This window comes from Haemaphysalis longicornis, unplaced genomic scaffold (genome assembly GCF_048455015.1).
Source record: "Haemaphysalis longicornis isolate Haplotype H1 unplaced genomic scaffold, Haemaphysalis longicornis Haplotype H1 scaffold_2, whole genome shotgun sequence".
Taxonomy (NCBI): domain Eukaryota; kingdom Metazoa; phylum Arthropoda; class Arachnida; order Ixodida; family Ixodidae; genus Haemaphysalis; species Haemaphysalis longicornis.
The window spans coordinates 39,820,713-39,892,801 of NW_027526295.1; the positions used below are offsets into that span (position 1 = coordinate 39,820,713).

The 72,089-nt window shown below is 45.9% G+C and overlaps 1 protein-coding gene across 1 annotated transcript; it reads left to right on the forward strand.

Annotated features, from left to right (window-relative positions):
* The first annotated feature begins 9,826 nt into the window (after positions 1-9,826).
* Positions 9,827-39,143, forward strand: LOC144167068 (uncharacterized). Its single transcript, XM_077696460.1, has 5 exons — positions 9,827-9,951; positions 11,375-11,506; positions 18,774-18,884; positions 22,163-22,297; positions 38,698-39,143. Exons 1-5 carry the CDS (start codon positions 9,861-9,863, stop codon positions 38,847-38,849), a joined length of 621 nt encoding a protein of 206 aa, XP_077552586.1. The 5' UTR covers positions 9,827-9,860; the 3' UTR covers positions 38,850-39,143.
* Positions 39,144-72,089: the final 32,946 nt, after the last annotated feature.

The following is a 72,089-nucleotide window of genomic DNA, read 5'->3' on the forward strand; positions in this document are numbered from 1 at the left end:
AAGCACGGCTAGGTCAGCTGTTATACCCCCCAGGTAACCGTGAAGTGCGGCACTAGCGCCAGTTTCTCCTCTGGTGCTTGGTAGGCTAAAGTTTCAAAACAAAAAAGAACAAAAAAAAATCACTGATGCTGCTATGGAAACGCTTTCCTTAATACGTGAGGAAGAAACACGGTGCCGCTTATCGTCTGCTATGGGCTGAGCGGGCGCGACTGTCTGTGTGCCGCAAGCGTGAACAAACAATGCTTGCATTTTTCCTTTCAGATTGTGTTGATGCTGCACGTCTTGTTTTAGATGCAAAACATCTTTTGCCCGGGGCTATATCGGTTGACCGTTGGCGTCCGCACCTCTCCTGCTCATCCCCCTCTCCACGCCAGCTGTGTGATAATGCGCTTCTTACTCCGTCCTCCTTTCCACGCCAGCTGTGCGATAGCGCGCTGCTCCCTCCGTCCTCCGCTCCACGCCAGCGCTATATATAACCGCGTGCACGCGCCGCTGCCTGAGTTGCTTCGTCGGATGAGTCTCGCTCCGGTGTGATGAGTACCGACAGTCCTGCTAGCGGATTGGCTGACACAAGTTCAGCCAGCTTCAGCCAATCAGTTAACAGAGCGGTTTGTCAGACGGGAACCCTGAGGTGATGAGAAGCATCGCGGAGTTGCCAACATCGTTCACGCGATGTGGGTAACCAACGCAAGTGAAAATAAAGAGAACTCTGCGATGCTTTGCATCACCTCAGGGTTCCCCTCGGGAAGATGGTGTAATTTTTTATAGCTTTCAGATTCCAATATTCTTGGACTCTCAGCACGTGCACAAAACATTTCGCTGGAAATCGTTCTAGTTCAGGGCGAGCAAGCACGCCCTGAAGCCTGACTGTATTGTTTGGGAAAGAAGAAGGAGTGGGCGGAAAATGTGGTTTATTCACTGATTTTATTAGAAACATTTCTCAAGCGAAGCTCAAAACATGCCACAATAGCACAGGGCTCTGTATCTGCTATAGTAAGTACAAATGTCCGCATTCTCTGTCGGTTAAACAAACATAAGTGATTCGTAAAATTCATCCTATAGAGGAAATTGCTGCAGAGGTCAATAAGTTCATTTGCTGTACACGATACAATTCTACAGAAACAATGTTTCATTAAAACACGCCTTTGGTAATAATCGAATGATTATAAAGTAAGATGACCAGTATATTTGACCCCCATTAACAAATGCTGAATATTCTTATTCTTGTAAACGTGATAGCCCAAAAAGCATTTCAGTGCTAGCGAATTTCCTGCGCAATTCAGCCATACGTCACGCCTAAAAAATGCAACAAGTACCACCCTGGATATCAATGAACAACACGTAAAAGCGAAAGAAATAATGAGAGTGCAAGCGAGGTACAAAAAATGTGCCCTTGCACAGGTTGAAAAGCGAAGCGCAGCTCGACCTTCGCGCAGGTAACTCGAACTTCTCGTAACACGGAATGCAAGCGGTCAGATGCCACGTAAATAATTTTTGGCGCCTCTTTCATGTTACAAAACATTTAAAGTTTAAAGGTGGTAATGTCACTTTAAGAAAGTGATCGTCGGAACGCTCTAAAGCCGATCCAGCTCGTTAAAGATGCATTTAGGCACTTTCGGTGAACATAATTTCCAAGAAAATGAACAGCAATCGCTCACCAAACCGATGCCGAAGCGAACTTTTCGTCTGCGTGTCCGGTGGATTCAGTCGGCGCATGAGAAACTTTTGGCAAGTAGCCTGACGGGCTTACAACCTTACTGACAAACACGTCATACCAAACAAAAAGAAATTCACTGTAGAGCAACAGCAGAAGATTTTTCGGTTCGACCTGCAGCTTTTTTGAAAAGGATAGCGCTTGCTTCTTCCTGACTTTGAATCAGTAAAAAGCGCGCTAACCTTCCGTCTGGCGGGAAGCGGAAAAATTTCGCCGTGCTATTCCTTTCCGAGTTGTCACACTAGACAGCAGCGAAGCACGCTATGTGTCCTTTTCTCCGTTTCTCTGACATTTTTATTCCGCTCGCACTCACAGACACCAAACGTTTCCCCTTCAAGGCATACTAAAAACACGCGCACATACTAAAAATGGGAGCACCAAACGGACAGGATGGCAGCAGAAGAGATCACAGCGAAAGCGCCGCCCGTCGGCGCAATGAGTGAAGGGACTAAACAAATAAATGGGGTGTGAGAAAAAGGAAACAGCTAAGAACACGTTTTATTTCCGCACATAATAGCATCACCTCACTTTATGGCTGCTTATGTTGAAAAGATAAAGCCGCGTATGCAAACGTTGCTGAATTTTCGCTTGGCTACCAGCGTCATGGCAGTACTTTATTTCCAGATACCGAAACTAGCCGAAGTGTCCGGCCCCTGGTAAAAGTTGCCGAAAGCAGCCGTCACCGCAACCGCCGAGAACGTAGCAGCGGCCGTTGCCCCCTGAAATTCAACGTCGCCAACTATCTGCGATTACTTGCCGGTTGAAAGCAAATAGCCCCGTTGGAACGCCGCCGTGAGCACAGAATTCGTGTTTAGGTTGAAAGCCATTCCGAGCGACATTTTGGCGTCGGCCGCCCTCGTTCACTAGCTGGTCATAGTTCTTATGGCGAACGAATAATAGATCTTATTCCGGCTGCATTTGAGGGCTTTCTCTCTCTGTTCGCCGATGTATTTCACGCGTAATTGCGGCCGTATCAACGTTTGCTCGTTCGATGTTTTAGGGTTCTCGGGGGAGATAGGGTCACGCACGCACAGCAGGGCTTAATGCCGATACTGATGACGTACCTGTTGCAGTGGTGGAATATTTAAACATGGGAGCGTTATACTTCAATGTGGCCTGTCAGCATTTCTGCGAAATTTAGTGGTTCGGGTCTGGGTTGGTAGTTGCAGAGACAATAAGATGCCTACGACTGGCAGCGACAGGGACACCCACATGTGCGTGAGCTAGAATGAATGTCGAGGCCTTCAACGCGTTAACTCGCTATGGGACCGACGCCTGTCCTTCGTTTGGAGAAGAAGAGCAGAAACTGAAGGAGTGCCAGCCCGAACAGGAGCGTGAATGGGTGGAAAACAACGGAAAGCCACAGCCGTCACCGTTGCCGCCTCAAGTTTCAGCTGAGTGAGTAGCTCCGAATCCCTCCCGGATCAAGAGCAACGGGCCTGCTTGGACTGCCACCGTGGACCATTATCACTTGTTCATCTTAAAGGGCTGTCATAGAGACAAGGTCGACATTTTCTTTCACTTATAAGCACCTGCGGACGACCAGTTGTCTATTCATGCGTGCCCGGGTTTGTGGGGGAGGAAGGGGGTTAGGGGAACGCGCAGTTAGGTTTCATGCCCTTACTGATGGAATGTTCGTTGTTTTGGAATGAGGTTCCAACATGGCCATCGAACAGGCAATGGGATAGGTCCGATGTCCTCAGTGATGGAGTAGAAGGGTTTGGCGTGTTGCACAAACAGGAAGATGCGTACGACGCGAGTGGGCAGGAGACGGCTATAACCTTGTCCGCTAGAATAAAGCTTGTGTGTTTCCAAATTTCATTCAGGTAATTGGCTAGGGAGTATGCTCAATCGTAAATTACAAACAAACATGTTTTGTTCCGTGCACTCCGTGGATGGCAAGAAGCTTCGCAGGTCCTCCGTTTTGACAGAGTGGAACGGCACTACTATTTTAAAAATGTTTACGCCTCCAGCGGAAGGCCTATGCCACTATTAAAATTAGTCTAATTCCACCACCATGGTAGGTCAGTGGCGAAGGTGTTGCGCTGCTGAGCTGAAAGGCGTGGTTTGTGGTTCTTTCGCGGCGGCCGTTTTTTCGATAGAGACGCAACGCGCAACCTTGCGTGTTATGACATTTCAATGCATGTTAGAGATCCTCACGTAGAGAAAATTAACACGGAGTCTTCATAGTAGATGTAGCTTTGGCGCAGATATATCTTCGGCTCCATTAACACCCAAAATATCCCGATAGAGGGGCTTGTTTGCAAGCTATCGTGGTAAAAAAGTAATGAATGTTGCATTGAAGGATGGGCGTCAAAGCAGCTATTCTATAATTACAGTAACGCTTAGTACGACGCCCAAAGTTTCAAGAGATGGTCTTGCGAGAAGCCACTTAACAGATCCGGTCGGATACACCATGGAACCAAAAATGCTTATTTACGCATCGGTAAAAGTAAATAACTGAAGGATCGCCCATGTAGTGAGCCTAATTTGGTAGACGTCTCCATGGGCAATCTTCCGCATGGGCGTGTGCCTTGCCTCAGAGACAGCCAATAAAGTACCACTTTTTTCCGACAGATGGTATGAAGTGGCGCGTCCCTTTTCTAGTTCGCCACATCCTGCTATTTTTCCCGAACGCCACACTAGGCATGTGAAGGTTTGCAACTACTGAAAACGGCTACGGCAAACAAATTTAGTAGCGGTACGTTTCCAAGGAGGAGCGAAGCTATGCAACGAAAAAGCAGCCGTAGTGTGCAGTAACTCACTAAATGCAAAAATAGAATAGGCGACAGAAATCACTTTAATGATTGCGGCACCATCGCTTCATTTTCACATAGAAGTGTAAACATAACTGAAAGGGGAGTTTTGAAAGCAGAAATAAAACCACCGCAAGCAAAGCTGAAATAACGCGATTCTCGGGATGAACACAATGGTTAAAATTGAAACTCTGTCAAATTCGAACAAATTCTCGCAAAAATTTCTACCATGGCGTTTGTTAGAAGGGTACCTTAGATGTACAATAATGAGACTTCATTTACGTCATGTTGCAATGGTGCGCTAGAGCTAGGGGACAAGATAGAGCCTTCTTTGAGTTTGGAGTCAGGTAACCATAGTTGAAAATGAACCGTACAGAACAATTTAGAAGAGAACTCATATAACAGCTTTCCCTCGCTGTAAATGCAGTAACGGCAGGCAACAGAAGCAGTAGGGAAAATAAAACATAAAATGTGGTGTTTTGGGAAGCAGTAATCGACAAAAAAAATTTAGTAATAGAACACCAAGCGTGGTCCGACATTTTTAATTGCTGGTTTTAATCAGCACATATACCACTTTCCATTTAATGAATATGACCGCTATTTAAACAGGTGGTGTGCTTAAACTGAAGTCAATGGCACTAGATTCGGCCCGTTCTGCAAGTTATGGTAATTCTGAACAGTTTTCCTCTACGGTGCCACAAATTTTAAACAGCAACGCAATCTTCAGCCTTTTGTAATTGACGTGAAACAAAGAATTCGAGTAAATTTGTGGCACTTTGTACTATTTTTTTATGCAGCTGGTGAAGCCGAAATCAAGGTTCCCCCCTCGAATACATCTAGCCACGCTGCAGTGCATCCGCCTCCCAGGAACGCGGTCGGGCACAGCGACACTACTGCTGCCCCATTCAACCGTAAAGGTGCACATTGCGGTGTTTTTGTGTATCTGGAACAATCTGTCTTGAGGCGGAAGCGCCGCGCTCTCTTGTGCAACAGCCGCAAGCTGGATAGATCAGTGACTTTTGTCTTATTGTTAGAACTTTACGCACTGACGTCACCAATACATAAAAAAGTGTCTTCGAGTGATTCCAGAAACGCTCAAATGATTCTTAATGTCTTCTTAGGTCGAACCAAGCAATTTAGAATTGTTTGCAATATTTTGGGTTACGTTTAACGCTAAAATCGCAGTCATCGCTAGTCGATTTATGTCGGGATTTCTGGAGCTCGTATGGACGCGATACATGCATGTGTGTGCAAGTTAGCGCTTCGATGCCTCCACGCTTGAATCCGGTATATGACTATGTTCGTGTCTACGGTCTTCTTGTGTATGCATTCGTTCATTTTTGTGTTCGTTTCTTTATTTATTTGTGTGTTAGTATTTACCTCTGACATATTCGCCAGCCATTTGAAGTACCAAGCCGAGTATTCGGAATGGCTGACCTCCTCCCTCTTAATATTTTATAAATACTTTGTTGTCCTGTTTAATACGAGATATTCAAGAAATGCAATACACTTGTCCCTGCCGGGAATCACACTTCATGTCTCCGGCTTCTGATGCCTGAATCAATCAAGCTCGCCTACAATGCCTGGGCGCGAAAAGTACGCCGGTTCGTGGTTTGTGTGGAACTTCTATATAACATTAAAAAGACTACAAGGCGGCAGAATATCTGACCTGGTTTCTAATTATTTTCCCCGACTAAACAAAACAAAACACATAGAGCAAGTTTACCATAAAAACATTAATGTTTATCTGGTGTAGAATAGCACCACGGGTGCCGTTAGAGGTTTGCAAAGAGGAGATTCAGATGGTAATCTGGCATTAAAAATTCTCACTGGTTCCGATGTAAAAAGGAAAAACAAATTCCCGCATAAATCCAATACATACATACTCAAAGTGAATGATTGTCCCAAATAATACACACAGGGCTACGCCAGGTTGCCACTTTTCAGTCTCCCGGAAGTTGATAAACCAACCAATCTACGCATGTCACGTAGATCTATGATGCGTGAGTGAGATACTTTTAAGGTGGTGGCGACTACCTTGAAGAATTCATGCTGTCCACCATGTCATTAGAGAACAACAACGGGGTGTGCCACTGAAATGAGCTATCAAATTTCGGCATGCCAGCAGTGGAAGGCTGCGGAAGCAGCCGGTATACTGATGACTAGGTAAATACAAAGTCACGTCTGACATCATTTTATCGTCAACCTCTGGGTTTTATGCTGAAAGGAGCCATGCCGGGATTACGGCGTTTGATTGCTTGAACCCGAAATACAGGCATTTCTTGGCAATGGAAGAGTCAAAGGCCAACGCATTTCCTCACCTCCCTTTCGAGCATGCGGATGGTGAGCTAGGGATGGTGGTCCTTTTCTGCCTTGCTTTGTCTACAATACAATGACAATTCGACTTATTTCTCAGTGTGAGTTGAGTGCGTCATGGTCATTTCTATACAAGGACATTGGTGGTTTTTAATCCACAAATGCATAATCTATTTCGAATCTTTCATGTTAAATTTGGTTTACCCGTAAAATTTGTTGTCAATATATCTGAAAATGAAACCATTTTGCAGAGATTGCTTCTCTGCAAGTTCTTATCTACCATAACTCAATATTTTTCTTCGTAGCAAGTATAGAGGTGTCACGCGATGAACTATGTGTTTGTTACTTGCAGTGCATGTGCTCTTGAAGCAGGGAAACCTCGTTTCGATCTCACACAAAGCTCACGTCTTTACTATTGCGTATGGCACTTTCCGATTTCATTGCAGATTACTTGCTTTTTAGCCTGGTATGCTCGTCCTCTGCTTCATACGCCCAAGCTAACGTTCCCAGTTTGACGCTTTAAAGCTACGCCTTATCTCTGAAAATTGTCCTGCTAGAGGATTCCGTAATATTTGTGACCACCAGGGTGCCATTTGTGTGTGCCAAAATGTCTACTATTCATTACGAATTTCTACATCACTGAACAACGACGAAAAAAATGGACGAAGAAGTGAATACGCGCGCTGCTCGTCGTCCAATCGCCAATTTCGCCTTGTGCGGCTACTAAGTATCCAGCTGTCCATTTTGTCCCCGTTTTTCGGCGCAGAAACATTTGGCATGCATTATCAACAAGGCCGACTTGTTGCAAGTATCTGTTGTTTAACAGCCGTTGCTAGGTGCTTCTATCATACACTTTTGAACAAATGGCAACTCTGTCTCTATTACACGGTTCAAATGTTCTCAATGGCCATGAATTGCGAGTGTTGGGAAGACAAGGCTTGCAGTAAAAAGAACCGCATGCTAATTTCTAAGCGCTAACACGAGCGTAGACAGATGTAATTGAGCGTGAGCTGCTTACACAGTGATTAGTAGATAGAATTGATTAGCACACGCGCTTTTTTATTACTGCGCCGCATCTGCATTTCCTGTGCACTCATTTTCTGATTGCGAGCCAACTAGCAACCAAGCTTCACCAGAGTTCTATCACAAACTCGGAAGGAGAAGAATTGTTTCTCAAATTTGTAATGACACCGGATTCGATGTTTTAAATGCGAGTCATGAAAACGGAAACGGCAGCCATTAACAAAGTCTCTGTTGCTAAGTAAAGCGGTAACCGAGAAATAATACTTGCCGCCGTATTTCCTCTGCAAACCCTAGTATAAAGGGAACAAATTTTTTTCCTTCAACTAACTAAGCCTTATTGGAACGACCTCGAGGCCAACCTTGTTATTGAAAAAGTATAATACCAACAAGGGACTTGGGATTTGCCCTCTCTAAGTGTAGATTTTTTCGGTGGTTGATTTGCATTTCAGTGTTTAGCTTTGAGTGAAACACAGATATTCAGGTAATGCACGCAATCCCGCACAAAATCTTTCTTGAAGAAGAAAGCAACCCTTGACTCGTTGGTTGTTCAGGATTAGGCGAAAATAACAGCCCCAAAATACCAGGGATAGAGGCTGAGAAACATGAAGAATGGAGCTTCGTAGGACTATATTTCAGTTTCAGATATGGAGCTAGTGTTTGCAGTACCACGTTTTGGCCCTCTCGAACGCAAGCTACAGTGAACAGCTTACTTTGTGACCGCCCTTCACCACACACAAACCCGCACGTCAAAACAGGTTCAGATGGCTTGGCAGAACAAGTTACAACTCAATTTTTAAATCAATAAATAAATTTAAAAAATAAATGACGCTGCTAATCAGGAGTTAAAAAAATTGACACTTCGGCATTTTAGGCTTAAGTAGACTGACAGAGAACGTACGTACACTGTACCGTGAATTTTACTTAAACAGCCGTAAACGTATGACCCAGACTTTCTATTACGTTGGTTGTAGTTGGCGCGCAATATTGTCAGGCCTATATTGTAAACAGATCGCGAAATCATCCTCCATGGTGCGCCTCATTCCTTCTGTCGCCAGGTATATATGGTGCAGGTTGAAGTTTTTGTAAACCGAATATTCAGGTATTGCCAAGCTCTAGCAGTGGACGTAAGGGAGTCCATATGGCTTTATAACTGCTGCTTTCAAGCATTTATTTCTATTTCAGGTTATCGAAGTTCCAGTTTTGTCATTGTTCAATGACTAGACTGATTGATTCTCTGGTTTAACGCACCGAAGCTACGCCTAGGCTATGCGGTACACCGTAGTGAAGGGCTACAAACTATTTTCACTACTGGTGTATCTTTAACGTGCGCCTAAATCCAAACACACAGAAGCTTTTTCTTTTCACCTTATCAGAAGAGGAGCCACCGGGGGCCGGACAGAACCCGCGTCCTTGCGCTCAGCAACACAACGCCTTACCCTCATTGCCACCGGGGCCGTCCGAGCAATCTACTGAGGCAACCGACTCGTGATTCCTCCCCAGGACAATTTCTCGGTTTACTAAAAAGGCTGTCCCACATAGAAGAGAAGGTTAACTATTATGCACGGGCCAGTAGCTGCTACAGGGCGCCCGGCTGTCTCGTCCCCAGTGTAAGCAGAAAGGGGAACAACTACAGTAGTGTTTCAAACAACGTTCTTCTTGTTACACGCTTTCTCTCTCTTTCTCTCTCTCTCTTTCTCTCTCTCTCTCTCTCTATCCCTATTGTGCTTTGACGTAGTGTGAGATGAAATGTAGCGTTATGAATTAGGTATCGGTTTCATAGATACAGCAGATGCTACAAATGATTACTTGAATTCCAGAGTTCCCACCGATAAAATGTAATAGAACCTCTCTACAAGGCATTGAGGCTGTTATCGTGAATCCTGTAGCTCTGCGAGTGAACGTGTAGTGCCACCGGACATATTCTCAATATTACTGTGCTGCTGAAGCTGACAGTTTTTCATAAGGCTTTTTCGGAGCACGTTCTCAGTACACTGGAATTTCGGCACTCAATAGGTTCGTCGCATGGGGCCTTCACGTTTAGCCTACCGCAAATGGTGACTGCTTCCAGAGCGCAGCCGCGTGTTGGTCGAGATGACGACGAAGGGAGACATCGATTCCGTGTGCCACCCAGCGACAACCGGCGTAAGTCCAACCGTTCTGAATAATTTAAATTATTAAGCAGATTGCACGGGTACCATAAACTTACCAACATACTGGCCGCAACAAATCCTTCCGATTAACGTTGTTCTCGTGCTGTAGGGGACAAAAAGTGAGACCAACTGGGAGAGCCTGCGACCTTCAACGCTTTGTCTCAAAAGTGCTAACGCTACGCAAACTGCCTAATGATATTGTCCTAGTGGTCATGCCCTCAGACATTTCCGCATTATTATCAGCGCTTCCCGGCCTAAACGGTTAGACTGGACCCAGTGAATTTCCCGAAATAAGTTTGCCTTCGGTATCACATCCCTCATGTTATCTTCTTGGTTTCTTTCAACGAACTGTCAATGCTTTTTTCCGGATGGGTATTTTGTGGAAACTCTTTCAATAAAGCTATGTCGTTGCGTTGCCTAAAGGAACTTCTCATCGATTTTATCGCTTTGCACATTTCGCATTTATATTTTGGGGAGATTTATGCTTTAAAAGACTGAATATATTACCGGGGGCGTTAAATAATTATATACTACGCGAGCCTTGCTCTTTTGCTTCCCGTATCAGTACCGTGGTTCGGACCCGCCAGAGTGGCTGCCAGGTTTCTTTTTACAACAAGGCTTCTATAGGCTACTGCCGCTGTTTATTTTGTTGGATCAGTTACTTTGTGGGTGACCTTTGCCGTGGAGGCTAGAAAGTTGGGGTTGGGAATGGAAAACGGCGGCAAGGACAAGTGGTATGGCATGACAATTCTTCATACAACACAAATACCTTGGAGGCCTTGATTATTATTCTCAGCTTGTATGACGGCCAAAAATTCGTGTTCGCCTACCTAGGTAGAGTCGCTAGTTTAATGTGATTCCCAGTTGCTTGCTTCCAGCGATAACGCAGGCGTGTTTATGGATATCAAGCGATAATACGGGAATGTCTTTTTTTGTTCAACGTTTTTCTTCAATTTAGTTTTGTTTTCTATTCAATACTATATTGCAAGTGATTCCTGTGTATCTCTCCTTCTACAGGGCAAAACATTCGAGCATATTTTGGTCAGCGGTGTCTGTGACGAAGCCCCAGCGTGATTTAAGGATGCGCCATTGTGATTTGGTGGCGCAAGTGCAGCCTAATATTTCTGTGATACAGAATTCATACGCCGTGCACATGTCTGCGGGAAGAAAGCTTCCTGCAACAAATTACTTCATTCCTTTGCTGTGCATTGAAGCCAATAACGGATCTTCTCATCAAACAGGGGAAGTTGCAAGGAATACGTGATCATTCGCTATACGAAAACATTGGCGTTCGTACAAACCGCCTCCCCAATGTGAACGTATTGTGTCACTTTTGGCTGCGCAGTTTTCTTTTTTTATTGCAATGTAACCATTGCTTTGAAATTTTGTTGCATGGCACCTTGGGCGCCTTTTAGGCCACGGGCAAGCCGTCGCCGACGTTGCCTCGTACGCTAACGCTACCGAGGCCCAGGTTGCTTCAACCCAGAAGCCAAGCATTTTCACGAACGTGACCGCGACAGCCACGCCACTGCACGTTGCTCGAGAAAGTGAGTTTGTGATGCACTACAAATAATGTGCGAATGTGGTCGATAGCTTGCCCCGGTAAGTCAGTGACTAGGGCGACTTCATGCCTAGAACAAGTTTTAGGGCTCTTATGTGGAGGATGATCTTCACAATATCCCAAAAAGGCTCTGCACATTGATGTGTGAACAAGCTACGCTCAGTGAATCAGCGAATGCCTAAATAAATAATGGCAGCAAGTCGTTTGGAAAACGGTAAAAGGGACTGACGGTTATCCGCTTCTCACTAACGTCGGTACTCGTCATTGTTTGGAATAAAAATTGCGATTCCTGTCGAAAGGAGGTGGAGTGAAATGACGGTTTCTTCTCAGGCGGGGTTAGGGAAGTCCGCGAAACCTTACGTTATTGTCTACGCAGTCTACAACCAAAAAGCATTGAAAAACATGAAAAGAGAACTGACGAAAGTATCACTAACTGCTCTGCTGCAAAACAAAACATTACATACATCAGTCCTACCCGCTAACCATCAATAACTAGTCAAATTCGTGGCTGACCGAAACAGTTGTCTTCATACCTCACGTCTATATCGGGCCACTGAGATGTTGGTATCAATTAAAATGGCAGGGCAAAGACGGGAAACGATTTAACTTCCTCCTTACCACTGCGTCATAGTAGCGCCAAGCTGCGGGAAGGGTTCCTTGGGAAGCAAGCTGCGGCTTTTCTGCACTGTTGTTATTACAATGATACCATATAAAACATAAAATACTGCCCACCTATACAAGCATTAAAGAAACCGGCAACCTGATTTCATAACACGCACACAAACTGGTGCCAGTTATTATTGAACAACGTTGTCCTCAACACCCCATCAACGAACTCGCTTACGGAATACGACGGTTCAAATACTATATCACCTAAATTGTTTGTTCACAAGGTTCCAACAGCTGAAGTCTATCAATGCTGCCAATGTGTATCTGACAGGCTACTTAATCCAAATTCTGAAGGCTCACATTTTCTTAAATCTTACTAGATCTAAAAAAGAAACTTCATCGAAAGCGCAGCTGCGTTCCGATACCATTTGTAAGTCACAACACACGGTATTACTCAAAAATCCTTGTCTGTATTCACCTATAAAAAAGAAATTATTCACCAACAAAACATTTCGTTTTGAAGTTGATTGACACCCTGCATAATCCTATGTTAATTAGTGACACATTAGTGTTCCCAACTTGTGGGAACGCCAAAATGAATGCTATGCCAATTCTGTTCTCTTGTCATTCTGCTGTTCAAAATACGAATCTGGCAGTGCACACATGTTGCCATTAGGTCATCCTGCGGAATCCCAGAAAAAAAAATCCCGGGACATTTCTACTAACGTGAAACCTGAGGAGTGGTGAAGCATAAGTGTGTATTGTAAGTCTGTAAGTCTCTAAGATTGTAGGTCTGTCACTCGCCACACGGACCGCGCTAATCTCGCTCTTGCCACGCGACAGCAAATGGTGATGCCGAGGGTGAATGGCGATGCTTTACGTGGTCCTTGAAGACGAAATACAAGTTTGGTTCATTGGAAAGACTGCTGCGTCCCGATAACGACAGCGAAAAACCAGTGAAGCAAAAGTAATTCTCTAGCCACATTCGGACAACTTTTGTATGACGTCACAGATTCTTATTTGTGCTATTGGCCGCCGCCTAATTTACCCAGACCTAACACACATGACTGGACGATTGGGGGGTGGCGGAGGGGGGGCCTCCAGTTTTCTCTGATTGCACCACTTCAATGGTAACATGCAGTTCAAAACCAGAACAATTATGTTTGAAATTGTGGGTCATATGACGTCATTTCCTCACAAAACACGTCACCGTAACGCGAAATTTGAAACTTCATAAATTTGTCCCGTTGTTTTCAATTGAAAGCGTCTTTCGTGGCTGAAATGGAGGCTAATGAGGCGTGCAAACCTAGTTCTTGAAATTCAACAATGTTTTATTGTGTTTTCTTCACTCCTCTAAGTAATAAATGCGATATAAGTCGTAATGGCCGCACAAAACCAGTATTTGGACTCTTGTTGTATGTATACAGTGTGTTGCTACGAAAACTGGGACACTTTAAAAAAATGTTCCTTAGCGAACCCCCGCTCTGTTCTCGCAAAAACTTCACACGAAGGTCGCATTTTGTGGTCTATTTTGTTTGGCACAGGGAACAACGACGGTACTTACCTGTTTATCCTGAAAATTAATAAAAACGGTTTTCGCTTTTGAGAAAATGGCGGCTTATTTGGACGTGCGAGCTCGAAAACCGGTTTTCTGATCGTCTGCTAGCTCATTCCTACCTGCATTTTCTGATCGTTCGCTGCACCAATTATCACCTTCCTACCGTGAATCCCAAGCGTGCGTTTTGCTCTGCATACCCAAGTTGGTTCCGTCGTTCCAACATCAACTTGCGCTGGCTCGCACGTCCAAATTAGCCGCCATTTTCCAATTGGCGAAAATTGTTTTTATATTTTTTCAGAATACACAGGTAAGTACCATCGTTACTCCCGATATCAAACAAAATAGACCACAAAATGCGACCTTCGCGGCAAGTTTGAGCGCGAACAGAGCTGCGGTTCGCTCAGGAAATTTTTTAAAGTGTTTCAATTACCGTCGCAACACCCTATTATTGTTTTGTGAATTGTAGTTTGTTTTATGAGCGATCAAATGAACCAAACTTTTTTGCAATCATTACTTTTAGAGCTCACTTGCCCAAGGTAAATCATTTGCTAAGCAGTCTCTTTTAGTAGCGACATCTGCATTGTCAGCCACTACAGTGCACACCGTTATCCTCACCCAGAAAACAAAATTATGTTCATCACACGTGCTAAGCTCAACATGTGCAAACTTGTTCACCCTACTGGCTAATTACTGGCTGAGTACGAACATTTTATACTTAAAAAGGGCTTTTTGCGCGCGCGAGTATATTCTGCGTTTTTTCTTGAGCTCTTTCCGTTGTGCATCCTCAAGACTACAGGAACTGATTGGCGCGCTTCGTCACCGCATATTTGGCTATCTTTGGTTGTCCTCTAGTTAACCTACTAGCCTGTTCATGTTGCAATGATTGCGTGAAGATTACGTGTGTGCGATATGCGATTGACTTTTCTTTTTCTTGCTATTGTTTTCGAACTTACACGTGTATTCCGAACCTTGTCGTCATTGGTTCTTCAGTTGTGTTTTTTAACTCGCGATTCTGTGATGATTGATCTGTAACTGTTAGCACCCTTACTAAATGCCCTGAACAAGGGCCTGTAAGGTATTTTAAATAGATAAATTACTTCAGCATCTGCGTGTTGTTAGTCTGGTTAGCACCATTAGGAGGTGCACTTGCAAATGTTATAGCTGAATCGCCAATGAGCACTCAGATTTTATGAACTGTTTTTTATCCTTCAAGAAGAAATCGTATAGAAGTTTTCAGAACCCAGATTGTTTAGTGTTTTCTTTGCAGTATCCTTTGTGTAATTGTTTGTATTGTTTGATGTTTTTCGTATTTGATGCGACCACGCCAGGTTTCCCATGGATAGTTCGTTCTATTTTTTTAAAAAAGCAAGACCCGTTTTCTAAAGTAGTATCGTAATACATCAAAATACAACCAACGGAGCGCGCAGCTTGCAGTGCATGTCGCGCATCCTGGCGACGGTCAGCGCATGCGCAGTAGGAACAAATTACGAGAGTTCGTTTCCAACCGTGGTATGGAAAATAGACTTCATTACAAATATACGCGTGAGGAAACACTGAAGCGAGTGTCTGTGGTGGCGGCTAACGCCGCCTTCATCCCCCACTGAGGCGGCCAAGCCTGGAGGATACGGGATTTTCAAATTTGGCTCGACCCAGCTTTCATCTATACTTCACCTAAAGCACTTTTTTGTGAGACACCATAGCTGCAAGTAATACTGATGAGTTTATAAATTATTAGTCGTGTAAACAACTTGCACTTTCTGTTAACTGTAATTGGGGTTTAGAAGAATGGTTCCACTAGACGGGAAGGGATTCGCAAAGCAAATACACGGCGGAGTTTAGCACAGCCGGTGGCTCGGCGGCGACGCGTTTGTTGTTTTGCGAGCATCTCGGCCATGGCGTGCGCCTGATGCAGTGTGAAACTCTTTGCCTGAAGCAGGGTGGCTGTACTGTATTCCACAACTATGCATGGTCACGGGCGCTGACAGCGATATTGCGGGCGCCTTGTTCGCGGCAGTGATTGCTGGTAGCTCATTACCACTGAAAAGGGCTGTGATGTGCTTGCACGAAAAGCGTAACAGACTGTGGTTGCATTGTGGGCATGGTTCTGTGCACGGTTCTGTGCATGCGACCTAGTTTCGCTTGTTCAGCCGTTTTTACCGTGCTAAGGTGCTGACCACAACCAACCTGGTGCTGAATCATCCGCCGGTCGACGCTAACGCGAGATTAGAGAGCTTTAGCTGACCGTTCTTGACGGTTCGCTATACTCATGACGGCACGCTCAGCAAAACCGGAGCGTCAGCAGCAGAAAGGCTTTCAGCTAAGCGCTAACCGTATATCCTTCGACTGTGAATCACTCGCCTCACTGCTCAGGTTCTGTGCATCTGTAAACCAGAATTTAATCCATGCATAAGGAAATATAAGAATTGGTATTTTGGTCACCGAATAAAGTAAAATACCATGTTGATTCCTTATTTACGCTTTGTTATAAAATTTAGTCACTAACACGATATAATAGTCCCAAACAATTCAAAAGAAATTGTTCACTTTTTGAATAGCCAAGACAAAGCTGCCGTTGTGGCAGCTGCATAGAATTAGGCGTGCGCTTCGGTCGACTATTTTCGCTTTTGTCATGGGGTTTGCGACATATTTTCCTATTTGGACGTGCTTTCGCGGTTTCGTAGCTCACGTTTCAGCTGAAGAAACAGAGTGCGCGGTAGCGTGCTCGCCTCACCGGGGGCAGCCATCTGAGAATTCCGCGCGGTAGCGTGAGCTGCCGCGACGGTCCGCTGGGCGTTCCCGGCGAGCAAATCGGGGCGCTACCGCCGGAACTAGCCACGCATGCGCAGTGCTATGTGAGCGGAGAGAACCGTTAAAAACTGTCAGCTAAAACTTTCTGTTAGAGGGATTTCAGTTTTCTACGGCCTGCTTCGGTACCCGGCGGCCCTGTCAGTGCCACCAGAGCCACGTGAGGAAAACGTCGACGGCTGCGCACTTATACTTACGGATGGTACATGACTTTTATTCGGCTTGACCGCTCACGCGGTTGTTTTGTTATCGCAAGCGTCATCATGGGCGGGTTTCTCGTACAGTATATCATGTGCGGAACCTTGAGGTCGCGTCGGTTTTGAGAAATACTGTAGAACATGCCTGCAGAGGCCGTACGCCTAGGTTACTGCTTTCCGCATCCATGTTATTCCAGCCGGGCAGTGTTTGCTCATTGCCGCCAATGGCATCGGGCGCCAACAGCAATGCTGACTCGGAACGAGCCGTCGACGCTTTCGGCGCCGACACCGAAACTGACGGCGCAGAAAAATACGAAGCCGCGTTCACATAACAACCGCCACGTCTCAAGTTAAGCCCAGATCTAAAATGACAGGTGTACGTCATAAATTCAGTTCCGGGTGATTGAACGATTGCAGCGCCAGTGTCCCCTTAGTTTATAGTGTGAAACTCTATCGTAGGGAAATACCATCGTTCGACGTGTCAGAATTTTGCTTTGTCTTCCCGCCGCATTCGGCGCCCGCTCGCGCAAGCGTTATCTAACTTTGTCAATGACACGCCGAGTGAAAAGGGCGCACGCGGCTATATTCGCTTATTTTTTATTTCGTGCTAAGCGCCGAACAGGCGATGGAAAAAAAAGGTGGTTCACGAACTATCGCAACTTGCTCGTACTGCGCATACGGGGCCCACCATCATGATGCGCGGCATGTACTGGAAGACAAGCGCTCCGTTCGTATTTTAATGTATCATGATATTAAATACTAATTTCTAGCATTACGTTGTGGTTCTATTGTTTTTTTTTCCTACTGAACCTCCTGAGGACAACGCCCGCCATGAGGACGACGTTGAACATTTAGTCCCTTCAAAGTCACGTGCCTCGGTGCAACATGACTGAGAAAGAGCCGTGACGGCCCTTTTTAATAGTCATTATTTGGCATCTGGTTTGTTTACCAAATATTAATGACCACCTGAACTTAATCTAGATTCATTAGACCTTGGCACCCAGCTAAGTCACTTGAAAAGTGAAGCACGCGCATGTACGTTGGGCAATAGGAATGCTTGCATGGAGCGATGTGCACAGTTTTCCTGCATGTAGCCCATAAAACATTTTAATATTCCGACGCCTCTGCCTATGGAGCGGGATCGCCAGAAACTTATCGGGTAGGGTAGAGCAGAAGGGATAATAATAAAAACTTTCTACTTTGCCCCTAGTACAACTGGCTTTCTTCGTGTTTTTAAAGTTACCATATTTGTTATCTAGGCTCCCAAGAAACATAGAGGTCATAGCACAATGTACTGCATATTTAGCAACTAAGCTGACATGAAGCGCGAAAACACGTGACTGCTCCTTAACAAAATGTAATTGTGTTCCCTAGTGCACGTTAGCGGGGTTCAGAGGTTCGAGGTCGTCGTAGAATTTCCTGCCCTACACAGAAAAAGTAATTTACAACTAATAAGCGGAATGAGCAATAAACCAACAAAGTCCGGACGTAACTACCTGTAATTGGCAAACCAAGTGAAACAACAGAATATTATTTATTTCAGTAAATGCGAACGTCGATTAAACCCAAATATATGAATGGTTGGCTCTTCAGGTGCTCTTGTGAACGGGAGAAACTGGCCAGCTTGAGCTTTTTCATGCTGTCTTGTTGGTTTTTTTGTTGGTTTTTATTCTTTCGTCCTTCCCTATTTTTGCTCAGGCGTTCCTTGCAGAAGCACTGATAAACTGCTCGCACCACGATGCTACTCGCTATTTCCACAGATTTACCCATACAAAACCAGCTAGCTGCCTTCAAGGTATTTGAAAGGAAAGACTTTAAAATTCTTTCTTTAAACAGAATAGCACACGTATGGTCACAAACGAAATCTTTCTGCTTTCTTCTCCAAAAGTAGACTACATGAAACAATCAATTTCTTGGTAAAGACAGGTGACGTACTAGCGCATCGGAAAACCTAGCTAACCAGAATCTGTATATTAATGAGGGCGCATTCATAAGGAAACAATCAGGTTCATAGAGAAATAGCAACAAAATGGCACGTTTGAAGCATAAGGAAATCAATTTTCCCCGCGCTCTTTCCCTGACAGGAACAAGCTTTACAGCCCCAACAACTGGACTCGAAGGTTTGACGCGACGTGGTACTGGTTCCTCTCCTTTAAAGCGCAACATGGACGCGGATATCTGGGCTTCCTTCAGAAGTAAGTGATAGCTTCCGTTCTACTGATAACGAAAAGAACAATGATTGCCCGTTTTTTCCAAAACGTGCGTGACACGCAGACTAACTCAATGGTATGTGTATCGCAGAGGAGCCGTGAACTGGAATATTTTACTCATTGTGAATCGTGAGTGCAAACATTTCTTCGCACAATTAGATATGGCCACAGGACTTGTAAAACATCCCTAACAAAAAGGAGCCTGTAGTGCAAGTGAACAGGTGCACACAGCTTTTGCTGCGTGCATTCAGGCAGTGACAAATAATCACTTGCAGCGTTGCAACCCGCGTAAGCTAAGCGATCGGAGATTCGTGTCACTTAGACGGTAGTAGTAATAGTAAAGAAACCAGGATGTCGAATTGGAACCGAACCGAACCGAAAACTCGAACCAAACCGGTATTTTTGCCGTAACTGACCAAAACACGAACCATTATTTTTTGAGCCCGCTGAACCAACCCGAACTGAAACCCAACCACAAAAGAACGCAAAGCCAGCATGGAACAAGATTGGTTGACTGCGCCGACCGTGTCATATATTCAATTCCTTTGTCCTGCAAAGAGATATACATAGGCCAAACGGGCCGATGTAGTAAAGAACGAATTCGCGAACACCGCATGTCCCGCAACAATAGAAGGGGCAGCAACTTGGCGGTACACATGCGCCAATGCCGTTGTAGCCGGGATCTGAAAAGCGTGTCGATAGTGGGGCGTGGTGCGACGAAGGAGAATGGCAGTTTTTAGTAGGTTGTCTTGGTATAGGGATGCAGGCAGCCTTCCTCCTGGTTGACGTGGTGTAGCATGCCCGATTGCAAAGGTGCCTCATCCTGTGGTCGGCGACATTTTTCGGCCAAATCTCTTTACACCCTTGGATTGGTAGGATATACAGACCATGAAGATAAATCCCGCAGTGCCTTATTGAAAGAATTAGCCTTTAATAACTCGCGCAACTAAATTACGGTCTCAAACGTGGTTTTCTCCAGAAAAGATAAATATCGAAAAACGGCCGAAGTTTTCGCTACACTACGTCATCAGAGACGCACTAAGGAAGTATTCGAAACAAAGTTAGCACCTGTGCTCGTTGCTAAGTTCCAAACGGTACAGCAAATTGGAACTGAGACATCAAAAAATTCTCCAGTCACGCCACTGGGTGGTGGCTTGATGTGGATGGCACAATGGCTAGGCGAAAAATGGGCTGGTACGTTTTTCTTTATATCTGGCGGAACTGATGAAACTTCATAGCAAATTAACACACTTTTATAGAAAGAAAGTCGTATTTTGAGCGAAGAAAAATTGCGTTTTCTCTTTATCGGGACTGAAAGTAACGAACTTTTTTCGGCACTTAGCTAATATTTGTTCTCTCTGAACCAGTTCGCGAACCTGATCAAGCTTCGGAACCGGTTCGCGGACAGGTTCGGTGCGTGATTTAGCTGAACCGGAGCTGAACAGGAACAGAATCAATTTACGTGAACCCGAGCCGTGAACGAACTGGTATTTTTTTCGGTTCGGCGCACTGAACAAAATACAAGTACAGGCGAGCAATAGAGTACAGTCCAGCACCACAACGATTGTAGTATATGCTTCCGACTCCCATTTCTTGCTATCTTTTAATTGACGGCGTTTGATAAAAGGCATAGCGAAAGGTTTATTGGTCGAGAGACATATTTATCGAGCATACTTTTTCTACCATTCTTCAATCCCTTTTTCCTCTCACCGTCTGCTCTTACATATACTACCTTTGACTCACGCCTCAGATCTTCTACCATCTCAAAATCCTTCCAACAGTCCTAGTTTCTTTCCTAACTCTATTTCATATACACTAAATCTAGCACTGTACTTTTCTTGCTCCCTCGCGCGTCGAAATTCTGTCCCTTCAGACCCCTCGACCTTTCATGAATAATCTTTAACCACAATGTTTTCCGTTCCCCCAATGTCCAACTCCATTGTTGTCCCCCATCTGTTTCATATTGTTTCCCACTGATATCTTCTCTCACCTTCGCCTCATACTCATGCTCGCCCGTCCCCCATTTTCCTCTTAGTTTCTGCCATTCTATGTCATACCCTTTTCCTTTCTCTACCTCCGTCTTGACTCTCTCACTCAAATATTTTTTTTACAATCGGTCCACTCTCATTGTAACTGAGCCTTCTTTTACATTTTCTTCACTTCTTGCTGTGTTTGGTCATACTTTCATTTCATTCTTCTTCCTCACAAGCATCCATTACAGTTTCCCTTATATACTCGGTTTAAACAGTATACAACGCCTTCGCCTCCAACTTACCACTCCTTTCTCTCCTCTCGTGAACCCCACGCTCGTCTGCTACATGATTTGTCACCCTCCCATCCTGTCTTTCTCCTCATCTCCTTCTGTACTGTTTATTCCACTACACCACTGTTTTTCACCCTTTTCCCCCTCCTAACATCATCATCAGTATCAAGAGTTGATTTCTGATTGCTGAAAAACAAACAAGTCGATTGCATGCTCGGTCAGTTCTTGGGTCGATCACGGTCTACCTCGACACTGGCAGAAAAGTGTGCGAGCGATTATGATGCACCAGCACTACAGCCGTTCTCGGTCATCTGGTCCACGTTTCAGAGCTCGATATTAAACGGCCTGCTTAGCGGACGGCCAGATAAAGTTTTTAATAAGTTTTTGTTGTTCCATGAGCGTACAAATACGGTTTGTGGGCTGTTACATAAAATTGACAGCCTTGTATGCAACCTTGTGCGCATGTAGTGATACCTGCCTGGTTTGCGTTCGCAAAATCTTGCGTGAAAAAATAAAAAATACATTCGCTAGCTCTCGCGCTCTGCCGAGGCCGCCTGTTTTCACTTGAGTGTTTCGAGGGCCTTACTTAGTTGGAGACGCGTGAATTGAGCTAGTCGTGTTTGGAACAATAAATGCTAGCGTTAAACATTTAGGCAAAGGTGTAAATTGCACCATCAATAGTGGTTCTGTAAGCACATATTGAACGTATAATACGTAAAGGGTTTTACTCTGCGTTGCACTCAAACATTGTGGGTAACACGCTTTGCAATACTGGCAGCGTGCAAAAAATACTTTTACTTTCATTGAGGTATGATGCAACTTAGGTTATTGCGGCATGACACTTGAAAGGAAAACCTGTTCATCTGTGCATTTGGGAACAAAATATTTTGACTACAAAGAATCATCTCTAGAATAGTAAGTTGTTTTAAATATAAATATTTTAAAACATCTATAAAATAACATTTTTACTACGTTCTATCTCACATTTTCCATTTCACAGGCCTTGTTGAGGCAATGCGAACTGCCCACAGTCGACCTAATGGCCCCGGAGGGAGGCCAATTTCTGCAGCTACTCAAGCCCGAAAGACCCATACCACATTTCATGAAGACATCCCCAACGGGGTTATGGACATTGGTAAGATTTATTCACGTGTACCTCCGGAACCGCCCATTTTATGATGCCTCAATTTATTGCTGAAAGTTTATGAATTTTTGTTGCTTGATTATTGTATTGAAAACAAAGAAGTGTCGCCGGTAATTTCAAGTTGTTGTGGTGAACAATGACGCTCGACCAAGTTCTGGATATGGGCTGGTTTGGGGTAGTAGTGACCGAACCACAACCACGGGTTGTTTTTTAAAAACGATGGTCTTCCTTGGCCTACTTAAACGCAGAAATTTTGGTCTGTTTCTCTGTATGTCTGCCTGTGACTCGATTCAGCCAGCCGGCCAAAGTTTATTTATTTATTTATTTATTTATTTTAGTACCTCAAAGGCCTGGACGACACGCATTACATGAGGGGTGAGCTCAAAAGAAAAATCACTGGCAAAAAAAAACCACGCGAGATATTAACAAAGCATTTGAAAAACAATTGATTTGAAAAACCGCAGGGGAGGACGGGTCACAAGTGGAGAAAAAAAAATAAAAAGGCGGAAGGAGTGGTAAAAAATTTATGGCATACACATACAATGAAAAATTCACAGGTGAAAAATTGCTCGAGACTTAAACGAACTTGACAAGCAATTGATTTAAAAAGTGGGGAGGCGGGTTACAAGGGGAAAAATAAAGATCAAAAGCAATTAAGAAGTTTAAGATGCCATAAGAAGGATCAAAGCAATTTTTAAGGACATGCAGTTAATCGAAAACGTGCTATCGGGGCGAAAGAAATGCACGCCAACTAAGCGAAGTCAATCGGCTGGCATTTTTAACAGCGACCGCCTGAACAGTACTGTATCTCTAATCTGCGCCAGTTCCTGCGGGAGATAGTTCCAGTCTTTGGCTGTGCGAATGAAAACAGAGTGTGCAAATGTAACGGTTTTTGGCCGCGTATACGATACTTCGAAAGTGTTTTTGCTTTGGCTAGAAAAACTTGCGCGACGTATGACGTATTCGTTAGGTGACAGTGCGTAATAATATTTATGAAAGAGTGCTAGTCGGGCATGCTTTCGGTGGTGACTTAGAAGTGGAAGAGAAGCACGCTGTTTTAGTTCGGTTACGCTCGTAAAAGATGAATAATCTGAAAATGCAAACCTGACTGCACGATTTTGCACTGCTTCCGATGCCTGAACAAGGTACTTTTGGTGGGGATCCCAGATAGCGGCTGCATATTCTAATTTTGGGCGTACTAGGGTTCTGTAGGCTAGTTCTGGAGGGGCCAGTTTTAAATTGCGTTGGAGAATACCGAGAGTTTTGGATGCTGCAGAAACGACAAATTTAGCATGAACGAACCAGGTCAGATCATTTGTTAGATGTACACCTACGTATTTGTACGAGTTAGTAGGTTGGACTACCGAACCGTGGAGAGAGTAATTGTAATTAAGTGGGTTTGCGCGTCTATGAAAAGAAATGGTTTTGCATTTCGGAACATTTAGCGAAATTTGCCACTCGCTACACCAATGTTCAATAGTTAAAAGGTCTCCTTGTAAGGTTAATTGATCGTCGCGGCTATTTATTCTGGTATATATCACACAGTCGTCCGCAAAAAGCCGAATTGTATTAGTTACTCGGGAAGGAAGGTCATTGATATATATTAGGAACAGAAGTGGTCCGAGTACAGTGCCTTGTGGCACTCCAGAGTGCACTTTGGTAGTATTGGAAGCAGTGTTCTTTACGACTACATATTGTTTTCTATTAGTAAGAAAGTTACATATCCAGGCTAATACAAATGAATCAAGGTTCAGCTGTTTTAATTTATGCATCAAACGACGGTGAGGAACTTTATCAAATGCCTTTTAAATCCAGAAATATTGCGTCGGTTTGAATGTTATTATCAAGGTTTGTATGCAAACCATGAATGAATGTAGCGAGCTGTGTTTCACACGACAATCCTTTCCGGAAGCCGTGCTGTGACTGATGTATGAAATTGTTGTTTTCCAGGTGATTTATCACATTTGTAAAAATGATATGTTCAATAACCTCTGAGGGAATGCTGGTTAGCAATATTGAACGATAGTTACGTGTTGATGATTTGTTACCACTTTTAAAGATTGGGACAATTTTTCTGAGTTTCTATTCTCAAGGTATATGGCCAGATGATAGTGATTGGGAGAACATCATTGTCAATAATGCGCTTGGCACATCCATTGAGTTTTGAAGTATTTTTGATACGATGTATTTTTGAACAGAAGCTGCGTATTAGTCCTATATACCCAGAGCCAAACCTAAACGCCTAAGTCCGGTGTGAATGTTCATACTTGTCAACATCATTGATCAAGCAAGAACAAGGCGTTACGCAAATATAAGGCCGAAAAATCAATACCTAAGTGATACCTGGAGTGTTCTTTTATTACCAAATTCATGGATGCCTCGTTTTTTGCGATAGCAAATGAAATACTACATCAACTGCTAAAAAGCATCGCCTGATTTTGCCCCCGCTACTTTCTGCTCCCGTGGCGTTTTATAAATCGAACGGAAACAGCAATGAAAGGTTCAACTAGATAGGTTGTTGTAGTAGGGTACCTCGATTCACGCGCGTCTCCGCCGTATAGTAGCGCTGGCATCCAGGCAGCCGACTTGGAGCAGTTGAACGCGGTAAATTTAAATTGACTTGAGAAACCTACACCGTGTTATCTTAGGAGAAACGAGACAGGAGAAGAACAGAATGAGAGGTCAGCACGAAAGAGAAGGGAGGCATACACATGCCAGGGGCGCAAGTCGATATCGTCTTTCGTAGCCATTTGCAACAATAGGAGCAGATACGCGGCCATTTTTTCAGGGGATATCTACACTGCACTGTGGTTATAATAAATGTCTGGGAGTTTGCAAAACGAGCTGTTGGTTTAATTTCACTCGGTCGTTCAAAACCAGTAAACATACGCGTGCTGGAAAAAACGGCACTAAACTAAAATGGCTCGAGTAGAGTTCCATGCCTGTTGGCCTAGCAGCACCAGATCTAAGAAATAAAAAAATTCTTAATAACGTTTCGATCGCCAGTCACAAGGGGAACGTGAAAAGGAAACTGCATCTATCATATATATCAATAGGCTGAGAGCAGGTCTACGAAGACAAAAAGCGCAGGAATTCCTTGCACTATCTTGTGACCGACGCATGACGCGGAGAGGTTCATAAATTTCACACCATCACGCAACGTTGTGAAATGATCAGGTCAAAATATCCCAATAATATCTGTTACTGAGATGTGATCAGGGAACTGTGGCGAGAGAAACAACCACGAAGCTCTAGAATATTTATAAACTTTGCAGTTTTTCTTTAGTGGCAAGCCCTCAAAACGAACCCGTCCCGTTCCTGACGGTTTCTAGCTTTGGTGCTAAACAGCATTCAAGTGCAGACGATGACAGGCGGGCGGGGCGTATTCATTAGGACAAGTGACCGATTTGAATGGGCCAAAAGCGGGGGAACTTGGATGGAAGCTATGAACAATGGCTAATAAGTACAATCAATTGAGCGCTGGGTTGCCAGTATCTAGCCTTCGTTTCCGAGCCATGGGGACCACACCATACAAGGCACGCACCTTAAAATGGTGATTGCATAAGATTGCCGATATTCCTACATGTGTTACAATATTAAAAATGAATTTTTGAGGCGAATATGTGTATGGTCCCCTTGCGTCATCCCCAATTAAAGGGAAACGCCAATGTGGGAACAGATGTGGCGAAAAAAAAGAATGATAGAGTTTGCGGTAAAATCGAAAAGGAGTTTTGGCAATTTGAAAACGCCTGAAGTAGTGTTGCGTGCGTAGTACAAGAACAACGCCAATAATACTGAGCCCACATGATAGATAGGCAATGTCACCGGCCACAACCACATCGTAAGGTGGTGCAACTCTCTGTGGATTTAAATAGCGCTGAAAACGTTTAGGTGACTCTCTTAGGTGAGATATCAGTTCTCACCGAATTTTCATATTTACACTCCGCATGCCTGTGACGTAGGTTCTAGGGGCTTGTGCCAGAGCGGTACTTGAAACTGGTTTGCGTGCAAGCACACAAGTTGCCCATTTAGTTTTTTTTCCTTAATCACTTCCACCGGCAAGTCGGTCGTAGCTTTCAGGAGATGTACATCATGGTTACAAGTAGGCAGCAAAGAACAACAAAGATGTTCCTGGATCTAGTTATACGCCAAATGTACATTAGCAGCGTACTGTTCATATCTTCGTCCCGCTTACGACGTATACATGTTTAGCACGCGTGACTTTGTCTTGTTCAATGATCATTTCTCCTATATCGCCTTTGATTGATTACCAGACCATCCCCAACAGGAGGTACCGGTTAGTTGCGAAACTGCGCGTTTACAGAACCAATGGTTAATGATTTTCCGCTGTGGGAAATAATGATGACTGAGGCATCCCGATAACGGCCGCATTTGTAATAAGAAACGGACACACCAAGACAGCTATTCCCTAGTAAAAATATCTTCATTCCTCATTCCAAGCGACGGAGACACTGGCGGTAATATTGCTCCTGTTTGAAGCGAATGATGGTTGTAAATATATCAGAGTATCCATTCCGCCGTGCTCAGACGGTTTCTTAGAGCCTTAAACAATGTTTCAGAAGTCCGCCTTTCCATGTGGTGCAATTTTGAGCCATTCGTACAGTTGGCATAGCCATACGTAATGCCTTATGGCCACCGAAAGCGTGCAGTGATAGCAGGTATCACAAATTAGAGCAGAAAACGAGTGCAGCTGAGGTAGCCCGCAGTCGCCTCATGGTAGCCAGGACGAAAAAATGTTTTTCAATGTGACCCGTGGCAAACAATTGAATTGCTTGTAGGAGGTGGGGCCACATTTGTTTCACACAAGGCCCGAAGACACAGAGATGCCCATCGTCATGAAAACAGCGTCAACAAACTGTACATGCATGACTTCATTAAATAAAAGTTTCGCAGTATTTGCGAACCGACCGGCTGCTTCATACGTCTAGAAAAGCGTCGTAGTCGTCGAAACCTTTCGATTTGATTGATTGATGGTGGGCTTGAACGCGCCGACGCTACGCAGGTGATGAGGCGCGCCGTAGTGGAGGGCTCAGGATTAATTTTGACCACCTGGGGATCTTTAACGTGCGCCGAAATCTCGTACACACAGGCGTTTTTGCTTTTCGCCTCTATCAAAAAAGCGGCCGCCGCGGCCGGGAATCGAACCCGCGACCTTGTGCTCAGCAGCGCAACTCCTTAGCCTTGAAACCTTTCGACAATGGTCGGGCAGCTGGCTGCAGCGAAGTGGCCGCGGCGACAAGTGGAACATTTTGCGGTATAACTGCAGGCGACCGCTGTATAAATGAACCGGCGTTGCAGAAGTAACCCCTTCTCTTATCCCGAGAAGATAGTTTCATGCGTAGTACTATATTTATTTATAACCGAAGTTTTGAAATTTCAAAGTTACGTACTTGAGGGAATAAGTAATGTAGGCGTGTCATCGACTGTCAGGTAATTGGTTACACACCACTCTATTCTTTCTAGCTGCCTCTGTTGAATACCGAAAATTTCCTGCTGCCACTAGAATATTCTATTTTTAACACGTTCTCGTCCAGTGAGGCTGTTTCATGCGTAGTACTATATTTATTTATAACCGAAGTTTTGAAATTTCAAAGTTACGTACTTGAGGGAATAACTAATGTAGGCGTGTCATCGACTGTCAGGTAATTGGTTACACACCACTCTATTCTTTCTAGCTGCCTCTGTTGAATACCGAAAATTTCCTGCTGCCACTAGAATATTCTATTTTTAACACGTTCTCGTCCAGTGAGGCTCTTTCCTCGAAGTGGTAAAATAATGCACACTCCCTGTAGTCATTTAGCTGGCCACTTCGAGTCGATACTGAGTAGGACGCACGAAGGCTTTAAAGCTGGTATTGTTCAATGACAACACTGATAACTTGCTGATAGCGTATGTTGGCCTGAGCAGCCTTTTATTATGAACAAGAGGCACAATACCGTTAAGGTTCTATATTGATCAGCGCGATACCCGATAGGTTTCGTGGAACACACATTGGCTGTTGCCGGCATGTTTAACAATCGATACTGTGTTGTCTAATTAGCTCACATTTGTTTCAACATCTTTAAAATTTGTGCTGGGAAACTGCACAACTTATACGCTCGCGTGCATTTCCGTCCCCCACAGTGAACAGGTCGCAAGAAGAATGAGCCAGTAAAATATAACGCCCTTGTAAGCACCCTGGGCACATGTCGGCACTGCAACTAGGTATTCTTTTGAGATGGGCCACATTTTTGGTGACTTGACGACAGCGAGCTAATAGTTCAGAAGCACTCTCCACAAGGCCTAATCCTGCTAACAGGACCATGAATGGTATCAAACAGGTCAGCGCGCTTGTGGTCTTCTGATGCGCTGGTGTGCTTCAGGATCCACCATCCACCAGCTTGCAGAACAGTGGAGACGCTTACTGGCGCTGAGACACCACGCACTGCTGGTAGTAGGCACCCATGTGATAGTATTAGTGCAGGAATATAGTGAGACAAGGCGTGAAGTTTCGCGTTGCAGAAATACAAGCGCTTGAGGCGTACGTAGAAAATGGTCATGTGAAGGATATCACGGGGAAAAAAGGCTCCAGCAATGATGTTACAAAAAGTTTGGTTAGGCTAAGGAAATAACAGTCCTTAAATCGATTGTTGTAGGGTTAACGCGCGGACGCAAAGCATGCGATGAGGTGCGCCATAGTGGAGGGCAGTGGATTAATTTTGACCACCTGGGGATCCTTAACGCGCTCCGAAATCTAGTACACACGGGCGTTTGTGCTTTTCACCTCCACTTGAACAGCGGCCGCCGTGTCCGGGAATTGAACCCGCGATCAAACAGTCCTCAGATCAGTTCAGGTATCCCGTGCTATAGTATATCGGGTAGGATAGCTCCCGGACGGTATCTTATTTCTTGGCACAGAGCGCACCATGTCGCACAGTCGAGAGCGGCGACTCAGACGACGGCCACATTACAGCTAGTGAACACTGCTGGTACTACAACATGACTATGTTTCTGAGAGTCCTCACAACAGCTTCGTAAGACCACTGGTATCACACAGTGGACGTCTTGGAGGCCGCCTTCAAAAGCCTCTTTCTTTCGTTTCGTCACGCCTTGTCTTCGCGATCTGCGTTCCGATCTTCGTATTATTCTGGCGTCAATTGAATTTTTCGGTCAAACTTGTCGGTGTAGACGGTAATTGTCACATTTGCTCCTTTTTTTTTCATGTGTCACATGCTCACACAGGGGCGATTGTCAGTGTTCGACCATATCATGACGCCACCAAGGATGCCTTTTTGACGCTTTACCATAGACAAATAGTAATAACGTACGTCCTTGAACACCCCCGTTTTGTTACGGTTTACCCAACTTAGGTTTTTTTTCTTCCTTTTATAGAAACCTATTGTGCGATAAAGGGGTTTGGTTGCCTTTTTTTCTAATTGCGTCATCCCCTCCCCTGACGGCGAGATTGAACGTAATAGTTTTGCATTCACGTCTCTCATTTGATGTCTGTCGCATAACGAGTGCGTGGACACGGTGTGCTACTTTTTAAGCTATGTTGATTGCTTGTGAAGGATGCAGGCTATTATGTTAGGTATTCAATATACCAAGAATGTAATATTAACAAGGTGAATTGAGTTACAAAGTGTGACATAAGCTTACCCGATCTATGACTTCAATAAACGAAAACGGAAAGTATTCACCTCTACCTATTTTAATCTCCTCAACAAACTAACGGGGAAAATTGTCACATAAGTAATATATTGCTGCAAATGTGCACAGCGAGAAACAAGTCCACAATTTTTCATGAGTTTCGTAATTCCCCTGTAAAAAAATATATTGTCTATAACCACCCATAATGCAGAGCCAAGCCACCGGGTGTGTTAACACCGGTGATATATTTTGTGATATGCGGCACTTACAGCGAGGTAGCAGTTTAAAGTGCTCCCGAATATTCATAAAACCCGTCATGTGTGTATAGCTTTTGGGTAATGCGGTAGTGAATACGGGGACAACGGGAGCCGCAGTGGATATAAATACCTGAACCTAGGCAGGAGAAGGAAATTTAATTATCGTCTTAGCTAACCCTAAATGACGATGAACATTCAGGCGTTTTGCCGCACGTTTGATTGTAAACTAATTGCATCCAAATGACTGCACCCTTAAATTAAAATCAAGAAACCAATATCACTTTAGTGAAATATGCACCAGGGGAGGCAGTAAATGATTTTGATTAACCACAAATTGTTTGATTGAGTAAATTTTGGATTCTAATTTGCGCAAGGCCGCTTAAATGCAAAAAGCACCAAAGGAAAGTTATTTCATGAGAACAAAATGACAGCACATGTATAGCGTTTGAATAAAAATAAGCTAGAAGGGAAACAAAAGGCAATGAAAATGACTGGTTGAAAGGCCCAGGTTGTCAGATGCATGATTAGAAATGATATGCAGAATTTGACATCATTAAGAAACTGAAAAACGCGTTTTACCGAAAACTTGGGTTTGTCTCCTGAAAAGTACGATGCGTTTTGTGAAATATCTTGGCTGTATAGTTCCGTAAAGTGCTTGCGTCGTGTTGTGTCAAGTGCATTGAGTAGAATGAGTATGTAGATTACGAATAGGCCGTCTCCACACCCGCTGTTTAGGCGTCTTGGTGATCCAGTGAGCAGGTGGGAGTGTGTTACACGTGAGTGGCGTATCCGTACCATTAAAAACACAACTTTCGTGTGTTTGTTGTGTATTGTCCCAAGCGTGTTTTTATTACGTGTATCTGTATGTCTTTTCAGTTCAGTGTGTATGCCATGTTTTACGTTGGTGTTGTCTGATGTGTAGCTTCAAGTCAGTGTGGTCTACCGTTCTTATGTCTACTGTGTTCCTTAGTGCCGCAGCATCGGCCCTCTCATCGGCCAACTCATTGACTGTGATACCACCGTGCACTGAATCCACAGGCACAGGCTCGCTGAGATTGGATGCATATTCTTACATAAACGACATAAAAACAGAATCGCCGACATAATTTTGAAGATATTTTGAATGACAATGCACGCACCACACTCAGTGAATCTGCAAGAAAGATGGAGTTAAAAATGTGGTGGTCGAAAATTGTTAAAACATAAAATATGCCACAAGCTTTCGCCATAAAAACACGGGTATTTACATTCATAGTTTTACATGCATTAAAGTTGGGCCTATGTACTGCACAACAGACCGTGGTTGAAAGTGTGGACGCATCACTGAAAAATTCTTCAACGTCCTATTCGTTCGGCAGATACATGGAATGCTATAAAATGCTAGTGTTGCGTACCGTATTTCCTCAAACTAGGTAATAGGGAAATCACATGACACAGGGCGAAGGTTCCACGTGGCTACATTATCAATGACAGATGTTATCAAGGTGTCTAAAAACGGCTCAATGTCATGAAGCCTTCTCACTCCCCTTGACTAAGAAAGGCGCGTAAATGAATGGGTGAATAAACTGATCGTGGATATGGGTGTGTCGTTTATTATTCATTTCAGAGGATGGTGAGACATGGATGGAAATTTAAAAGTACATAGTGCATCGACGTACTTGCGCTGGTACCCTAAGCCCCATCTAGTGCAGCTACCAAGCCCACAGTGCCTTGTCGCTAATTTTGTCGATTGTTTTTGTCCTGGTCATTCTGTACTACTGTTGTTATCGGGAGACATTGAAACTAACCCTAATCCTGAAATGACAGAAGTCTTCATGGAACTTCGGAAAAGTAGCGCTGGTAAAAACAAGCTGATATGCGAAGTTGAAGAACTGAAGCAGCAGATCCTAACAACTGGCGAAACGTGGTCAGATCTAGACAAGCGCATGAGTGAACTAGAACGTCACTAACAAAGCATTTTGCTCTTGCGAGGTGACATCGCCGCAATTCAAGCCGACCGGCTTTATTCCAGATGACTTGAAAATGAGCACGGTCGTTCCCAGCTACAAGTAAGGTGATAAAAACTGTCCGCTGAACTACCGGCCCATTTCTCTAACAACCTTCCCCTGCAAAATCATGGAACATGTCATTTACTTTAAACTTTCTGGACTCTAACCATTCTTTCACCCTATCCAAAATGGTTTTCGGAAGGGATTCTCTTGCAAAACACAATTAGAAATCTTTCTTCACTACACGCATGCTAACCTTGACAACAACTTGCAAACTGACGTTATCTTTCAAGATTACGCAAAATCATTCGACACAGTTCCCCACCAACGACTTATGCTAAAATTATCCCAGTTAAACTTAAGCCCAGATGTACTAAACTACATTGAAGCGTCTCAAACTAATCATTCTCAATTCGTCATGTCATTAACAAATCTTCGAAGTGTCTCAAAGCAACATCAGGCGTACCGCAAGGTTCGGTTCTTGGCCCCCTTCTATTCCTAATATACATTAACGACTTACTCCTCAGCGTATCGAAAAATCCGCATGTTTGCGGATGACTGCGTAATCTATCAAACAGTAACTAACCCTCACGACCAAGTGGTCCTTCAGCAAGGACTTAACCGCATTCATGAATGGTGCGATAAGTGGCTTCTACCTCCTAACCCAAATAAATGTAAGCTTGATTCCTTTTCCCACCGTAAAAATCCCTTTCTTGTTTCATATCAAACCGCGAACTTCACTGTACAGTCACAATGACCCTACATATATCTAGGCGTCACATTGTCTAGCAATCTTACTTAGAATGCAAATATTACTAACGTCATTTTATCCGCAAACAAAACACTTGGCTTCCTAAAACGTCACCTACGCCATACGCCCCCGTACGCAAAATTGCTCCCTTACCAGGTTATCATCAGATCAACGCTTGAATATGCATCCGCCATAGGGAACCCGCCCCAAACATATCTCATAAATTATCTTTATTCTGTTCAAAATTACAACGCCCGATTGATTCATTCCCTGTACTCCTACAACATTAGCGTTTTATCTTTCAAAGCACCATCCGGTTTATCACCACTCTCTGTCCACCGCCGTAACGCCAGCCTTTCTTTATTTGATAAAATGTTTCATTCTTCAATAATAGTAGCCTTACATCATCCCCCCGAGATACATTTTGATTGATTGATTGTGGGATTTAACGCGCCGACGCAACGCAGGCGATGAGGCGCGCTGTAGTGGAGGGCTCCGGATTAATTTTGACGACCTGGGGATCTTTATCGTGCGCCGAAATCTCGTACACACGGGCGTTTTTGCTATTCGCCTCCATCAGAAAAGCGGCCGCCGCGGCCGGGAATCGAACCCGCGACCTCGTGCTCAGCTGCGCAACGCCTTAGCCACTGAGCCACCGCGGCGGGTCCCGAGATACATTTTACACCGCACCGGCCATCCACTTCAAGTGTCGCGTTATAGTACCAAAACTGTCACCTTTTCAGCTTCTTTTTTTCACCGTGCAGCCAAAGATTAGAACGACCTTCCCTGCTACATTGTTTTCACCACTTGCCCATAAAACTTCATAGCAAATGTCAGTAGTCACCTGTGTTCATAAACTAATGCGTTTAAATGTGTTTTTTTTCTGTATACCCACCCATTATTTAATACCCCCAGTGGGGTCCTCCAGCAAATAAAATTGAAATGAAATGATATGAAATGAAATGAAACCGCGAGCCTTCTAGACTGGCGAAAACCTCCAGTTTAAAATGGTTTATAAGCCTCATAACAGTGATGTGGCATGACCTTGAGAATACTGATTGTTTTTACACATTTTTGTTTTAGTTATTTGGTGTTTGGGATGAACGTCAGTTTCTGATAAAAAAACTGTGCCTAATTACTAGTATTCTTTTTTGGTAGGAGTAGTGATAGCATTGAGATTCACGCTTGGATCTGACAGCATCCTGCGTTTTTTGAGGACACAACCCATGAGCTTTGAATTGGGTTTAGGTGAGAACCAGTTTCATCCGCCCAGCAAGCTAGGTTTTCCACACCAAGCTGGACTTGACTATCCCATATTGGCATATTACATGACTTAACAGATATTTCCACGTCATCTACCTGCATTGAACAGAAAATGGTTGAATGGTTTGTGGCAAGCCCTTTCGGAGCGAGTTCATCTCCAATATCAACAGTGTGCAGTTGAGAATTCCGCCCTGTGGCCCGCAACCCTCCTGCACGTTAATCTTAAAGACAGAATTCGGACACGAAAGGTCCGTTATATGATATACCGATTAACTTTAGTTCGCTGAGGATGCTATTCCGCCCAGCGGTCTCATACGCCTTCTCAATGCAAAAACGTCGTTGCGCAAAACTGTGTATGCACGAAAGTATCCTTCATGAATGATTGAAGGCTCACGAGTTGAACATTGGTAGATCGTCCCAGCCTTAAGCCTGCCTGGCATCTCGAGGGGACCGTCATACTCCCAAAAGTGCACGGGTGTACTACTGATGGTCTTCTCGAGAAGCTTGCATGGGCAGCTTGGGCCAATGGCGATGGGACAATACGTTAAAGGTGCAGAAGGTTCCCTCCCTTTCTTTGGAACAGCCACTGAGATGGCCTCCCACCAACATCCCGGAAGGCGCCCAAAAAGCCATAATTTATTGTTTGGTGTAGTATCGTGTCAACTGTGTCTCCGTGGAACTGTTGTTTCATAGAGTATGTAATGTCAGCACCGGAGCTGAAGGCATAGAAGTGCTCAGAAATACCCGCAGCTAATGAACTGAAAATGGGAAGTTAATAATGTGTTTGGCTTATTATTATCGCATAAAAACTTCTTTTCATAGGATGTTTCGTGTTGCATGGATGTATGCGCAGTGTGCAGAACTGCGAACGTGTTGGAAGTGTTGTGCGAGTGTGGTAGCACGTTCTTCAAGTGTGCCCTTGTAGTGGTTACCAAGGGCAGCCTATGTGTACGTTTTCCGTATTATGGTCCCTATAAGTTGCTGGTGTCTGTGTATGAATTTATTTTATAAAGGAGCGCCAACTATTTCGTTTTGCTTAAGGCGCACGCCCTTCTGTTGTGATTTTGCCCGCTTAACAGATGTGATGTTATTCGACGTGGGGTACCGACGAAGGATACCCCATGCCTTGTTCCAGGCAAGTCTTGCCTTGTTCCTTGCCTTGTTCCGTCCCTTGTGCCATGCCTTCTTCCATGCCTTGTTTCGACAAAGGATACCTCATGCCTTGTTGGCTGCACGCGTACCGACTATATTCCACCAGGGCCTAATTATGTTGCGCGGAGCACCGCATGCCTGCGGAATTGACTTTTCGGCGGCGTCGAGGATGTGCGCCGTAACGAGTTGGGTAGCCTCTTCAATGTGAAGGTGTTCCGTGGACGTGTGGTGAAGTTTAGATGTTTCTCTAGATGTATTCGAGTTCGCTCTTGCCTTCGTGAACATTTTATGGGATGGGGTGAACCGTCTATGCGTAAGCCTATGTATAGAGGCGTGGTAGTAAAGCGGTCACTACCATATGGGTTTGTGTCCACGTCCCGCTGAAGACGCGGATAAAAATTGCAAAGCCCAAACCTACGTCAAGATTGGACTAAGTGTTGTGTCCAAATTTGTTGCGTGTAGGCTGTTTTTTGTTGAATATGCATGCTCCCGACAATGATAACAAATTTTGACTAAGGTGATCTCGGGCATCCATGTGGGAAGAGCCCCAAAGGCAATCATGCGCATTAACGTCAGCTATAAGGCGGAAGGGTTCGGGTGGCTGATCTATCAGACCCTAAAAATCAGGACTCGAGAGCTTGAAGTTAGGACGGATGTTAATCGAGCATACAGCTGGTAATCTCAGAAATAATATAGTACGAATTGCTACAGCCTCAAGGATGGTGCTTATGATGATGATGGCACTCCATCCTAATGATTACGGGGGAGAATGGCCACACCGCCTCAGGAGTCGGTGCAACCACCTCAGGCCTTTCTAAATACCATGTAACTTTTTAGGAAGTTTGTCTGTTTGATATTGAGAAATGTTTCTCGAGACACATCACACTTGGTTGACTGGAGAGTAAAATTTCATAAACATCAGCGAGATTCGTAAAAACACTTCTACAGTTACACTGAAGCACTGAAGGATATTTTTCCTTTCCAGTATTCATAGTTTGTAGCAACTAGAACAAATGTCTGTTTACGTATCGTATTTGGAGGCTTGGACTCTTGGAGGAAGATTTGTACTCTCTCTATTGACCTGGATACCGCCGCCCGTTCCTTTCCGTTCCTTTCGCTGCGATGCAGGCAGGAATGGTCCGACGTCCATCTAATTGTCAGACATCGGCGGTGTCTGGTGGCCCGGGCCTGCTAAACAGGACACCCGTTCGGGTGACCTTATTTTCCGCTCTTACCCCTGTGAGCGTCGGGAGCAGAACCCGGTTGGTGTAGCAGTGGGGCACGGATGGGAGCTTGTGCGCCCCCCGTGTTCATGTCTTTAGAGCCTTCAGGTGTTTTGGGAGCTGAATTAGTGGTGACGGAAGGGGCAGAATCGCTCACCACTGTGTTGGTGGACACCGCAACCACTGCAGGCTCTGTAACCGGTGCGGCACCAGGTTTGGCTGCCGATAGCAACCCATCGGGGGATACGGGCAGGACAGTGCCTCGCGCCAATGCGTCGCTGCAGATACCAGGCACCGCTCCGTCCACTCTCCCCCCTCGCCGCGAGCTGAATCGGCGTAACTTTCACCGTCTTTTGGGTTGTCACGGATGAAGCACTGGGAGCTTGAGTTTTCCAGGACGCGTATCGCTGCCGTGTCTATTCCGTTTGCATGTACAACAACGGCGTGGACTTCGCGTATATGTTCTTACTTGACAGCGGAAAAAACCTGCAATCACGGGTTTGGGAAGGTTGGAGCAAGCGCATGTAGAGATGATATGCTTTGTTGCGATTTCATGGTTATGTCTGCGGACTGCAACTTGTCTGATAGCTGTGACCCATGGGTCCTGTGGGCTCTCCAGCAAATCAGAGTCAGTTTTAAATGCGAATGCATTTCTTAGCCGCGGGTTGTCTTGCGTCGTTGAGCGGCGTGCGCCTAGCAACAGCTGTGGCGCGCGCCTAGGAACCGGAGCAGGTGCGGAGTAGCGGAGGGCAAGAGGAGAGGAGGAGCGCGCTCGGCGTGTGAGGGCGCTCGCATCGCGGAGCTCGGGCGGAGTAGCGGAGAGTGAGTGGAGAGGAGGAGCGCGCTCGGCGTGTGAGGGCGCTCGCATCGCGGAGCTCGGGCGGAGTAGCGGAGAGTGAGTGGAGAGGAAGAGCGCGCTCGGCGTGTGAGGGCGCTCGCATCGCGGAGCTCGGGGCGGAGAGAGAGCTCGCGCGCGGGCTGGCGCGGGTCTCTGTCTCCTTTCCGCGTACCCCGCTCCGCTCGCTGCTCTAATAAATGCAGGGAGCGCGCGCCTCCCTCCATGACTGCTTGCCGACTGGCGCCTTGATAGCGATGGAAGTCGGTGAAGTTGAATCCCTCGCGGCAACGATACCGCAAAGAAGAATTCGTTGCACCCAATGCATTCGCATTTCCGCACGATCCCCTTCGGGGAGGTGGGGGGATTTTTTTTTCGTTTCTGACGACTAACTCAGATATGACAGCTCGAGAGTTGTTCAATCGTCTATGGTGAGGTATCTTGATTTCACACTCACCAACCAAGGTCTCTTTAAGACGAATATTGACTTGAACAAGCATTGCCCAGGGAATACGTTCCTTGCATTGTAATTCTTGTCCATTACTCTCTTGATAAACGTACCGATGAGGGACACTGATTTCGATGTTACGGGGTTGGACTTGTCAGCAGATTCGATGATAAAAAACAAGGGAAGGTGTCATGTTCCGCAAATGGTTGCTCAAGGAGTGGTGGATTGTTGACTTTGGTGTCGCCACCACTAGACGGCCGATCTTCGGATTTAGATAATTTTGACTTAATGCCCCACAGAAGCCGGCTACAGGGTTCATTTCTCCTCGAGACTTACCCTGTTACTTAGAGAGGTTATGGGGCGCTGTGCCTGGTATACAGGGAGGTAGCCCGTCGGCCAGAGCTTGAGCAGGGCTCTGATTGTCGCCGTTTGTGGTTTCCCTCCCTTCGCCTATAAACACCTCGCCATGGTTCGTCACAGCTAATTTTCGGGGGCTCATGGTCTGCGGTTTCTCTTATACCGTCACCTTAAACACACAAGGTGTCCCGTGCGGGGGATAAACCAAAACTGTGCTTACAAACCTACACATTTTTACAGTGGTCATTATACATTAGAGACTAAAGTAATTTATTCAATCTTTGGCGATAGTGTAGCCAAGATACTGCCACATGGTGGGACGCTTCGGAACGGCTAAACGTTTTTGTGCTTTAACAGGGCACCTCTAAAAAGAAATGTATGTCCGAAGCACAAATAACTGTTAAATAACCAAATCATTTTGTTGAGCCATATTGGTTTTTGAGTGACGAAGATGTTTTGCATTTCAGAGACGACTGAGGTGCACAAGGAGCCCGTGGACGTGAAGGATGAGGACGACTTCCACAAGGGACTAGAAAATGCAGCAGCCGAACGCAAGCTCCGAAAGAAACTAGGCCGTGCTGTCCGGGTTGTTCCCGCAGGGGCCCCGATGCTGCCGTAATTGAGCGGCTGCACAGAACCAAGCCCACGATTCAGCGAACAGGGATGAATAATCAGCAAAGCATGATATTGCTGGAGTCGCTGGAATGACACGCTCTCAGCTGAATGCCTTTGAATAACTCTGGGTTTTTGATATTTTGCTTTCGCTATAACTCCACACCTAACGACTTTCGGCGTTCTCGTTTTACTTAAGTAAAATACGAAGCATTGCGGGATACTGTTGTGTTTCCTTGATGCTTTACGTTATTTATGTCTCGTTGGAACGACATCACGTAACCAAGAGGCCGCTTCAAGAGAATCAGCAATTTTTTTTCAACCTAAGTGCCGTAATGAACCTCATATCTTTTTCGTAAACCCACTCACGAGGGAGTGTAAACATCCTATTACATTTCTTAATAGATAATAACCAATAAAAGGTCACCGAACGCAGCTCATTGTGGTGGCTATTACTTATAGAGTATTTCTAAGAGACTACATTGTTGATAAGCGCCAAGCTCTTCCGTCGTAAAGCAGTGCAATTCTAGACGTTCTATAAGCCCAAGAAAACTTGGGAAGCCGATGTCATTAGCTTTGTTTTTTTTTGCGCAGTGAAGGGCGCTACCCCAAACATTGAAGAACCTTTTTGTAGAGTCCTAGTTTGGTATATAGCCAGTATATTGCCGCGAACGATGCGTTGGGTTTGTTTATATATGTTTTGTTTTTGCAGACCGGCTGCGCCAGGGTGTGTTCTCTGTCTTATCCGTGGACCAAGTGAAGCGCGTGTTCTATTTTATGCCGAACGTGTTATCTCATTTGTTAGGGAGAGTGTTTTGAACTAAAGACACCATCCTAGAAGAATCTTTGATCTACAGTGTTCTGGCTTCAATTCGACGGCTCGAGAACCACTCGCGCCGAGAGAGAAATGCACGTACAGCACACGCTGGGGTATTATATTCGCCCACACTCGCCTGCGCACATCACATGTTTGACTGCTGCTTCGCCGCCTCTGTATTCTTTGAGTTGTTACTAGAGCACAAGTTCGCTCCACCAATCTTGTTTTCCTTCTTGCCAACAGCGTCATCCTTGGCTATTTCAAACCGGAGGGGGGTGGGTGCTGGGTACATGCACCCGAAGTCACCTGCAAGTCACCAAACAAGCCACACCCGTACCAACCGCCGACAAGAAGGCCTCCCACCCGAGCTGCGTCTACTACTGGTGAAACTGAGGGAAGAAGACGTCACGTCTAGCACGATGGTCAACCAAGCCCATCTTCCCGTCGTTCTGCAGCAACCTCAGGAGCGCCGATAATTCCGAGAATCCTCTACTGAAGACCTCGAAGTGTGGCTAGAGAAGATGGAGCACGCTCGATGTTTCCACCGATGGGATGGCAACGAAACCTTGAGGCAAGTGTTGCACTACCTCGGAGGCTCGGCTCGTGTCGGGTTCGAAAATCACGAGTTCGCTAACATCATGGAGCATCTTGAGAACGTTTACGACTGTCGTGCGTAAAGAACGAGCTCAGCTGCTGTTGCAGACGCGAATATAACACCCGAGAGATGTGTTGTTGTGTTTACTGAGGAGATGAAATGCTGTTCCGATGAACCGACCCCGAAATGAAAGACAAGAAGCTGCGCTTTCTGATGTGGGATGTTAAACAAAAGCTCTTCGCTGGACTGATTCGCAACCCACCAAAAACTTTCATTGAGTTTGTAACCGAGGCTTCCGTTATCAAGAGGACCCTGTACATGCGTTCGAGGCAGTACGATCTACCACTCAACGCGGTTTTTGGCAAACCGGGTCAACGCCCCTGAATTCACAATGGAAGACTTGCAAGAAACAATCCGCGCAGTCATTCACGAAGAAGTGAGGAAACCTTTCCCAACAGCGCCGCAACCCCAAGTCACCTCTCTGACCGACGTGATCCGAGAAGTTCTACATGCAATGGTAATTGTACGCCGTCGGAAGCACCTCATGAACCAAGTGGTAGCAACGGCGCCGAAGTTCATCCCATCGAGGTGTTACATCACTGCGCGTCCCAGCCGGCAGCTCACGGTTACCGGTTTTCGCACTGGGAAGAAATGGGTTTATTTTTGTTACGTTCTCGTAATATGGTTTGTTTACGGAATATATCGTTTTTACTAAAACAGCAATCGCTGGTAATTATCGTCATCATCATCATCATCACGAGCCTGTTTGTGTCCACTGCAGAGCGAAAGCCTCTCCCAAAGATTTCCAGCCACGACTATGGAGCGCCAGCGTAGTCCATAATTTCCCCAAAAATTTTCGTAGCTCATCTCGCAAACGAGTTCTCAGCCAACCCCTAGTGCATTTGCGGTCTATTGGCAGCCAGCACGTTGGAACGATGCAGGTAGGGTATTTTCCGTCTGCCTATTATCAGTGTTTAATTAGGCCTGGCCCCTCTGGGCGGCGGTAGTCGCTGAAGCGGAGAAGGGAGAACCCTTAGTAGCTTTTTGGTAGCGCTGTAGGGTAACATTTCACTACATTAGCGGCGCTGATACAGGGGGGGTGCAGGTAAGTATGTCTTCTGTAGGTCCGACATCCCGCAGGGGTGGGAAAATCAAGGGCGTAGTGGTGCGTTGCCGTCGGCCTCACAGGACCTGGTCCCTAGGCCCACAAAAATCGGCGCAGTGGTTCGGCTTCTGAGAGCATCCGGTGATGGCGTTTAGGCTCGATTCTTTTGCGCTAACATTAGTCTTTGCATGGTGACGCCTTTGCGTTCTTGGGGGTGACGTCACGTTGAAGTTTGAACCGACGCAAGGGAACCACAGCCCTGCCGTTACAACAGTTTTCGCAATGGGAAGAAATGGGTTTATTTTTGTTACGTTCTCGTAATATGGTTTGTTTACGGGATATATCGTTTTTACTAAAACAGCAATCGCTGGTAATTATCGTCATCATCATCATCATCCCGAGCCTGTTTGTGTCCACTGCAGGGCGAAAGCTTCTCCCAAAGATTTCCAGCCACGCCTATGGAGCGCCAGCGTAGTCCCTAATTTCCCCAAAAATGTTCGTAGCTTCTCTCGCCAACGAGTTCTCGGCCAACCCCTAGTGCATTTGCGGTCTCTTGGCAGCCAGTCTGTCCAACGGATGGTCCACCTGTCGTCCCTAATTCGCATTATGTGACCAGCCCATTCCCATTTCCTTCGCTTGATTTGAACTAGAATGTCCTCAACCTTAGTTTCTTCCCTGATCCACGCGGCTGTTTTCCTGTCGTGGCGTTTAATGGCCCGTGGTGCCCATCTAAGTTTGGTTTCAAGTCGTTTGGTGATGCCCCCAGTTTCTGACCCATCAGTCATTACTGGAAGAACGGATTGATTAAATACAAGCTATTTAAGTGACAGGGTGAGCTTACCAGTGAGGATGTCGGCGTTCTTGCCAAACCCAGCCCACCCCACACACAGAACACAAATAAGCCGGAATGGGAGTAAACGCCTTGTTGCATAACTTAGTACCAATTCGGAGTTTTGAAAACTCCTTCCAATGGGCGTTTCGCCTTACTCCCATTATTTCCGCAGTTTTTTCAGTAGAATATGGGAGCAGTATTGACATGCATTCGAGTTTTTTTTTGTTTTTGTGCGCTTGATGTAAACGTTGCAGAGGAATGTATTTCTGTATTTGGGAGTTCTTAATGAGCGCACAGGCCGCATTTTTACTTTTCGTTTAGTATTACGTAATTTCTACTCTTTTTCCGCTTCAAACATTGAGTGGCGAAACGTGAGAAGTTTGTTTTCTGCACAATCAATTTATTGCATAAAAATTACATAAATACGCTATACGTGTGAACACGTTATTTAGACAATAAAAACACTGAATCAACAAAATTGATTGATTGATTGTGGGGGTTTAACGCGCCGACGCAACGCAGGCGATGAGGCGCGCCGTAGTGGAGGGCTCCGGATTAATTTTGACCACCTGGGGATCTTTAACGTGCGCCGAAATCTCGTACACACGGGCGTTTTTGCTTTTCGCCTCCATCAGAAAAGCGGCCGCCGCGGCCGGGAAACGAACCCGCGACCTCGTGCTCAGCAGCGCAACGCCTTAGCCACTGAGGCACCGAGGCGGGTTGAATCAACAAAACACCTACATCGAAAACACATGGTATCTCGGTAAGAACTTGTTCAACTACAACACTCCTCAACGAAAAAAATTTAAGCCATTTGCAAACAATGAGGTCAGCATGTCGTCGGGTGCGCTGTTTGCTTCGACCTGCCTCCCAAACGTTGACGTTGCCCCACCTCCTGGCACGTTCCCCAGGAACCCACAGCAGCACATGCATTAGAGGGATAGTAAAACGCTTTAAATCTGCAGCAACAAAGACAGAAGAATATTGGGTATCTCACCTGAAAAAGTAGGAAACGGCACTGTAAAGACGCTGAACTTGTCACTCTTGTGTCCAACTTTCCGTAATGTCTGAATGTTTATTTAAAGCTACGCAAAATTGTCCTTCCGTCTGATACACCTAAGATCACTAGTTGGTCAAAACAAAGTGCTCTGCTGTTCAAAATGGTGCGCAACCCTTGTGGCGACCAACTTCTCATAAGGCTTCCTTTCCCTCTTTTCCTTGCGTGTAGTGTTCTGGGAGCGAGCATCAGGTTTTTCCACACGCATTGCCACCCTCTCCTCTCACCCAATGTTGAGGAAAAAATTCGGTCGGTGTGGCGCCTGCACCTGCCCACTTCAAGAAAAAATAAAATAAGCAGTCGTCCCTCGACTGTACAGAATGCTTCCTCGAATGGCGTTTACTGGTTACAGTTACACGCGCCTAGCCTACGGAGAGCTCCCACGGGCCCCGACCTTCTCCCTTTGCAGTGAAACCAATTAATTGCCGGCGGCACGCGGCAGTCACCCTCCTCGTAGCAGGCTCGGCTGGCACCACACGTACTTCTCAAGAAAAGCGGCCGCCCTGTGACGTTCGACCGGCCAACTTCACCTTGACGTGCCAGTAAGCCACAGACACTGCCTAACAAAAACACCCAACAGCCGTTCAGAGATTGGACAGTTTTCATTCTGCTCGCGAGTGTGAATGAGTGAGTGTTCTGTTTTTGTGCTCGTATCTCTGGTGTCCACCCGCTACACCTAGAGCCTCAACTACAACCGCTGTCGAGTTCAAGTGGTACAGACACAAGTTGCACTTGCTATCATGTGCCTTGATTTGTCATGTAGCAGACGCTGACCTCGCATTTTTTATCGTGTGATATTAGGCAACAAATATCCCTCTCGTCACGGTGCTCTCAGCATATCCTTTTAACTGAACAGTACCGCTTACTTGCGGTTGCGGTGAAATTGGAATGCCGAATACGATAGCGGGTTTGAGTTGAGGTAGAGAAGGACGCTCACATACAATAAATACTCCCTGTTCACTGACCAGAAGACCGGATAAGCTCTCACCTCCTTTGAGCACAAAGATCAAATTTAGATTAGTCCGCTTTCTAACAAGTTCGCAAAACTTGCTAGAAACAAAGCACGACACTCGTCTTTCAAACAAAACCATATAAACACAATCATCAGAACAGCACAAAAGGCAGCCCTTAGCGTCGGAATTTTTAGGATGACCGAAAAGGTAATTGAAATGGGTTTTTATAATACTTTTTAAAAAAGAGGGAGGCTACTTTCCTAGCATAAAGAGATGCTTGGGAAAAACAAGATTTCAACTGCCCATCCTGCGAAATGTAGGCGGGCCGGCCAAAAAAGAACAGCTGGTTGCCTTCATGGACATGTGAACAATCCAAAGACTATCCTCAGCCCCTCCCCCTGCCAAGTCTGAAAAACGTAGATCCAAAGCTACACAATGACACGGTTAACCCAGAATCAAATTCTTTGGAGGAAAGTTCCCCAACCGTCAAAACACAGTGCACCTGAATGCCGCGACGCTGAAACGTACGACACCAAAAAATTGTCGAAGTGAGCTACCGATGCAACCGCTGTGACTTCATTGGTCAATCTGCTCACGGGAACGGGAAAAGTGGGAATCAGAGACACCCCCTTGCCTGCCCGCCTAGTGGAACTATGAAACAGATGAATAAATATCATTACACATGCTCAAAAGGCCATTAGCCTCATGGCAGGACGCAGGGTACCTAAACGTTTGAATAAGATTCTCCTACTCGCAATGACGAAAGTTAACATGGCATAAAAAAGCGGTCTGGAAGGGAAGCGGTCTGGAAAATAGCGGTCTGGAAGGGAACGACGCAGCCGACTAAGATTAAGGCAAACCCACGACCTCCAGGGTTCGGATCCCACCAGGCGGGCATTTTTTCTTCACTTTCTTTCTTTCCATATTCTTTATCTCTTTCAATGACCTACCATATCCTCCCCTTTGCTTTTCGAAGCTTTCTTGACCTCCAAACGTTATTTATGTCTTATTTTCAACGAGCCCCTCATTTCCTGTTCTGATTCGCTATATATATATACACATATATATATATATATATATATATATATATATATATATATATATATATATATATATATATATATATTGTAACGAGGGTAATGAACAAATGCAATAGACGAAACATGCCATCCAGAAATCGGGGTATGTGCATCACCAGCAGAGCCCATTAAGGATTATGGCAAATCTCCACACGGGGATATGCTCCAAAGAGGTGTCAGGGAAGACGATGAACCCCAGGACGTGCAGGCGCCAGAAACGCGCTTGGTGATCGGAACGCTCAGACCTGTGTTATCCATCGGCTTCTGTCCTGCTAATAAACAGCCTCAACCGGCTACCGGCGCGTCGGCTGTCTTCTTGACAATATATATTTATATATGTATATATATATATATATATATATATATATTTATATATATATATATATATATATATATATATAAGGTTAGTAGAAACAGAGACACACGAGAAAGGCGTAGCAAATAGATATAAGTTTACTGCCGTTTCAGGAAGAGGACTTTCCTTCTTCAGAGTACAGAATAAGTTCGTTAAAGAGTTATATACAAAATATTTATCAAGGGCGAGGGCAAGGTAACAGAAGGGAGAGTTTGTACAATGGGATCATGGTTGGTTGGTAGTAAAAAAATGAAGAGAGAGCGGAAAAAAATTATAAAAAGGACAATAAGAACACACAGTCACGCGGTACGCACATGGGAAAGAAAGAGAGAAGAACCAAACAGAAAAAATTAACAAAGTAATTGTCCCCTCCCTCGTGGCAACAGGGGTGAAAGAGGGGTCAAAACAAGATATGCCCATGCACGTGTTCGACAAGGGCAAAAAAATCAGTCACGCGGAACGAAGAAGGTCCAAAGAAGATATCCCCATGCACACAAAGGGCGAACATCTTCCCATACACACCCGTTCTAAGAATCAGGGTAAGGTCATTGAAACATGAGACACTTGGCTTCTGTTGGTGAGAGGCAAGGGTCGCGTCCAAAAGCAGTAGGACAGGCAGTTTCCACAGGAAATGAGTGAAAATTGGTATACAAAGAGCGGGAGAAAAAGGCAAGGTCAAACAAGTCATGAAAAAAAGGAAAGAGGCAGGTGCACACGTATGACGCGGCAGCAGGTAGTATGCATCTGGCCGGCGCATGGTGCCAGTTCAGGGAATGTCGAGGCGGTCAGCCACGAATATTAGAAAACAATGACAAAGAATGAGGACACGAAAGCAATCACACACGCTCGCGTACACAAATTGATTACAAGGTGAGAATATCAAAGCTAACAATGGTACTGCAGCCTTCTACCCAGATCACAATGTCCAGACGGGTTTGTAAGATTTGGTTTAGTCAAGCCATTATGCTAAAAAACGCGGTGCTAGCACGAAACTATACCCATCTACGGGAGCTCGCCAACTGATAGGAGAATATTATAGAGGGAAAGCAATAAACAGGCGTAACACTAGCCTGAGAAATGGAGCCTGAAATTTTAATCGGAGGAAACACACGTTAATTTCCCATAACTTTCATTGATGCCTAACGACGCTGACTTAAACTTATAAACGAGGTAAAACTCGCGAACCTCGCGATCGTGATGCGTTTTAAGTCTAGATTCAGGAATTGTGGCCTTCAGTTGTTCAAAAGAATGACCAGGAGTGTTAACATGCTTTGATAGAGGCAAAGAAGGGCAGGTTTTTGTATGAGAACGGTTATTGTTAAACCTCAAACGAAAGGCTGTTTCAGTCTGGCCGATGTATTGTTTGACGCAGACGGTGCATTCTAGCAGGTATACGACGTTGGCGGAATCACAGTTAAAGTTCCCTTTTACATTAGCATAATAGTTTGAAGCTGTGCTGGCGGCGCACTGTGTGGTGGTAATTTGTTAGCATGCCTTACACCGTGGTTTGTTACAAGGCATGCAACCAGTTGTCTATGGTCGGCTGATGCTGGATTTAGTGAGAACGTCGCCCAAATTTTTGGTGCGTCTATAAACAACGCGTGGCGGCTCGGGAAATATTCTCTTTAGGCGTTCGCTTTGAGCAAGGATATTGTGATGTTTCCTTGATATGGATGCAACTTTCGGAGAAGAGGCCGAATGGGTCAAAACGAGTTTTGTTTGTTGATTGGGTTTGGGAGCTTTTTTGCGGTAAATGTCGGTGCGGTTGAACTGGTTAGCTCGTGTAATCGCGTCATCGATCATCTGATCTGGGTATTTTTTATTCAAGAGCGCGGTTTTAAGTTCCCTGCAGTTGGAGTCGAAATCCGCCTGGCTTGTGCAGATTCACCTAAAACGGTGAGATTGGCTATAAGGTATTGCAGTCTTGCAGTGCCTGACATGGCTGCTGTGGAAGTGCAAATACTGGTGCGTGTCCGTAGGTTTCCTATAGAGATTAGTCTGAAGCCTGCCCTGAGAAACTGTGACAGTAACGTCGAGGAAATTTATGCAGTGCGTAGACTAGGAATGAGAGAGGGAGATAGTAGGATGCGCAAGGTTAAAAGCCTGAATAAACGCAAGTTCCATTTCACCGTGCGGCCATATCATGAATATATCATCTATATACCTTTTGTAGTACAGTGGCTTCAAATTTTGGGTTTTGAGGTAGTTTGACTCTAGACATCCCACAAAGATATTCGCGTAGTTAGTCCCGATTTTGGTGCCCATTGACGTTCCGCTGACTTGCACGTAATTGACACCATCAAACTCAAAATCCTTAAGTTCATGGATAAGGCGAAGGAAAGTTTCAAGGGTGAGAGAATCGATAGGTTTGTCATCCGCCGACCGCTCATACGCACATGATACAGCGGTGATTCTATCCGCATGCGGAATGTTAGTTTGTAGCGACACAACATCCACGGTAACAAGTAAACAGTTGTTAGGAATTTCTATCTTCAGAAGGAAGGCCGCTATGTGGCCACACGATGCGAACTCACTTCTCGTCGGCTCCGCTTTAGGACCCCTTTCTTGCTGTTTAATGTATTTGTACGTTGCAATTTTGTGCACCACGAGAACCGGCAAGTAACACGGACACCGAGGACACCAACATCGCAGCCGTGGACCACGCCAACGGTCAGCTACAGCGATTCATAGATCTGCCACGCCACCAGCTTCGGTAGGCCTACCAGGCCTAGGGAAGTCGCCATCGCCGCCGGCACAACATCTGCAAGTGGCCGCGTGAGCCAATACCTGGGATCGAAAGCATTGTGGAAGGGGAGGACATCGACCCCGAGGAGCTGCAGCAGCCCGGGTGGGCTACGATTCGCCACCGGCAACACGCCCTGCGCGATCAAGCACGTGCGTCGACTGGAGGCACGAACACCTCGAGCTCTGCACGTGCGCCAACGCAAAACAAGAAGCGTTCCCTGCGCCGCCTGCCGCCGGCTTCGCCTCTGCCATCTTCTGATGTAAAAATTGTCCTGCACCCTCAAGGAGGACTTGCGCTCTCGTCTATAGCGCAAGCCTCATTAGCCGACGCCATCATGGACCAAGCGGGAGTGGCGCCCAACCGTGAGGACCAAATCCGGATACACCATGTGGCTAATTACCTGCTTATTAGCACACCTTCCAACGACCGTGCCACCAGATACGCCGGGATTAAATGCCTCGTGCTTCGCGGTCAGCGATATGAAATAGCCGCTCACGTGTCCGCTCCAGCGAATACCAGCGTGGGAATAATCTTCAACATTCCACAGGAAGACACCCCAGAACAAGTGCGCGACAGCATTTTTGATTACAACTCGGACTTACCAATCCTTGATGACAAACGTTTGAACAGTTCTAACAGGGTACAAATCTTGTTCGACGGCCACCGGGTACCCTTCTGGGTGAGATACAGGGCAGCGATGTGCCGGTGCAAGCCCTTTCGCCGCAAGACGGAGGCATGCGCGGTTTGCTGGCAAGCCGGGCACCGGCAAGATGTGTGCCCGAACCTAACAGAGCCCAAGAGATGCTCCAGCTGCGGCACAACAAATCCCTCTGATGGCCACCTGTGCACCCCCCGGTGTATAGTCTGCGAGGGCCCTCACCTCACGGGCTCCGCCGACTGCCGAAGGCGCTTTCAACCACGCAAGCGAGCCCCCTCGTATGCCCAGGTGGTCTCGGAACAAGGAAAATTGCTGAAGGTTCCGTACGACCGGCCCGCCGATTTCCCTGGACTCCATCACAGAACCTGCACCAACCACCTGGAGCGCCAGGCATGCAACGCCAAGGACCGAAACAAGCTTCCCGAGGGCAGCGAGCTCAAGGCGGGGAAGCACCCACCCCGAAACCAGCATGGCACGGAACTCAATAACAGCTACAAGGCCGCCCTCCGACAAGACGGAAGACCACCACAGCAACAGGTGAGCGGTCCCAACGCCTCTACTCACTTGGTCAGGACCCCCACCTGCATTCCATCATCCCCCCCTCTCATCACCCAACGCCATCCGACCCACCCCTCCCCTCTCATCTGACATATCAAGCGAATTGCAAGCCATGCGCCTCGAAATAGCCGCGCTACGAGCTGAGAATGCCACCCTCAAAAAGGAGATCACGCAGTTACGAACTAAGCAGCGAGAGGAGCCCCCGCCCAAGCGGAGAGCTCCAAACCCATCCAATGGGTAGAGTCATCTCTTCACCAAATAGACCTCGGAGGAGCGCCTGCAGGGTATACAAAGTGTGCTAGCCGAGCAAAAGCTTGAGTTCACCCAAACAGTACACAGCATCCTGAGCGCCCAGGCCGAAATGCAGGCCCGATTTGAGAACATTACTCCGGAGATGCTGTCAAGTGTCAGAAACCTGGCCGCACAAATATTTCCCCAAAACGTCCCAAATAATGGTATCACCGATGAAGGCCTCTAAGGTACTCGTTATCTGGCAGTGGAACTGTCGGGGCTTCGCTCGGAAACGAGCGGAACTGCAGCTATTGCTAGAAGAGGTAGAGAATCCCCCGGATATAATTTCGCTGCAGGAACCCGGAAAGCGTGTCAGATGTCTAGGTTATCAGTCCTTGCAAACACAACACGACACTGCAGTTCTAGTACAGCGAAACATATCAGCACAACACACACACTTTGATAGCTGCTACATCCCCCATGACTTTGTAACGGTCTTCCCGAAGCGTAGGACAGAGCAGGTTATTCATTTACTAAACATTTACAGTAGCCCCAAGCAACACACACATAATATTCGGTCATTAATCCTGGCCGCTAAACAAGCCGCTTCAGGCTCACCCCTCATCATTACTGGAGAATTTAACGCTCCACACACTGCATGGGGTTATCCTAGGGACAGCAAAAAGGGCAGGCTGCTCTGGGATCTGATTCAATCTCAGAAGCTGACACTCGAAATTCCACCGTATCTACCATCTAGGGAGGGAACGAGTGTACAACGGGACACCACCCCGGACCTCACCCTTACCTATAGAGTCGGCCATGCAGAATGAAGTAGGATAGACTACACCCTCGGCAGTGATCATCACATCATACAGCTACACATGACACTCAAACACCCCACACCACCAAAGCGTATGCAGACTGTCATCACAGACTGGCACGCTTTCCGGGAGGCACGATAAGCTGGGGACCTGCCTTCCTCCCCAACGCTTGACCTAGCGCAATGGACGGAACAGCTTCTGGGCGATGTACGGAATCACCAAAAAGAATTAGATCCCGAAATACCGACGCCACGCGTCGACTCTAAATTGCAGCATATGTGGGAAGCCCTCAAAGGCCTTAAGAGGCGATGGCGCACTCAAAAGCATAGCAGGCGCCTAAGAAAGCGAATAGCCATCCTAGCTAAGGAAATCGAATGTTATGCAAACAAACTAATGAGATCAGGATGGGAAGAGCTGTGCAATCGGTTACAAGGCGCTATGAGCATGAAGAGGACTTGGTGCCTCCTAAGACACCTACTCCACCCCTCACGTTCTAAAAAGTAGCAGGCGAACCAAATTACCCGACTTACCAGACAGCTTCGAGACCTCATCAATAGATATGTACCAGATGGGGAACAACAACAGCACCCGGACTACTCCGGGCCGCCTAATCCCTCCTTGGACGAGGATATCACAGAGGCAGAGGTCAGGGGAGCGCTGCAGGACGTGCGAACGTCTCCGCCCCAGGGAAAGACCGTGTCACGAATAAGATGCTTAGAAACCTCGACGATGGTTCGATATCTTACCTCACCAAGTTCTTTAACAAGCATTGGAAAGATGGCACTCTTCCTCGAGAGTTCTGTCATGCGAATGTTAGTCTCATCCCTAAGCCGGGCAAACAGCTTTCGACAGAAAATCTCACGCCGATATCGCTAACGTCATGTATTGGAAAAATAATGGAACGAAGAATTATGGCCCGAATAAACAGGCTTATAGAAAAAAAAGAATTGCTGTCGCCCAACATGTACGGCTTCAGGGCAGGGCTTGCGACAAACGATGTCTAAGGTATCTCACTCAGCCATCCTGGCAGGCGTAGAACGCATAGGGCCAGGCGTACGGACGTACAACTATGTTCGCGCCTTCCTATCTCACAGAACAGCCACGCTGACACTGGGTGACTTGCAATTTCCTGAAATACAACTACCGTCATGCGGCACACTGCAAGGGTCGGTCATATCCCCCTTACTGTTTAATATAGCAGTGTCACACATAGCCTGTGCTCTGGATCGAGTGCCCGGTCTTCAATACAGCATGTATGCAGACGATATAACCCTATGGGTCACTCGAGGAAGTGATGCAGACATAGAAGAAACCCTGCAGGCTGGCGCTACAGCCGTCGTGCAAGGAGCCCGAGTAGCGGGCCTGCAATGCTCTCCCACCAAATCAGAGATGCTTGTCTTGCCAGCAAAAAGGTCTGGACCTTCGCGAGAGGCTTCCATCCATATTTTAGTGGACGGGAAGCCTGTACCGCGGGTCACGAACCTCAAAATTCTAGGCCTACTGCTACAGAGTAGTCGGAGAAATACGATTCGGAGGTAATCGTATCGGAGGTAATCAAAACGTTCTCGGCGCATGTTACCCAAATAATTTGCCTGCTCCGTAGGAACGTTGCCCGAGGGCACGGCATTAAAGAACAAGACCGCTTCAGACTTGTACAAGCGTTTGTAATCAGCCGACTAACGTATGCTCTTCCCTATCTTCCCCTCAACGACAGCGAAATGAAGAAAGTAGATGGCCTCATCCGCAAGGCCTACCGAGCCGCCTTGCAGTTACCACCGAATGCATCCACTGCCAGATTAGAGGCAACAGGGACATATAATACGGCAGCACAACTAATCGAAGGCCACCGCACTGGCCAAGTCAACCGCCTAGGGCGCTGCTCCGCGGGCAGACACCTCCTGCAGAAACTCGGCATCGGACCAGCTCAAAGCCCCGAGTCTGTGTGCTGCATCAAATAATCAATCAGAAATCATATCATCATTCGACCGATTCCCAGAAACATGCACCCCAAATTTCATATTGACAGGCGGATTCATCGAGCCACGACACTGGTTAAAAATGTCCCCCTTCTCGAGCGACCCTCTATGTCGATGCCGCAGAATATCGGCATAAAGATGCATTCGCCATTGCTGTAATTCAATCCACGTCATCTCCTCCTCTTGCAACCCTCACCATTCACACCCGTCACCCGCATGTCGTGGAAGAGCCGGCAATCGCACTAGCAATAACCCAAAGGCCCACCCCTGAAATTTTATTTTCGGATTCGAAAACGGCAGTCCAAAACTTTGCAAAAGGGCTCATTTCTGCCCCGGCACACAATATTCTCGGTCTAAATTTGCCATCCGACGCGCTCGAACTCCAATGGTTCCTGGCTCACACGGGAATTGGAGGGATAGAGACGGCCCACACGGCAGCCCGAGCACTTGTCTCCCGGGCGTACGATGTGGACTCTTCCCTCCACGGAGCCAGATCGACCAGGGACAATCTCCTCACATTCCGAGAGGTCACACAGCATTACCGCCTCTCCCGCCGCAAGCATCCACCCGCTCACTCATCCCTCACTCTGGAGGAGGAACGCCTCTGGCGTCAACTCCAAACGGAATCTCTACCGTGCAGAGCAGTCCTCCATCATGTCCACCCCTCCCTCTACCCATCCTCGCTCTGCCCCCGCTGCGGTGAAGAAGCCACGGTCCAACACCAAATGTGGGCTTGTGATGAGGACCCATTCCCTCCAAATAATTCTCCTGACCAGTGGATGGAGGCGTTAGGCCGCTCGGACCCCCAGCTCCAGAAGGAGCTCGTGACTCGAGCGGCTGAAGTCGTCGCGACCCTCCGGGTCATGCCCACCGCGCCCTAACCCTTTATGTGAATAAAGTTATTTCTCTCTCTCTCTATCTTCAGAATATCTGAGAGAAAATCATTTGTATTCTTAATGAAGGATGGAAAGCTGGGGGAATGTCGCGAATTAGGGAGTCCACATAGCGCGAGAGGTTCTCGGTGAGAGTACCAATGGCAGAAACAATGGGACGACCTGGGTTGTTATTTTTATGAATCTTAGAGAGGAGGTAGAATCTACCTGCTACTGGGCTTAAGTGGATGAGAGAACGAGCAGTTGTTTCAGTTATTTCCTGATTTTGAATAAGCTCATTGAGTTTTTCTTTGAGAATTAGCTTATAATCATTGGTGGGATCACTAGGGAGTACTCTGTGGAACGTGGATTCTGATAGTTGTCTATTAGCCTCGCTGACATAGCCAGCTTTGTCGAGGATCACGATGGCGCCTCCTTTATCGGCCGGTTTGACTACTATTTCGGGGCAACCTGCGAGTTCTTCCAGGGCTTTCTTTTCCTTGCTTGTGATGTTACGGCGGAAAGAGATTTGCTTTTGGTATGCTGCTCGTACATAGCGATGAATGGCTTTAATATACATGTCTAGGCATGTATCCCGCTGTGTGGGAGGGGTTCATTGCTTATGGCTAGGTAATGCAGTTCGGGCTTCGTCGGTTGGGGGGCGGTCATGGAAGTACTCTCGCAGTCTCATATTCCTCGCGAAGTTATGTAAGTCTTTAAAAAGTTGAAATTCGTCGAAACCGCCAGTTGCCGGGCAAACATTCAGACCTTTTGACAGGGCGCTCATCTCATCTGGTGACAGGGTAATACTACAGAGGTTCATCACATTTCCAGTGAGAGTTTTGTTAGCGTTGATAGCCTGGGGAGAGCTGACAGAAGGGGGATAAAAATTAAAAATAAAAAGATAAATATATATATATATATAAATATATAGCAAAAAAAGAAAGACACACATCGAAAAAAGAAAAGGTTTAACGTTTCGGCCGAGGGACCGGCCTTCGTCAGAATAATAATATATAAATATATATATATATATATATATATATATATATATATATATATATATATATATATATATATATATATATATATATATATATATATATAAATATACATATATATATATATATATATATATATATATATATATATATATATATATATATATATATATATATATATATATATATAGATATATCGATACATATGCCATTGTTTCTACGACGGTGAGGTGGCTCGTAACCAGCACTTGCACCAGCTTGATGACACCACCCTCCTTCACACCCTGGTGCCGCTTCGTGACTCGGATCAATATACCGACGATTTGAGAGATTGTGTGGTTGAGGCACCGGATGTTAGCGTTCCTCCCCCATCTTGCTGGATGTGCAGTCCCACTATACGGATGGTCGGGACAATAATAATGTCACTGCCATGGGTCTTCAATTGTGTTGTGGATGGTTCTTGTGGTCTACGGTGTAGCTTGCTTGTTAGAAAAATGACCTCGGACTTCTGCGAGTAGAATTTCAGGTCAGGCACAAAGGCCTCCCGTTGGACTATGCCAGCAGTTTGCTGAAGCACACCCGGCATGTCGCCGTCTGACCCACGAGTAGTCGTAATGGTGACTTCATCTTCTTAAGCACACTTTTATCCCCAATATAGTGTTTGGGCTAACCAACATCTTCATGGTGGCGATAATAAATTATCTTGTGGAAAGAACCGCATCTTGCCATGTTTCGTTGTTGGGCACTGCTTAAAGGGCAGCTCGTTGTGGCTCGACAGCATGTAGTCACCGTTCGGTCCGGAAGGAATGCCTGGATCTACTAAAACATTCTTGACAAACGTAATTACAGTAAAACCAATTGTACAGAGAACGGAGACCCGCTGTTTCAAAACCGGCTGGGCTCCTTCTTTAGAGTGACAGGACCCACACTTCAGCGACGTATCATAGCGTTTCAGCGCTGCTGTCCTCTCATAAAGCCTTTTCCTGATGAACGCAGCTAGTGTGTATACACACACGGAAGCGTCCCAAGCGAGCGATTCGAGCTCCCTGGGATTCGCTGGATATGCCACGACTCTGCAAAAAGGCTTTTCCTCCAGTTCGTTTCCTTTTGGAGAATGGCCATTCTGGTAACGTTAATTTTGTGCTCTGTCGTCTCGCAGTGTTCGGTGACGGCGCTACGTCTTTAATTCTATATGCGGAAGCCGTTTTTCTGCTACGTAATCCCCTCAGGGATATTTTTAGTTTCACCAATATATGACGAGAGGCGCTCGGCGCATGTAAATTGCTACACTACTACGGCCACTTTGAAGATTCTCGCACTGTCCTTAGGGTGTGGGATTTGATGGCCTATCTTCATCAAGGACTTATGAACGATTTGCACCCCTTCTCTTCTCAATACGCGGGTCAGCGTATCCCTATTTCCTGGGAGGTAAGGCGCCGGAACGCGTTTCTGGCTCTCCACTTTACTTGGTGTAGGGTACAGCAAGTGGTAGAGGGGTCACATGTCTTTGCAGTTCCCACCATGCCTTGTAAGCTGCCGCAGAGGTGGCGCCAGTTTCATCGCGTGAGCTGCGTGCGCTTCGTGTGCTCCGCTCCGCGTGGTCCGTGAGGCCATGTGTTGCGCTGCTTGTGGCTTGATCTCCCCTATCCTCAATTTGCGCTCCACGTGCTCCGTGAGGCCGTCTGCTCCGCTGCTTGTGGCTTGATCTTCCCTATCCTAAATTTGCGCTCCGCGTGCTCCGTGAGGCAGTGTGCTCCGCTGCTTGCGGCTTGATCTCCCCTATCATAAACGTGCGCTCCGCGTGCTCAGTGAGGCCGTGTGCTAGTTGCTTGCGGCTTGATCTCTCCTATCCAAAATTTGTGCTCCGCGTGCTACGTGAGGCCGCGTACTCCGCTGCTTGCGGCTTGATCTCCCCTATCCTAAATTTGCGTTCCGCGTGCTCCGTGAGGCCGTGTGCTCCGCTGCTTGCGGCTTTATCTCCCCTATCCTAAATTTGCGCTCCTCGTGCTCCTTAAGGACTTCTGCGCCGCTGCTTGCGGCGTGATCTCCATATCCTAAATTTGCGCTACGCGTGCTCTGTGAGGCCGTGTGCTCCGCTGCTTGCGGGTTGATCTCCCCCATCCTAAATTTGAGCTTTCTGTTATGCTCATTCCTTCTCTGTTCTTTGCTCGTATTTGCTTGCTTCGCATAAATGCTCGAGGTGGGAGTCCACAGCAGAGGTTTATGTGCGGAAGGCGATCTCGTTTGCGCATTTGTTTGCATCCTGGTGAAGGGCCATGATCCATTCCTCAAGTGCGTTTATGGCGGTTGTGTCGCTTTGGGCCCTGGGCTTGCGAAATTAGGTACAGTCAGTTATTTCCGTGCACTTCAGCGTTCGCCACGAAGGGCCGAACGGCTTGACAGTCTCTACAATATTGTGATGGCTGCACAGTGAATCTTCCAGATTTTACCACTTTGCCTGCGGGACTTTCTTGTGACGCTTGAGGTTGTGACTAGTATCTAATGTAACTCCGTTTTCGAATGCGAGTTGGTTACGTTCAGTCAGTTAAAATAATTAGAGTGTACTGGTGGATGGTATGTAGGACCTTGTTGCACATTTCCGTAGCGTTCTCGTAGCCGCATGCAGCATGCGCTGCGTTTAGGTCTCCTACTATTGCTAGGCAGTTCTGCCTGCCGCGCTGTCATTTGGACGAATAACCAAAATCATTGAAGGAGAAAAGAGTCTCCGGCTGGTACAGGCTTTTGTCACAAGCCTCACCACCTACTCCTTCCCGTACTTTTGTGTTACGAAGACGGAGCTCAAGAAAATTGATTGTTTCATTAGGAAAGCTTTTAAGGCCGGTGGCAGTTCACTGCCCATGCACGCATCCTCTGCTCGACTCGAACGTCTGTGGGTCTTTAATAGAGCAAAGAAACTCATAGAAGCCGATCGTATTATTCAAATGCGGACGGGTTTGTCCAGGGCACATACTAGGACGTCTGGAGCTGCATGCCCCTTCAATTACTGATAGGATACTGCCCAGTTCCCGTGTTACCCATGCCTGTTTATATTCCACGCCATACGGCGCTGCATGCACCCTATTCATAGCAAGGGTCGCAGGGACCAAAACGCATGAGAACAGTGCAGGCGCTTTCTAATAACACCAGATATACTTTATGTCGACTCGGTGGGCCATCGATGCCACCACGAATGCGCTATAGCAGTAGTCGACCGACCGAATGTCCCTTTCTTTCGTCATCTCCCTCTCTGTCCGTAACACCGGTCTGGCGAAGGCGGAAGGCACGGCGATTGCACTAGCCTTACAACTGCGGCCGGCCCCCGCAATCGTAATCTCATCCGAAGACGGCCATTCAAAATTTTGTAAAGAAACTGATAACACCTCTAAATTCTTTCAAAAAATCAATCCACGATCCCAATTGAAAGATCTCTACTCTAGCCCCCACAGAGGGGTGGGGGGGGGCGTTGGAGTGATGAAGTGGCTCACGCTGCGGCTCAAGAACTCAATACACGTTTGTTACAATGCCTGGTTCCCTCACACGATGCCAGATTGGCTAGAGCCGGTAATGTGAGCCTTAATAACGTCCAGAAGCGCGTGTGGTGGCTCGTACAGACGGACACTCTTCCCTGCCGTGCAGTACTCCACCGTAGCCATCCCAGACCACTTCCCTCCCCCAACTGCCCTTCACGCGTTGTTCTAGGCACCGCCGTGTCTCACTCTCTGTGGGCATGTTAACATGGTCCCTTCTCCTCCATATATTTTGTTAGGAGCGGTGGGAGGGTGCGCTGGGTAGTTGCAATATAGTAATACAAACCTCCTCGTTAAACAGAGCCACAGCCGTCGCCTTTAAACCCATGCAGGCGGCCGGCCCGCCCCCCTAACTGAATTCTTCATGCAAGTTTTTCTGTCTCATCCCTGCAAAATCTAAGGGCGAACGGTGAAAGTCAAAGCCGTTGCTTTCAAGAGTCCAAACTTCGTGCGAGCCAAAGTCAAAGCTAAGCAAGTCAAAGTCCAAACCATTTGTGACCAAATTCGAAATTCAGACGACAACCAGGGAGTCCGTCGCAAAACCTTCACCTTCATCTACGGGCGTATCTGTACAGGGGGGGCGCTAGATATTTATTTTAATTGTTCTTTTAGCTGTGTTCTGGCAATATGTTCGGAAATAAAGTGGTCTGTCATCTTTTACGCCGGTTTAGAGGTTGGGAGGTTTTATTTAACGTTTTGCATCACACTAACACAGCTTTTCTTGTACCTATCTTGGAATAGAATATTCCTAACGTCATGCATTTTCGTGTAACATCGTCCACTCATTCCTAATGGAGCAAGCATTTACTGCAATGATATAACGGCATATAAGAACTTGTTGTTGGGCGAGTTAGTGCATCTTGGTGAATGAACACGAGCCTTGAGCGAAAAAGAACCACACACAGGACGGACGGGACGAGCGCAAACTCTCAACTAAATTTTATTGAACAGATCATACACATTTAAGTACACTACTATCTGGTCACACATGCGCATTCGTTCAATCAATACAATCTCTACAGACACATGTCAAGAAACATAATCTCTGGTTTATGAAGCAACACCGATGTATCACTCTCGCATCCCTCTCCCTTCTTTTTTATATGGTAGGCCTCCAAAATTTCCCGTGCCTTCGTGTCGCTAGACCTCCGCAGAACCTTAACTTCTTTTAGCAGTGGTTCATACTCACCACTCTTGCAGGCCAGACAGTGAGTGGGCAAGTGGGCATTAGTTTTATTCTTGATGGAGAGGACATGCTCGCGCATACGGTAATTGATACAGCGTCCGGTCTGCCCTACGTAGACTTTGCCACACTTCAATGGTATTTGATATACCACACCCACTTTGCAGTCCACTTAGGGGTTGGCGTGTTTCTTGCTGCACCCTTCACGCTTCTTGTTTCCTTTTGCGATGCGTGAGAACATGCCTGCAAGTTTCACAGGGGACGAAAATACTATTTTAATCCCGCACTTGTTGGCGACCTTTTTAAGGTTATGGGATGGTCTATGGACATAAGGTATGACCTGAGGCTTGGTGGCACTCTGCTGCTCATCTGTCATATTCGCTCTTTCATTGATCTTCAACTTCTTCAGTAAGGTCTCCGCTACAGCGGTCATAACCGGCTCCGGGAAACCCGCGGCCTTGAGGCGCGATAGCTGTGCAGCGAAACTTTTATGCATAGAATGAGGGCATGATTTCATGAGTGATGATCGGATGCACTGAGTGGCTATAGCTCTTTTTATGGTCTTCGAGTGAGCAGAATCGTATGGGAGCAGGTCTTTTTTCGACCGTGGGTGGTAGCTCCAACATACATGATTATCTAAAAAGGTGATCGTGATGTCTAAAAACTGCATTTGGTTAGTCGATGAAAGTTAATGGGTGAATGTTAGACCTTCCCCATGCGCCTCAAAGGCCTTTAAAACATCAGCGATGGCTTCGTCATTTGTAAAACCAGGTCTCTTTCTTAAAAGAACAAGAACGTCATCCACAAACCTAAAAACGTTTGCAACAACATCGGTGTCGAGTACGTCATGCAGAGCACGGTCAACATCAGACAAAAAAATGTTGCATAAAACGGGTGTGATACATGAGCCTATGCAGATGCCCTGTTTTTGCAGGTAAGTTTCATCCTCGTAGCTTATAAAGCTAGCGTTGAGGTAAAACTCCAGCAGGGCTAAGAAGCTATGAACAGTCACTCCTGTTGCATTTTGGAAGGCTACTTCGCCATTAAACTCAATACATTTGTGAACTGCCTTAAACATTGGCGCATGAGGGACCGAGTAAAATAGATCTTCAACATCAATTGAAAAGGCGCTTCTAAAAGAGTAGTCTGCCTGTAGGAATTGAACCACCGCTTCTGAACTTTTTGTGGCGAAAGGATCGTTAACCTCAAGAGGCCTTAAATGCTTGAGCAAAAACCGACTAAGTTCATTCCGCCAGGTTCCCCTTTCGCTTACAATCGTTCTAAATGGTACCTCGGGCTTATGCGTTTTTGCTGAGAAAAATACATTCAGCTTGTCTCCTTCACACTTGGTAAAAGAAGTGGCTAGCTTACGTAGTTCCAGTTCTTTGAAGAGCGCCACTGCTTTGGATTTCACACGTGTGGCTTTCACGTTCACTGCCTTATAGTTCTTCGCAACTGCAGCAGTTGCTTTTTCTTTAAAGAGTCCCACCGGTATCACGGCGAAACCTCCTTCCTTATCTTGTTGCAGCAGTCTCAGGTCATTCTTTTTGAAAAAGGAGACAACACTCGCTGTTGGTCATGCCTCCTCGAGTGGTGGGGGCGGTTACTGGTTGTCTTCAGCAGACAGTCCACGCCGTCCAAGAGACACCTTTCCTGGTTTTCTTTTCCCGCATTTCTGGCCACCCCGCGGTTTAGAGACAGCCACTCGTGCGGTTCCACGGAAGCCTGTACGCTGTACTTGGGCCCCTTCTTCAGTGTGGTCATCACATCCTCATGAACAACGGCTCCACCAAGTAGGACGACGTTTCCTGGTTCCAGCTTCTTGCTTTTCTTCAGTTTCCCTAGTGCGTCATTTAGACAGCACCTCTACCACTGTTCCGTCAATTGGGCCGCCATTTGTTTGGAGTCTCGAAGCTTCGTACTGGCCAGCCAACTGGGATTCTGGACGTAGAGATTCAGAAGCGGTGGTTGAATTCCTACAGGCAGACTACTCTTTTGGAAGCACCTTTTCAATTTATGTTGAAGATCTTTTTTACTCGGTCCCGCATGCCCCAATGTCTAAGGCGGTTCGCAAATGTATTGAGTTTAATGGCGAAGTAGCCTTCCAAAATGCAACAGGAGTGACTGTGGATAGCTTCATAGCCCTGCTGGAGTTTTACCTCAACGCTGCCTTTATTAGCTACGAGGATGACACTTACCTGCAAAAACAGGGCATCTGCATAGGCTCGTGTGTCGCACCCGTTTTACGCAACATTTTTTGTCTCATGTTGACCGTGCTCTGCATGACGTACTCGTCACCGATGTTGTTGCAAACGTTTTTAGATTTGTGGATGACTTTCTTGTTCTTTTAAGAAAGAGACCTGGTTTTACAAATGACGAAGCCATCGCTGATGTTTTACAGGCCTTTGAGGCGCATGGGGAAGGTCTAACATTCACCCATTAACTTCCATCGACTAACCAAATGCAGTTTTTAGACATCACGATCACCTTTTTAGATAATCATGTATGTTGGAGCTACCACCCACGGTCGAAAAGAGACCTGCTCCCTTACGATTCTGCTCACTCGAAGACCATAAAAAGAGCTATAGCCACTCAGTGCATCCGATCATCACTCATGAAATCATGCCCTCATTCTATGCATAAAAGTTTCGCTGCACAGCTATCGCGCCTCATGGCCGCGGGTTTCCCGGAGCTGGTTATGACCGCCGTAGCGGAGACCTTACTGAAGAAGTTGAAGGTCAGTGAAAGAGCGAATATGACAGATGAGCAGCAGAGTGCCACGAAGCCTCAGGTCATACCTTATGTCCATAGAACATCCCATAACCTTAAAAAGGTCGCCAACAAGTACGGGATTAAAATGGTATTTTAATTCCCGGCCGCGGCGGCCGCTTTTCTGATGGAGGCGAAAAGCAAAAAAACTCCCGCGCCTTCCCGCGAGGGGAACACGAGTAAATGCAGAGCATTGGGGCCTCAGTACTGGTTGAAGGCAGTGTCTTCCATCGCTTCTTCCGGGATGCTGGAGTAGCAGACACGAGTAAACATGGGAGCGAGCGTCAACCAAGGAAAGAAGGAGCAACGCAGTGACTGAAGCACGAGCGACCGCTTGCCGCTTTATAGTTGCAGCGCGCGCAGTAGAGGGAGAGCAGTACGGGGGGGAGAGCGCGCATGTGCAAGCAGCGCGCGCCCTTCAAAGCCCCACCGCGCTGCTATCACGCACCTGTGACGCCGATACCGCGACGGAGCGAACGGGCTGACTACGACGCATGCGCGCGCCAGCTGCTGTTGAGAGAGAGGAGGGAAGAAGGAGAGGCGCACCTGCTGCGGACGCGGAGCTGTTGACGTCGTCCGACGCATGAAGAGGCGAGGCTAAGAAATGCTCTGCATTTAAAACGCCCGTGTGTACGAGATTTCGGCGCACGAGAAAGATACCCAGGTGGTCAAAATTAATCCGGAGCCCTCCACTACGGCGCGCCTCATCGCCTGCGTTGCGTCGGCGCGTTAAACCCCACAATCAATCAAAATGGTATTTTCGGCCCCTGTGAAACTTGCAGGCATGTTCTCACGCATCGCAAAAGGAAACAAGAAGCGTGAAGGGTGCGGCAAGAAACACGCCAAACCCTACGTGGACTGCAAAGTGGGTGTGGTATATCAAATACCATTGAAGTGTGGCAAAGTCTACGTAGGGCAGACCGGACGCTGTATCAATGACCGTATGCGGGAGCATGACCTCTCCATCAAGAATAAAACTAATGCCCACTTGCCCACTCACTGTCTGGCCTGCAAGAGTGGTGAGTGTGAACCACTGCTAAAAGAAGTTAAGGTTCTGCGCAGGTCCAGCGACACGAAGGAACGGGAAATTTTGGAGGCCTACCATATAAAAAAAGGGAGAGGGATGCGTGAGTGATACATCGGTGTTGCTTCATAAACCAGAGATTAAGTTTCTTGACATGTGTGTGTAGTATTGTGATAGAGCTGCCTGTAAAGATTGTATTGAATGAACGATTGCGCATGTGTGACCAGATAGTAGTGTACTTATATGTGTATGATCTGTTCAATAAAATTTAGTTGAGAGTTTGCGCTCGTCCCGTCCGTCCTGTGTGTGATTCTTTTTCGCGCAAGGCCCGTGTTCATTCATCGATATTACGGCAGTCTGCAGGGACCGTTTACATAAAAGGGCAAAGCGCACCGTATGGCAAAAACTTGTAAACTGCCATAAGTGCACCGGAGGTGCCCCTTTAGTTCTTCCATAAAGTTACCCGCCGACAGTGTAGGAGATACTCACAATGGTGTGTTGGTGATCGTTTTTAAGTTCTGTTGGCACGTGCATTATACAGTGGTGCAAACGGCAAACCATGATCTGCCATTGAACGTGATGTTTCGCGTTGCCTACATGATGGCACTTCTTAAGGTGACCGCGCAGTTTGTTTTGCTGTGTATATATTTACTCGTCTGACAGACAGACAGACAAACAGACATACAGACAGACAGACAGACAAATACATGGACAGATGGAGCTATATACCGAAATTTCAACATTAGAGTAGCCTCGGCTAAAATGAAGTCTTTAAAAATGCGAACTTTAGGGGTCACCGTATTAAATTGCCGCACCTTTCTTTCTTCAGTCTTGGTTGGAGTGCGGTATTTTCTGTCTTTCTGTCTGAGTGCGTACTGTCTTCGTGTTGGCCTGCAGGGATAAAATGAAAGACAGTGGACGTGCACGTATAAATGTTACTTTTCGATTTCAATGGAAATAATATCTGAAATCAAAAAGCTGCACATTTACTTAAAATCAAGCGTTCAGCATCAATCTTATGTCACCTCTATGCACACAAAATGCATTGCACGAATGCCATCTTTCTGTGACGATTGTGGTGATTGTGGGTGAAGAAAACGCTTCCCGTGGTCGCAATCGAACCTAGGTCTATCGCTCTGTGATGCCGAAGTTTACCCGATTGCGCCACCCGAGCGGACTCACACACCACCGTACCATACACATAAAGGGGGAATCACATTACTGCCATACTAATCATCAAAAATAAGTAGACTCCGCTTGTTTGTGGGCTATTTCATTTGGTGCTCGACTTGTTTTGTGAAAGCTTCGCGTTCCTCATTGTTATCGTTGCGACAGACTGGCAGTTAATTTTTCGAAAGCATTACTTCGCGCTCAGCCAGAAGAAACGTCGGTGCTCCTCAAATCTGCGAAATAATTAATACTTGGCCACGCTACCAAAACAAATGTTTATATAGTGCGCATGTAAATGATCCATTTTTTCAAACACAATACGGGAAAACTAAAAATGAAAAAAAAACTCTTGAAGCACATGCTCTTTTATAGACCCTTTGAAGGCGAAAATATGACAATACTCCCAAATGACTATTCCAAAGCTACCTTGTATTTCCGTCTCCTTTTCTCTTCGTTTCGTAGTAAAACGAGGCTACGTACGTCAACAAAAAGACAGGCACAGGAAGCAGCCTCTCTAGAATCAGGGTTATGCTCGGCTGGTGTGCTCCCGTTCTACTCAGGTGTCATGATGTACAAATGTAATGCGCGTACGATATACTGCAACTTCTATGTTTGCAAATCAGACTTTTGGAAACTTTGCGAAGCGGGCACGTAAGCTCCTTATAGCCCCCAACTTCTGGCCTGACCACCAAATAGCTGCATGTCACAAATCAAGAAAAAACGACAATGTTTGTTCACCACTGGCCACTGGTAAAATAATTTGGTACTACTGTCAGGACGACGGTTCTAATTCCCTCGGGGCACGCACATTTTTTTATCTACTCTTATTGAAGCAGCCACAACAGGCCGAAACGACGTTTTTTCGCCAAAGGGGCCACCTAAGGCTTCCGGTTTCAACCCCGTGGATTCGTGGCCATTCTTTCCAGCACCTTCGATATACCTCAAGGTTCTTTAAAGTAACCTTTATTACTTCCCAGAAATGCACTCTAAAAAATGGGCTAATGAAGTCGTGTTTACGTGGTACTCTATATCCTCCCAATAAACGCGTAATTTGCCAATTTATTACATGCACGTTTACTCAAATGACGCCAATACAATAAAAATCGCAATAGAATAGAATACTCAATATTATACTCAATATACTCAAATAGAATACTCAATAGACGCCATCAGAATAAATCCGGACAAGAAAAAAAGGCGAGACACATTGCGGTAGCATTCAAATAGAATAATTTAACTCACCTTTTTGTGAGCAGAATATGAGTATGTCGCTTCTTAGGAATACTTGGGCCCTCATACGTGAAATATTTTACGACCTGACCATTTAGTCAACGTTGCCATCGTTTTTTTTATATTTCGAAATCAAGGACTTATTTACAAAACACTGCACATACCAACGTTGTTTTAACATGAATAGGCTGTCAAAGTCAGCCTGTGGTACTGACAACTTTTGCTGCGCAATATGGTGAATACGGCAGTAACGCCGCTTGGCACACTTTTTTTGACACTGCGTGGGGCTTACTTTATTGTTCCTGATTTGTAGCATTTACTAATCATAGGTTATTGTGTTATTCGCCGGTATCATTTCCCTAATTACAGTTTACTTCAGCATCTACTTATCCGAAATTTTCCTCAGGGGTTTGTAGAGACGACTAGCAAGGCGTTAGACTCGGGAGACCAAGGTTAAAAATCATTACTCTGTGTCACAAAAAAGACTTGAGGACTCGCAATTAAACCTTCTTAATATTAAAAAAAGTATATATAGCACCAACTGCCAAAAACCACGACAAGGGAAGGATGCAAGGACAAGAGCAGCCCTGCAACAAACGTTTACTACACCCAAGCTCTCATATAGCCACACACCAATTCAATGCCGTTCCGAAGCCGCGACAAAATATAGTAATTGAAGACATTGCTATAGATGAAAAAAAGCGCACAGCATAGGGATACATGGGCGAGCGCTGGTACCAGTGTTGATTTCGCCCAATTCTTCGCAGCGCTAACATTATCTCCAGTATCTTAAAACTTCCTAAATGAACTTTGCGCCCTGAAAATATAGTAAGTTTGAATAAAATAATAAACAACCTAATAATGATCTTGTATAAAATTCACCTCCCTGTTGTGCAAAAAATTGACGTTTCGTGCGATAATCACGCCCCACATTTCTAATCTTGCTTGACATAGCAGTTAGCGAAATTATTACCCATGCACTTGCGGGCTAAGAGCCCACCACACATTGTTCGGTTAATAAAGTCTCTTCTCTCTCTTAAACACACATACTAAGCCTGGCACATTTCTCTCACCCAGCTACCACGGTTGCGCTTTCGCTTGTTTCGCTTGCTTGTTTCAGAGCCGTGTTACTGGTGCATCCAGAGAATTAAATGCAGAAATTCCAATTTGCGTGTTGTTTGCCATACGAAAAAGGTCACGTTTGCCGTACGAAAAAGGTACCTGCTAGAGCACCACAACACAGCAATCAACGAAGTGCTTTTTCGCGCACCGTTTCCGCACAATTTCTCGTTAAAGGGGAGCCCAACTCGGGAAGTTTGAATGGTGCTGAAGACGCCACCTGTACCGTATATCTATAGATGACCTTCTTTAAGCCCTCCTTCACACGAAAATCGAATACCTCTCATCTTCATTGGATACGCATTCCGGTAACCTTGCCTCCACCTTTGAAGTCAAAATCAGGGCGCTCGTTTTATTGTTCCTGCGTATTTCCTGTCATCCGGTGTCACTAACATAAAAAAAATATTTCTACTGCCGGATCTTGCAGCCTGCCGTGTCATATCCACTTGTGTGTTGTTACTAATACGTTACACCATAGAAACACTAAAACGTGCCATTTTTTCAGTTCCCACTCACGTGTCGTCATAAACTGATTATGCGCTAAAAATGTTTGGGCCAAACTCTCAAAGAACCCTCTGTCCTTAACTCGTTCGCTCAGAGGACCAGTTCACAGTGGAATCCCCTTCCAACCTCCATCGTTTTCATCACTTAAGCTGCGCTTTCACTGTCGGCGATCATTTTATGTAACTGCCTTGCTGTTCTTATTTTTTGTTTAGAATTTTTTCTCTGTACCCCAACTCCAACACTACGGTAACACCTCCGCAAGATCAGAGGGCCGTGGGAGTAACTTCTTGAAATCAAATTATAAAACTGTGGGACATCTTGGGGGAAAAAGAGATTATAATATTTCTCATTTTATTCATCGGTCTACTTTACTGTCAGTTTTTTTCTGCTTTCATTTCCTTTAGACAACCTTCAACGTTGCTAATGCGAATGATTGCGGTAACCATGCATTCTTTATCCTTGCAATCTGTGTGTGAAACCTCTTTCGAACTGTGTGTGGGCATAACATTATTAAGACTAACTTCATACTTTATATGAGCACGGCTTACGTTTTATAAGAAAAAGGCACATAATCACCTCAGCAAAGCGTGAAATTGTGTACACAAATACGAGATGAACTTTGTTAGCCATTGCTGTTATGTTGTGTACTTCCTTATCTACAGGTTCGTGCATTTTAGATTGCCGTTGCGAAAGTCAAAATAGCTTAATTGGGCATAAAATAATGTTAGTGAGGTGTTTCATTATAGTTTCTTGACATTTTTTGGCAACACGGCGGCAGGCTTTCCGGAGGGTAGCTTCTTCCTGCTCTAACTTTTCTTTGCACTTAAGCGCAGATCCCATTTAAAGAAAACCTCCCTACAGTTTAAAGGAGCGATGGGCCTCCATATTTACTCACTCCTAGGTCCCTATCGGTGCTTTATTCTCTTCAGATTTGCTATATAGGTAGGCGAATCTCTCGCAGCAAAGAAATGCAACAAACGCGCCGGTATTTTAGGTATGATAAAGAGTTGTTCTTGTTCTTTTTTGTGCACTTGCTCTATACAAAATTAGCAAATACGTTCACGGTATTGGGCAAATATAAACAAAGAAATATTTAAATATTTAACATTTAACAAACTCACAGTCACAGTGCAGCGAATTTGCGGTGGACTTTGTGGGGCCCGCAGCTATAGTTCTGGTACCAAAGACAGTGGTGGGCGTTTTCCCTGACGCGACAACAAACAAGCCATGCAGGCCGCACAAACCGGAAGCACATAACTTTGGTCTATTCATCTGTTGAGCCAAGGTTGTTCCCTTACTCTGATCGTCGCGAGTCTTCCACTTTAGCAATTCGCGGGTTTTTATACCCTTACGGGCTTCGGATCTCCTGAGTTCAAAATACAAAAAAAAGATATATATATATATATATATATATATATATATATATATATATATATATATATATATATATATATATATATATATATATATATAAATATATATATATATATATCAATATATATATAGACTGAAAAGATAAAAACTCACACAGAGCGCGAAAAAAATAAGGTTAGTAGAGACAGACAAACGAGAAAGACTTAGAAAATAAAAATAAGTTTACTGACGTTTCAGGGAGAGGACTCCCTTTCTTCAGAGTCATGTGTATATGTATATGTATATGTATATATATATATGTATATATATATATATATATATATATATATACATGCATATGTATATATATATATAGATATATATATATACATATACAGAAAGAAATGCCGGCAGTCTACAAGGCCAAAGAAGGCATAGGGGAATGGTTAGACAATTTTTTACCGTTAGTGACGTTACATTATTTTTTTATTATTAATACGTGAGAAAGAAAGAAAGAAAAACATGCGCCCAGAGTGGGAACCGAACCCACGCCTTTCGATTAGATCTCGAATGCCTTACCAATTCGGCTTTACCAATTCGGCTTCGGAATGCCTTACCAATAAGGCATTCGAGATCTAATCGAAAGGCATGGGTTCGGTCCCCACTCTGGGCACGTGTTTTTCTTTCTTTCTTTCTCACGTATTAATAAAAAAATAATAATGTAACGTTACTAACGGTAAAAAATTGTCTAACCATTCCCCTATGCCTTCTTTGGCCTTGTAGACTGCCGGCATTCCTTTCTGTATTTCCTAACGAGCCCCTCATTTCCAAACCTATATATATACATATATATATAGATATATAGAACAGAGACGTACGGGACGAGGGATTCCGTAAGGACACATATCAAAGTTGCAGTCCTTATTGCCAGTGCTGTTTGGCGCTTTAACAGTGTTTTATAGTGCCGAATGAGGTATGATTGCCTTTTTTTTATGCAGGAATAAATAATTGAAAATTCAAGTCGAGAAAAAATGCGCCGTATTTTCCGGAAGGGAAAAAAACGGCAAAAACGGCAAAAACGAAAAAAACGGCGCAAAAACGGCGCAGTCCGGAAAAAACGGCGCATTTTTTCTCGACTTGAATTTTCAATTATTTATTCCTGCATAAAAAAAAAGGCAATCACACCTCATTCGGCACTATAAAACACTGTTAAAGCGCCAAACAGCACTGGGAATAAGGACTGCAACTATATATATATATATATATATATATATATATATATATATATATATATATATATATATATATCTTTTAATGGTGTTTAATTCGATCAGTTAGAAGTCTCTTCAAAAAACGGCGAAGCAAGAGATAACTTTGCAAGACGCACAGACAGGCACTGATGATGACAGTCGCAGGTCCGCAGCACATACCCGGGCGCATATTGGCCATGGTTCTGCACATACCGTTCCCTGCTCCAATTATTCATTGCAATCACCTCCCACCGAACAAGGAACCATCCTGGTGACTTACGGCGAGTCCAGGACGAGAGGGTCATAGTATCGCTTTAAGCGGCTGACATGAACAGTTTCGCGACCACCACGGCGGAGATCGGCTGACGGAGTTAACGGTTCAACCCAGTAGTTTACAGGTGATGGAGAACTGATGACATGGTAAGGGCCGTGGTATTTGCAAAGCAGCTTGGTAGAAAGACCTGGTGTTGTAGAAGGTATTCATAGCCAAACTAGATCACCAGCATGAAAAGTGGGCGAGGAGTGGCTCTGGTCATGATGTTGCTTCTGACGACCCTGGTCATTTGCCGTAGGATAGTGTCCATGGTACAAGAAGGTTCGCGGCCGTAAAGTAAAAAGAAAGGTGAAAAACGCGTTGTGCTCTGCACCGCCGTGTTGTATGCGTACGTCACAAAGGGGAGTACCACGTCCCGGTTCGAATGGTCTGAAGCGATGTACATCGCAAGCACGTCCCCCAACGTACGGTTGAACCTTTCGGCGAGCCCGTTCGTTTGCGCATGATATGCGGTCGTGGTGCGATGCACAATGTTGCATTCGGTCAGAAACGCTTGAACAGCCTCACAGAGGAATACCTGCCCCCGGTCACTGAGCAGTTCCCGGGGTGGACCGTGGCGTAGAACAAAGGAACGGAGGATAAATCCCCCCACGTCGCGAGCAGCGGCAGCGGGCAACGCGGCTGTTTCAGCGTAGCGCGTGAGGTGATCTACAGCCACGATGATCCAGCGATTGCCAGAGAGGTGTGTGGTAAAGGGCCGTAGAGGTCAATACCGACTCGCTCGAATGGACGAACGGGGAACGGCAAGGGCTGCAGCGTGCCAGCTGGCTTCGGAGCAGGTGTCTTGCGTTGTTGACACTCGGGGCATGCGCGAATGTACTTGCGGCACATTCCCTTCCAGTAATGCCTGTGGCGCAGCCTAGTATAAGTCTTCAGAACTCCTGCATGGGCGCTCTCCGGATCCGCATGGTGGGCGAAACACACCTGTTTTCGCAAGCTACGTGGCACCACTAGCAACCACTTCCGACCGCCTGACATGTAGTTCCGGCGGTAGAGGAGGTTGTCTCGAATAGAGAAGTGGGCAGCTTGGCGACGGATGGATTTAGACAGAATTCGTTTTGAAGCTGGCGACAAGAAGTCAACGATTGCAGCAATCCATGGATCCTTCCTTTGTTGGGAGGCCATGTCTATGAGGGTGAATGATGACAATAGGGGATCCGTTGTGTCAATGCATGTAGCATCAACAGGCACAGGGGAGCGCGAGAGTGCGTCGGCATCAGAATGCTTGCGTCCAGACAGATAGATAACACGAATGTCATATTCTTGTAAGCGGAGGGCCCAACGGGCCAGTCGTCCCGTGGGATCCTTCAGGGACGACAACCAACACAGGGCGGGATGGTCGGTGACAACGTCATAGGGCCGGCCGTAAAGGTAGGGACAAAACTTTGTAAGGGCCCAAATTATCGCCAGGCATTCTTTTTCAGTAACAGTATAGTTGCGCTCAGCCTTGGTGAGAGTTCTGCTCGCATACGCAACGTCATTTTCGTCGCAGTCGGGCTTGCGCTGAACGAGCACGGCACCGATACCAACACCACTAGCGTCCGTGTGCAGTGCAGTAGGAGCGCTGGGATCGTAGTGGCGGAGAATGGGTGGTGAGGTTAGTAGACGTCGCAGGGATGTGAAGGCGTCGTCACACTCAGAAGACCATGCGGATAGACTGTTGTCACCATTGAGCAGCCGCGTGAGTGGGGCGACGATGGAAGCAAAATTGCGAATGAAGCGCTGGAAATAAGAGCATAGCCCTATGAAGCTGCGGAGGGTCTTCATTGAATTAGGCTTGGGAAAGTTGGCAACGGCACGCAGTTTTTCGGGATCGGGTGACACGCCGTCTTTCGAAACAACGTGGCCCAAGATGGTTAGTTTACGTGCACCAAAACGACACTTCTTGAGATTGAGCTGTAGTCCAGCTGCAGTGAGACAGCTCAGTACTTGGTGCAAACGAGCAAGATGTGTTTCGATGTGAGCAGAGAACACAACGACATCATCTAAGTAGCAGAGGCAGATATGGCATTTGAGCCCGCGCAAGATGTTGTCCATCATCCTCTCAAAGGTGGCTGGCGCGTTGCATAGCCCAAAGGGCATGATGTTGAATTCGAAAAGCCCATCGGGGGTCACAAACGCCGTTTTG

Coding starts and splice junctions, on each gene's coding strand:
- LOC144167068 (XM_077696460.1), top strand. CDS start 9,861: ATGGTGACTGCTTCCAGAGCGCAGCCGCGTGTTGGTCGAGATGACGAC. Junction 9,952..11,374: donor GCCACCCAGCGACAACCGGC/GTAAGTCCAACC, acceptor GGCGCCTTTTAG/GCCACGGGCAAGCCGTCGCC. Junction 11,507..18,773: donor ACTGCACGTTGCTCGAGAAA/GTGAGTTTGTGA, acceptor TTTCCCTGACAG/GAACAAGCTTTACAGCCCCA.